The 71,776-nt window shown below is 37.7% G+C and overlaps 5 protein-coding genes and 1 long non-coding RNA gene across 12 annotated transcripts; 2 read left to right on the forward strand and 4 right to left on the reverse strand.

Annotated features, from left to right (window-relative positions):
• Positions 1–13,674: 13,674 nt before the first annotated feature.
• LOC147557567 (formyltetrahydrofolate deformylase 2, mitochondrial-like) lies at positions 13,675–27,402 on the forward strand. Of its 6 annotated transcripts, none has more exons than XM_086658378.1 (9): positions 13,675–13,914; positions 14,635–14,871; positions 15,019–15,131; positions 15,410–15,560; positions 15,659–15,732; positions 15,828–15,987; positions 22,673–22,771; positions 22,882–22,968; positions 26,855–27,402. In XM_086658378.1, the coding sequence occupies exons 2-9, from the start codon at positions 14,701–14,703 to the stop codon at positions 26,999–27,001; spliced, it is 1,002 nt and encodes a 333-aa protein (XP_086514504.1). In that variant the 5' UTR covers positions 13,675–13,914; positions 14,635–14,700; the 3' UTR covers positions 27,002–27,402. The 6 variants fall into 6 exon arrangements, with proteins under 6 accessions (XP_086514504.1, XP_086514505.1, XP_086514507.1 ...); XM_086658379.1 differs by having other exon boundaries at positions 13,720–13,914; positions 14,522–14,871; XM_086658381.1 differs by having other exon boundaries at positions 13,720–13,914; positions 15,876–15,987.
• A 7,168-nt stretch (positions 27,403–34,570) lies between these two features.
• LOC147557568 (uncharacterized) lies at positions 34,571–35,747 on the reverse strand. Its single transcript, XR_015235305.1, has 3 exons — positions 35,413–35,747; positions 35,177–35,300; positions 34,571–34,852 (listed from the first exon to the last, which is right to left on the reverse strand). It is a non-coding gene; the product is annotated as an uncharacterized LOC147557568 (long non-coding RNA).
• Positions 35,748–41,062: 5,315 nt separating this feature from the next.
• On the forward strand, positions 41,063–43,054 carry TIP5;1 (tonoplast intrinsic protein 5;1). The gene is made up of 3 exons (XM_086658385.1): positions 41,063–41,634; positions 42,206–42,453; positions 42,548–43,054. The coding sequence occupies exons 1-3, from the start codon at positions 41,481–41,483 to the stop codon at positions 42,935–42,937; spliced, it is 792 nt and encodes a 263-aa protein (XP_086514511.1). The 5' UTR covers positions 41,063–41,480; the 3' UTR covers positions 42,938–43,054.
• On the reverse strand, positions 42,978–53,979 carry LOC147557570 (putative arabinosyltransferase ARAD1). 2 transcript variants are annotated; one of them, XR_015234061.1, is made up of 5 exons: positions 53,833–53,854; positions 46,640–47,623; positions 44,605–44,970; positions 43,218–43,592; positions 42,978–43,172 (listed from the first exon to the last, which is right to left on the reverse strand). XR_015234061.1 is itself a non-coding variant. In XM_086658384.1 (4 exons), the coding sequence occupies exons 2-4, from the start codon at positions 47,603–47,605 to the stop codon at positions 43,404–43,406; spliced, it is 1,521 nt and encodes a 506-aa protein (XP_086514510.1). In that variant the 5' UTR covers positions 47,606–47,623; positions 53,833–53,979; the 3' UTR covers positions 42,978–43,403. The 2 variants fall into 2 exon arrangements, 1 of the variants encoding a protein (XP_086514510.1); XM_086658384.1 differs by having other exon boundaries at positions 42,978–43,592; positions 53,833–53,979.
• A 1,714-nt stretch (positions 53,980–55,693) lies between these two features.
• On the reverse strand, positions 55,694–56,446 carry LOC147557571 (uncharacterized). Its single transcript, XM_086658890.1, has one exon. It carries the CDS (start codon positions 56,444–56,446, stop codon positions 55,694–55,696), a length of 753 nt encoding a protein of 250 aa, XP_086515016.1.
• Positions 56,447–66,983: 10,537 nt separating this feature from the next.
• On the reverse strand, positions 66,984–67,736 carry LOC147557572 (uncharacterized). Its single transcript, XM_086658891.1, has one exon. It carries the CDS (start codon positions 67,734–67,736, stop codon positions 66,984–66,986), a length of 753 nt encoding a protein of 250 aa, XP_086515017.1.
• Between the last annotated feature and the right edge of the window lie 4,040 nt (positions 67,737–71,776).

The following is a 71,776-nucleotide window of genomic DNA, read 5'->3' on the forward strand; positions in this document are numbered from 1 at the left end:
AGCTGAGGAAGTGAACATGAAGAAGTTCATTACAGTATTACGAGGAACATGAGAAGAAGAGACATTCGACCATTGAAAAGGTAGTGAATGAAAAATATCGTCGCATTTGCGCTTAGTGTGGGGTAAAGCATTGATGGGGGAGGTGAGCCATGCACCTATTAAGATCAATCAAATGCTTGAGAACTGACAATGGCATGAAATTTATAGTAAGAAGTTTAATAGGTTCTGTGAAGACCAATGGATAGTGAGACACCATACGGTCAAAAAGACACCACAACAGAATGGTTTGGCGAAATGTATGAACAAAACACTATTGAAAAGAGTTGTTGTATGCTTTCTGAAGTGTTCTAGGTTGAAGCAGTGAACACGACAACATATCTGGTAAATGTTTCTCCGTGTACATCTATTGAGTGTAAAACCCGAACGAGGTATGTGATGCACCCGAAAAGGTTGCACACCCAAGCGGAGGTATCAAGTAGTAATCCGGCAAAGCCGGGATCGATCCAAGGATAGGAAGGTAGTTTGGATATCGAAAGGTCTTATCCCTCGGTCTAGATATTACAAACTAACTTAGACTAAAAAGGAGAAGAACAAAGGTAAACGGGGGTTTTGATTGAATAAGCAATAAAGAAAACAAATAAACTAAATTAAACTATCAAAGTGAACGGGCGAGACAGATTCGAGAGAAGAGTACGGAGGAACAAGAGTCGGGAGACGATAAGACTCGATTCGGGCAACAAATAAGTGAGAGAGGTGTCGAAGTTCGGGAATCCATAATGATAAACCTACGACTATGTGTAGTCCGATTTGATGTGTCGAGGTACAATCGATATTCGACTCCTAAAGCAGATGTCTCTAAGTACTATGTATATCCGGAGATCATACTTAGTCAAACAAACGTCTAAATCGGTTAATCCCGAGTCATCGAAAGTGTCGTCTAGTCGCCTAACTATGTGAAGTGCATGACAAGACACATGAAATTATGACTTAGACTACGATCGATATCGAATACTTCGTTTCGTCTATTAACTATGCGAAGTGCTTGACAAGACACATGAAAATACGATCAAAACGATAATCGAAATAAATGAACATCAATTTATAATCAAAACATCAAATCATATTAAACATAATCACGAATTCATCACATTTCATCTAATATAATCGACACACTAAAGTTAGCTAAACATGGTGATTAAATAAGAAATGGAAAGAAGATGATGACAGAATCCCCCTTTTTCAATGTGGTTCGAGGCTAAGATCGTCGGAAAATATGAGTCTTTAAGGTGCAGCCGATCTCCCCTTAGCAAATTTTTGGTTCCCCATAGCGACCACCATCATCTTCTCCATTTATCACAAACCTCCATTAAAGCTAAACCCTAGCTTTCTCTCTCTAGCAATTTCTAACCCAAAATCAAATCAAACCAAATGAGAAGCAAGATCATGGCATGGGGAGTAAAAGCCCTAAGATTTCCGGCCAAGAAGGTGGCCGGAATCCTAGAAATCCGGCAAAACAACTTCCGGCCAAGAAAGAAGAAATTCCGGCCAACCATGAAATCCGGCCACATAGGTGCTGTCCCGGCCGGATGCACCATGTCCCGAGCATGTCGCGTCCTTCCCCATGCTGTCCCGTGCTGCCATCCCACGTCCCGAGCTGGAGAGAAGCTTGCAGCCCGAGCTAGAAATCTTGTAGCCCGAGCTGCTGTTCCGGTCTGCTGCTGCTGTTCCGGTCTGTGTGTGCAGCTCCTGAGCAGCTGCTTGTGCTACAGCCTGAGCTGCTGCTCGGCCGGCCTAGTGTGCTGGCCGGCCCTAGCTTTGTCCAGATCCTCCTTCTTCCTCTCTCTTGTCTTTCTCTTCAAACCCTCTCTTTCAAGCTCTCTCTAGCAACCAAGAACACCAACCCTAGCCACCCTTTCTCTCCCTTCTTTCTTTCCAAGCTAGAAGATCATGAGTAGTAAACTCCAACCCTAGGTCAAGACTTAGTCAATTTCTTTAGACTTTGTTGACTTGGATCCATAAAGAGAGGGTGCCCATATAATTCTTGTTTGTCATTCTTCTTTGGGCTCTTGGGCTTTGATTTAGAAACCAAGAGAGTGCCTCCATCCTTGTCTCTACATCTTCAAATTCACACAAAGGACTAGAATACCCTTGGACTTCTTTCTTTCATATCTTCCCCGTCCGAACTCCGAATTGAATACCGTTTTCACCGTCGGACTCGTCATTGACTATACTTGTCATTTGATTTGCTTGAAGTCTTTTTCTCTCATTTTCGGCACATGAAATCATAGTGATAATTCGCTCCTTTTATTCCGAATCACACGCTTAACTCCAAAATAAGTACCTAACATGAAAAACACATAAAATATTATTGATAACACTCGAAAATGACTAATTAGTCTAAGTTAGGCTCTCCAAATGTGACATTTTCGTGTCACATCAGTATGGTCTAGTTATCCTGCAAAGTATGAGAACTTGAGGATTTTCGGTTGCCAGGCTTATGCACATGTTAAAGTAAACTATAACCAAGGGCCAAAAAGTTGCATTTCTTGGGTATAAGCCCGGAGATAAGGGTTACTGATTGTGGAATCTAGAAGGGAAATCAAAGAAGTTTCTTATAAGTATCGATGTTACTTTTGATGAGTTAAATATGGTAACTCGGAAAGATAAGGTATGCTCAAGATAGAGTTGGTAAACAGGTCGAGGAAGAAGATCAAGTGAAACAGGTGGAGCTTAAGATAAATACTCGTCAAAAGGTCAAACCTCAGATAGATGAGAAAATTGAAGAAGATGAACATGAAGAAGTTCATTACAATGTTGCGAGAAACAGGGAAAGAAGATACATTCAACCACTGAAAAGGTACAAAATGACAGATGTGGTTGCATTTTCACTTAGTATGGGGAAAAACATTGATGGGAGTGAGCCATGCACCTATGGAGAAGCTACAAGGAGTGATGAATCGAGGCAATGATTTTTTGCCATGAATCATAAGAACCGAGCTTGGGAATCTGCTGAGAAGCCTAAGGGTCAAAAGATTGTTGGTAGAAAATGAGTATTCAAGAAGAAGGAGGGAGTCCCGGATGTGGAAGATGCTCGATACAAAGCACGGTGAATAACCAAGGGGTTTACAAAGCGAGAAGAGATAGGGTTCAATGAGGTATTTTCTCATGTTGTTAAATATAACTCTATTAGAGTATTACTTGCTATGGTTGCTTTGTATCATATGGAATTAGAGAAACTGCTGTTAAAATAACGTTCTTACCTGAATAGTTGAAGGAATAAATCTATGTGCGTCAACCAGAGGGTTTGAGATTCTCGAAAAGGAAAACCAGATGTGTTAATTGTAGAAATCCTTTTATGGATTGAAACAGTCTCATAAGTAGTCGTGTAAGCTTTATGATACCTTTATGGTAAAAAATGTTATGACAGAAGCAAATATGATACTTGTGTGTATCACAAGAAACTACACGATGGTCCTATGTTTATCGACTCCTAAATGCGGATGACATGCTGATAGCTTGCAATGATATGTGCGAAATTCACATATTAGAATATTAGTTAAAGGGTGAGTTTGAAATGAAAGACTTTGGTGCCTCAAAGAAGATATTGGATATAGAGATATAAAGATACAGATCCGTCGGGAAATTATTCTTGTCTCAGAAAATGTACATCAAGAAGGTGTTGGAACGTTTTGGTATGACCGAGGCAAATCTTGTCATACCTCCATTGGCGACACGCTTTAAGCTTTCCGGTGGATTGTCACAGACAACTGATGAGGAGATAAAGTATATGTCTCAAGTGCTTTGTGCAAGTGCAGTGGGTAGCATTTTGAATGTTATGGTTTGCACAAGGTCGGATATTTCATATGATGTTAGTGTACTCAACTGATACATGAGTAGACCTAGGAGAGGTCATTGACAGACTGTGGAATGGATACTGCGATATCTGGGAGTTATTACGGATGATGGTATGGTTTACAACAAAAGGGTTGACGCTTTTGGATCGGTAGTTGGATATGTAGAATAGATTTTTCAGTGGATCTTGATAGGAAGAAATCACTGACGGGACATACATTCACTCTCTGCGGGATTTCCATAAGTTGGAGAGTAGTACTACAGTTAATAGTAGCCCTGTCTACAACAAAAGCACAAAACATGGCAACAAGAGAGGCAATGAAGAATGCAATACGGTTGAGGGGTTTAATTGGTGTTTTGGACTTGAAGCAGGAGGTGGCAGAGGTTTACTGTGACAAACAGAGTGTGATTCATTTGACCAAAAATCAAATGTATCACGAGAGAACTAGATACGTTGAGGTCATGTATCACTTAATCAAGGGTGTGATTAAAGAAGGAAAAGATCATGATGAAGACTCCAGCGGATATGTTGACCAAGACAGTGACATCTTTCAAGCTTAAGCATTGCTTAAACTTGATTGGGATTTCCAGATGTTGAGCCCTTAGGAGGGCAAATGTTGACATTGTTAGAGTAGCGATGGCTCACAAGCGTTAATTTATTATGATGACAGATTCAATTGAATGAAGCATATACAAGTCAAGGTGGAGAATTGTTGAAAGTGTTTTGACTATGGGTTGACATCTAACCCAGTTTACGACCCGTCAATCCGCTTACAAGGCAGGGTGATATATGTGGTCCTATGCACCCAAAGTTTTTGGAAACGATTCAAGGTGATATATACGACCCTATACATCCATAGTGTGGACCATTCAAACATTTTATGGTATTAATTGATGCATCATCTAGATGGCGTCACGTTTATATGCTCTTGAATTGTAATTCAGTGTTTGATTCTTTCTTAGATAATTCGATTACGAGATCATTTTTCTGATTACCCGATTTAGTTGATTCATCTAGATGGAGCGGGAGACTTAGCTTCAAGTCTTTTGATCTGTATTATCTCTCAATTGGAGTTAATCTTCAACATCCTGTAGCCCATGTTCATACTCAGAATAGTGTAGCTGAATCATTCACTAAGTATATCTAACTGATTGCGAGTGCAATGTTGATGAGGATAAAATTACATGTTATGAGGACCTATACTCTTCCATGTTGCAGCCTTAGTTTGATTATGTCCTACAGTAAATAACCAATACCCACCTTTGCAGTATGTCTAGGGTCAGCGTCCAAACATATCTCTTTTATGTATTTTGGATGGTGCTTTATATGTCCCTGTTACAGCCCCCACAACACATAATGTGACCTCAGTGCCGACAAGGTATGTCTTGGTTTTGATACACCATCTATTATTCAATATCTTGAACCCTTGACAGGTGAGACTTTCATTGCATGCTTCGTCGATTGTCATTTGGATGAGACACTTTTCCGCCATTAGGAGGGATAAATTTGCCTAAAGTAAATATTATGAAAAATGAACTATCTTGGTTTACTCCAAATTTGTCTCATTTTGATCCTCATCCTACGCAATATGAAGTTGAAGTACAATTGATAATACATCTATAAGAGATTGCTAATAAAATGTTTCATGAATTCAATAACGCAGTGATGGAGACAAAATCAAATGTAACTGTTGGAAATGTTATAGCAAGGATAGATGACCCTGAAGGACATGCTAAAAATATTGCAGCAAATGAATTGTCCAAAAGACGGCTAAAACGTGGATGACCAATTAGTTTTAAACATGTAATTCTACGAAATAGGAAAAAGCAACCACAAATAATTAGTTACAGAAGAAAGACAACCACTAGACAAGCTATTTATAGCGGGAAGATGAAGAGCAAAGACCTCGACAAATGAAAGAAAAAACATAGATAACCTCAAAAATCGACTCCATAATGACGTTGCAAGAAATCATGTCGGGTCTCCAACCGAGTCAGACCCAACATTAATGTGACTAGAAACGACTAAGACCATATGCCAAGGAAAGAAAGACGCGTGTCCCATGATTTACAGAGAAGGTACTGTGGTCAGTTACAAAAAGGATAAATGCAAAAAGGACGTCATCAAAAGATCAAACGCTTGACATCAGAGAATCAAGAAATAAAAGAATGAAGCCCGACTTCCAAAGATAAGAACAATAATGCAAATCGCGACGCAGACTTTGTTAGAAACGCTACATACAAATTCAAGTTATGCAAAGGACAACCAGGCTTAACTTTGAAAACTTTATTTGTTTAAATTATTCATTGCAGTAACATAGTCCACGTGTGGATCACACACACAAGAGAAAGTCAGAGGAAAGACTTCTAAGTTATTCTACTCCTTAGTTTCTCTACTTTTGAAAGGAGTGGTGGGAATTGTGATGATCCAAAAAATGGTCATCAGTTTATCACGGTCAATGAGTCAAGAATAAACCAAAAACTCAGCGTGTGAGCCCGTGTCAAGTCAACAGGGAGGTGAATCTGAAGGAGATTTGTCGCTCAAGCCCACAACTAGGCTCGGCTCGATCATCCTAGGGGCCTTAAGCCCTGACTCAAATACAACCAGGTCTGTGCTGGGATCGCAAGAAGGATAGGGGGTCCAGGTAAGCAAGGCTGACACCTTAAGCCGAAACATGAAATGTAAAAGCGTGCCTCACGCTTACTGACCTAATTGCGAATCTTAACAAAGATCTAATTCGGTGAAGATCTTGAGTATTTTACCTAACTTGGGCTACATGAGTCTCTAAGGAGGAAACATCTCCTAGATGATCTATCAACTCGAAAATATATCAGTCAAGAATCCGAAAACAAAGGAACTTTTAGATATCAAAGATTCGGGATAACTTTTACGAAAGAGTAGTCTCAATCCCAGACAATGGATCTTAACCGCCTCGTCATCACCATCTATCAACAGTCGACCAAGGCAGCTTATTGAAAGGCATCAAATCACCTTAAACAAGGTGCGAACTCCAAGGTTCATTCAATACTCAATATTTCAACTATAAAGACAATCTAACTGTTTTGAGCGTTGGAGAGGTTTATCTGCTCTTTGCAGGTTTTGTCCCCAGGTTTACAAGAATAGGAGCGAGACCATGATTGATCGTAGAGGAATCAACAAAGCAGATTCATTCATGAAGGTGTGATCTAACTTCAAGTCATCTATATTCTGACTGGTACCAAAGTGATAAATTTTGACATCAACAATAGCCAACAACTGCTTGACAGTTGGTTGTGCATCTACTCCGAAAACCCTGAGGTCAAAGATTCGATTCAAAGAATTGGATTTCATGCCCGCGCCAACAATGTCTTTCGTGATGGTAGTTATTAGGCCTTTTCAGTTCATATATTCATGATGTATCCACACTATGTTGAATATAACGACTCTTGGTGTCCATATAAAAAAATAATTTATTATGTAAATAGTTAATGAACAATTTTAATAATGTAGGACCATGACTACAAAATCAGGGGAAAATTCTTCTCATTCGGGACATACAAACCATTTTAGTTATGTTTATTTGAGGGTTACGTTTATAGGCACACTCCAAATTTTCTCTGGGGCCCTTCCATTGTAGGTGCATCTTGTTCAGCCTAAGAGGCGCCCCCGAGCATCTGCCATCTTCTTTTGTTTCTTCTTCGTTTAATCTTGTTTTTATCTTTGCATTGAAAAATGGTTCTTTAATGTTCATAACAATTCATGTCCTGTCACAAAACAACTCATATTTGAACCAGACCTAACCCCACACAACACTCTTCGAGGATTGATTCGAGTTATGATGGGCCTAGAAGGTTACCCTAAAAGGTCGCCACCCGCAAGTATATGGGCGTCAAGTAATAGTTCCGGTAAGACCGGTTCGTTCCTCAGAGACTAAGTTAAACTAAATTCTAACCTTAAAACTATTGAGATTTAAAAATGGTTTGATGGAGGTAAAATAAAAATAAAAATAAAATATAAAACTCAAAAATAAATAAAGAAATAAGTCGGTATTCAGAAAAAGGGAACCTAGGGTTTTCAAATCCGTCTTCCTAACAATTCTAACGACAATTTAATTTTGATCTAATTGGAGAGTTCTTTATATACTCAGGTTTTAGTCCATGAAGGGCAAAAAAACCCGGAAGATTTTATCGTTAAAATAGTAAAAACTTTAATAAATTTATCGAGAAAATAATTATTATGACTTCATCTAAAACCCTAGATAGAAAAGATTTAGCTACTCATGCTAGAAACGATAAATATTTGAATTAGAATAAGAAAAAGAAAAAAGAAACTTAACTTTTCTGCGATTTTCCCACCAAACAGAGCCTAAGGAAGTGATTTCCTTCTGATTTTTAGAGAATTCTGCCAAACGCAACCCTAGGGAAAATGATTTTCTCGTCTTCCCGGAAATATTTTCCTCTCTGAGAAATTTATTTTCTCATCTTCTTCAACTTTCTTTCTCTCTCTAACCTCCTGTTTCTCTCTTTATCTCTTTCTTTAATCTCTCTCTCTATGTTATCTCTTTCCCTCTCACTAGAAACAGGAACCAAAAAGAAAGAACAAAGAATAAAACCGAGATGAAAATTGATTTTCAAAACCGAGTCTCTCTCTCTCTACAATATCTCTCTGTCTCTCTCTCTCTAACTTTCTCTCTTCCTCTGTAATCTCTCTCTCTTTCTCACTAAGGAAAAGAGTTTAACAAAGAAAAAAAACAAAAATCAAAAGTTAAGAAATAAAAACTTTGAATGATCAGCTCCGGTTCTGTCTCTCTCTCTCTCCTGTTCTTTTTTTCTCTGAAATCCGTGTTCTCTTGATTCAGGTCTCTCTCTCCCTACTGTTCTCCTCTATCAACCTCCTTCCCTGTTTTTCTAAAAAAACCGATACCAACTCCCCCCCTCTCTCTCTTATTGCCTTCGTTTTATAGACTAGTAGATCAGCAAATCATCTCGCCCAAACTAATCTTCCTCCAAATCCGAACAACCCTCTCGGTTGTTATCTTCGATTTCGATTTGAGAAGATAACGGAGGGAGAAAAACTTGATGCTCGATTTGATCTCAAGAGGTCCCGTGACTTCTTCAACGCAGCTATGATATGAGAAACTTCGCTGCTGGTCGGGTGCATTGAAATCGGATGGAACATACATCCATCAGTTGGATATCAGGTCACTCACGTTTGGATCGTTAGATCTTTGCATGGAGCGCTGAAGCCATGAAACGTAAGACACGGAATCATTTCACCAAATAACCTAGAGTGCCGTCTTGCTTAGCCCAAAAGTGTACCGAAATATTCGAATTGGCATTCTGGATTTGCACCACGTGTCACAGAAAAATCCGATGTTGACCCAAACTTTGACCCGCTCTATTTCTCTAACCCGAACTCCGATTTCACTTCCGTTTTCGCCTACGGACTCGTCATTGACCCCACTTCTCATCTGATCATCAATGTTGGTCAAACTTACCATGCTACCCTTGTCACCAAATGACCAAAATGCCCCTAACATCAATTTCTCCCGATTTCGCCTGTTTCTCACACTAAACTCCGTAAAAGACACCTGAGAAAGAAAATCAAGCAGTTCATCAGAGTAACGGCTCGATATGGACTAACTAGCTCCAATTAAGAGATTGAAATGAGGCATTTTCATGACTCATCAAGTTATATTTAACTTGGCCTAGTAATCCACCCTAAATCTTGAAACTTCTCACGAACCCGAAAACTTGAAACTTCTCAAGTACCCTAAAAATTGAAACTTCTCAAGAACCCTAACTTGAAACTTCTCAAAAACCCTAAAACTTCAGAATCTAAACTGAAAACCTACATCGGCTAAGATTTATTGCTTTCTGGGCTATATTTAACTTGATCTAGTAATCCACCCAAAATTTACAATTGATTAATTAAAAAGGAAGTTCCTATAAGCAACCCTAAAACGAAAACTTCAAAATCTAAAATGAAAACCCTTCACCAGCTAAGATCAATTGTTTGAGAATCTAAATTCAAAACCCTTCATCGGCTAAGAAACCTTAAAATTAGAACCTAAAATGGAAACTCTTCTCAAGATCTATTGCCTATGAAATAATCGATAGAGTTGGGTATGAACATTAGTAGGTTAGAAGTTAGAAAAGTTCCCTATAAAAAAGAGACGCTCAGACTTTCTCTCTCTAACTTTTAGATATAGAAAGCAGATTTAGAGGTTCTCCACTATGAAAAATGATGAGACATGAAAATGTCCCATCTTAGTCTCTTAATTTGGACAAGTTAGTCTATCTAGGGCAAGTTACTCTCATGAATTGCCTCTTTTTCTACTCAGGTACCTTTTTCAGAGTTATGTGTGCAAAACGGATAAAAGTCGGAGAAATGCAGACTAGGGGTATTTTGGTCATTTTGTGATTCTGATTTCATGATCAATATTAGTGCTCGGATGGAAAGTAGAGTCCAAGATGAACCCGTAGGCGAAAACGGAAGTCAAATCGCAGTCCGGATGAATAAATTAGAGCAAGTCAAAGTTCGGGTCAAATTGGGTATACTAAAAGTCAAGAGGGACACGTGGCATGCATCCGGCAAGAAATCGAATGGACCAGGGAATGCGCGGGCTACTTTCTGTCACGTCCAGAGGTACACCAAGCTATACGCGTGACCCGGACAGCCCAAACCGACTCGATGACGTCAGCTGACGTCATCATCTTCTTCTTCCTTCTATTATAACCGAGAGCTGTTCTAAACTTCTTCAAACGCGAGAAACACTGAATCAAACCCAAATAAATCCAATTAGCACTCACGAGTTGCCAGGTCGGTGAAGCTTAACAAAATATCTTTATCCCTTATTGCCAAACAGTAAGGAGAAAGATTAGAAAGAGGAAAGAAAAGAAGAGAGAAGGAAAGAATGAGAAGAGATGGAAACCGAGATATTTTTGAAGACAGAGAAGGAAAGAAAACTTTAAGAAGGAAAGAAGATGAAAGATATTTCTAGAGAGAGAGACCCGGTCATGGAAGTATAAAAACCGAGAGCATCATCTTAGTTTGATCATCTCGGTTTGGGGTCGAAAACAATCACCATCTCGACTGGAGAGTCTTCCTCTGGTAGCTCAACCAAAACCGACTATATTAGAGAGAGAGAGAGTGATGTAAAGAGCTCTCGGTGTTAGGTCATCTGACGACAAAAGAAGTAGAAAGAGGTTTAGAGAGAGAGAAGGAATTTGAGTTTACTGTTTTCTGTTTCTTCTTCTTATGATTCTTCTCTTAGTGAGAAAGAGAGAGTTAGATAGAAAGAGTTGAGAGAGAGAGAGATATTGTAGAGAGAGAAAGACTGAATCAAATTTATAAATCCATTATCATCTTCTTCTTCTTCTTTATTTATCATCATTCGGTTATACATATTATAGAGAGTTCATAGCTTATTTAGAGAGAGAAAGAGAGAAGTTTGGAAAGAGAAATAAGAGAAAACAGAGAAGGAGAAGAAAAACCAGGGAAGGAAAATTATTTTCTCACCTGGAAATCATTTCCGGGAAGACGAGAAAATAATTTTCCCTAAGGGTCTGTTTGGCAGAATTTTGGGAAAACAGAAGGAAAATCTTTCCCTAAGGACCTGTTTGGTTCTGAAATAGCGAAAAAGTTAAGTTTTCTTCTCCCTCTCTTTACTTTATTTTCCAATTTCTTTTATTTAATGTCCATGAGTAACTAATTCTCTATCTAGGGTTTTAGATGAAGTTCTTCATAAGTAATTTTATCGACATGATTTATTAAAGTTTTTACCATTTTAACGATAAAATCTTCCGGGTTTTTAGACCGTTCATGGACTAAAAACCTGAGTTATATAAAGAACTATCTAATCAGACCAAAATTAATTTGTCGTTAGAATTGTTAGGAAGACGGATTCAGAAAACCCTAGGCTCTCCCCCATTTGAGTTCCTTGTATCATTTGTAATTATTTTCTTTCCGTAATTTTATTTTAATATTTTATTTATTTTATTTTATTACCAAAACCTCATCAAAACCAAAAACCAAGTTACTTCCAAGTCTTAGAATAGGTTTCACTTAGTCTCTGAGGAACGAACCGGTCTTATCGGAACTATTACTTGACGCCCGTATACTTGCGGGTGGTGACCTATTTAGGAAACTTTCTAGGCCCATCAAAAAACGATTTTTGAAAGGCAACGATGGTTGAATCATGCAACTCGTGGATAGTTTCTCACTGATCTTCTTCAAGTATCGTTTCGTAGCTGCCATATTGTCAAGATTTTGTTTTATTTCAGGTTTTAGTTGTTTTATTCGGATTGATCTTTGATCAGAGGTATTGGCTTGCCCAACCTTTAAGAGGGTTTCTTCTAGGTTTCTTCCTGATTTCATCTTTACCGTGCACTACTTCTATCCAGCACCTGATTAAAGTCTCTTTATTTCAAGAATTAGAATATCGAGTTAAGAGTGTTTTCAATTTTCTCGCTGTTGTGCTCATCCTCATCTTCCTGTTATTCTTCTTCTAAACAATTTATATTTTACTCTCGCTCACCCTTCATTTTTTGTGATCTAATATTCTTGTTAGGATGGTAAAAGATCAACGTTTCTTTTTTGGGTTTATTTGAATTGTATTTTTATGATTTGCTTGCCGTTCAAAGACTTTGATGGCATAAGTAATTTCTGGCCAATTGAAGAAGAAATGACATATGTTCCCTGTGCAGAGCTGTTCTCACCTGAACGTTACATGTATCCTTCCAATTGCTCTCATACATATTCATCGGTCAATTAATACATTTTAGTGGGCTTAGTGGTGTTCTAGGCCCAACTTACTTTTCTAGTCTTGGGCTTGTAAATATTATTGTTTGGACCACCCTTTTGATCCTGAAGTTTTCTCTCGAGTTTGGGCCTTATTTCTATTAGGCTAATCGTTTGACCTTGATAAATTGGTAAGTTTTTCAACTCAAACTAATACTGGAGCTGAATACATCTCTTTAATTGTTCTTCGAAAGGCATTTGTTCTTTCTTGTCATGGAGTACAAATTTATTAACAATCTCTCCACCTTTGGTAGTCTTTGTACCTCTTTTACTGATTTAGTCGGGTCTTTCGACTTGAACTAGATTGACAACCCTAATTACTGGCCCGATATTCAATTTTTCTTCCTTTAACAGATAGTTTGACATTATTTCACCTTTGAGAGAAGTTTAGAGGGTAACCCTGGAGTCAGATGATCCCGATCTTTGGAACTTAATTATCTTCTTTGAATATGTTAATTTTCTGTTTCACGCTACCTGACAGTTGTTGTTCATTTTTGTATTTTATGGACAAGTATGGATTGATCTACTCAAAAGCTTTTTGGAGTTGTATTAGTTTCCCAGGATCTCATGCTCGAGTCAGGATGGGTTGCAGTCGACTCTGACTTGACTAAACATATGTTGGTTGAATTTGGTTGTTATTATTCCACTTCTGAAAGATGGTTGGAAAGTTGCTAGACACGAGATGGTTCGTCCGACGACCTATGATCAACCATAAGGGTTATATTTAGGAATATAAGTTTCAAGTTGTGTTTTTCAGTTTCTTACTTCTTTGTATTAACTTTATTTTCTCTTCTTTAAACTTTAGCAGGGGCCAAAAAGAAAATAACTTTATAAATAATTCAATGTTTACAGTTGTCTTAAAAAAACATCAGTGGGTTATAGCAGTTGTCTCGGGCTCGAACCCGTCCGATAAGTTTCAGACTAGCCAGTCTCAGACCTTAAGCCCTGGACTGCCCAGTCCGAGGCAATGCTTTGGGCCTCAGACTAGTCAAGCCGAAAAGAGCGCCTATAAGTGTCGTGAGTCAATGGAGATTGACCATGGTCTAAACCCACTCGATTGGTTCAATTCGTCATCACGATAGCTCGTCAGAAGAGAGAGAGAGAGAGAGAGAGAGAGAGAGGAAAAACCATCATTTAGAGGGGGAGGGGAAAATAAAAGGAGAAGAAGAAGAGCTGGATGGAGCTTCAGCCTAGTTTTGTGATTCCTGATTGCTTCACCATCTTAGGAAATTAACAGGAGCCCGGTTTGCCCTTTTCCCTTGTGCAGCAAAATCAAATTGGTAATTCCCCAAAATGCGATCTCTTAAATTTTACTATGTTTGTGTAGGAATTGAAATAGAAGAATTTTCCATGTTGAGACTCTGTAGTGATTAAGGCGTACCCAAGGTTACATTTCTTTAAAAGATCTTTTAATTGTTGATAAATTTCAATCCCCGTTGCCTAATCTTTCATGGTTGGTGAGTTCAGATTCTTGATAGTAAGGGTTGATTAATGATATGATCACACATATATTTGCTAAATTTGATTCCTTTTTTTTGGTGATACCAGTAACATAAGTATTTTTGAAGGGATATTTTGTACTCATAATAAGTTGAATATGAATACGTTGCTTTGTTCATCGTCTAATCGAATAATAAATTGCATTTTACCGCATGTGTTTGATGAACTTTATTTTATGATTGCCGTCGATGCGATACTCCAGTGTTGGAGGAAGTTGTTTTTATTATTGATTATCTAAGGATGTGGTCCGAACTTAGAACTAGCCGAGCATTGTAATTCACAAGCTGTTTGTTGTTGGATTATAAATGTAAAAGCTCGAAGACGATTACTTTTACATGCTAGCAATAAATGCTGTGTATTGGTAAGTACTAGTTGTTTAAGATAGAGAAGTAAGTTATGCAAGCTATTTAGATGAATGCAATCTTTTAACTTTGGGTTGATATATTTTTTTTAAATCTTTTGTCAATGGCTTGATATAATGTTTGATCTGAGTAATACAGATTACAGAAAACATGTGGTAGGTAGTGAGACGTAATATCTCGTCCCACAAAAGAGGGTGGAACTCCATGAACACCCTCCGGAGGTCTTGTTCTTCCAGGTTTGGACAAGTTTTTGGCTTGAAAGCCAGACCCTTCTTCACTTCCTGGACCAATCATGGAGAGTTTGTTAGGTCCATCACCTCATCTGCCACCACCTCCTCCCCCATTACACGTGGGATTCATGTATTTCACTGCCCTGTGCGTTCTCTCTGTCTCTCTTTTCTCCTAATATATCTATATATATATATATATATATATATAGACTCATCATGTTACTCAAGAATCAAGATTGTCTTTTAATCCGGTATGGCAATTGAACAGAAGGTCGGGTTCTGTTATTTGTAGGATGTTGTCGGGATTGTGGCAAAGTTATCTGAATGCATCGCTTCAAGAGGAGGAAACATACTTAGCGTCGACGTCTTTGTTCCCGAAAAAAAGCATGCATTTTATGCTAGAAGGTTAAGTTCTCCAGTTAACTGTGTATTTTCTTATTTAAAAACAGTTTTGAATATTAGGTGAATCTGTGTCGACGTCGTATCATGCATTTTATGCTAAACGTAATATCAGCGTCAACGTCGTTTCATACCAATGAAATTATCAGCAAGACTCAGGAGTCTTACATATATGATTAACTTGTCTTGATATTAGGTGAATCTGTTAGGTTTTGAATCTAACCAGAATACTTGGCCATAAATAGAACAACTTGTAGGGTACTAAAATCTGGTATCTATGGCAGTGAGTTTGTCTTCAACCCTGTGAGATGGCCACGGGTGGAGATGGACGAGGACTTCGAGAAACTGTCAAAGTTATTCAATGCAGAGAAATCTGTTGTACGGGTGCCTGATCTAGACCCCAAATATAAGATTGCAGTTCTTGCCTCAAAGCAGGTCATAAACTTCCAATTGAAGTGTAGCATCAAAATCTGAAACCCTTATCACATTCTTTTTTCTTTACTCTCACTTGTAAGCTATTGTCATGTCAACAGGACCATTGTTTGGTGGACTTACTACACGCATGGCAAGATGGCAGGCTTCCTGTCGATATAACCTGTGTAATAAGGTAGTATTTGATGGCTTTAATCTTTCTACAAAATTGTTTAGTTGTCTTCATCAAGCTAAGATTTCAAATGAATGACCATTACTGTCTTCGTACAGTAATCACGAGAGAGGCCCAAATACCCATGTAAATAGGTTTCTTCACAGGCATGGCATTCCGTACCATTATTTGCGGACAACTAAAGGGAATAAAAGAGAAGAAGAGATATTGAATTTGGTTCAAAATACGGATTTTATTGTCCTTGCTAGATATATGCAGGTAAGATGAACTAGTTTCTTGTTCTTTTTTAAGGTTACTTCATAATGATAAGACTACAATCACAATTTCCTCTTTAAGCAAATTTTACAGCATTTTAATTAAGATTTTGTCATCTGTTAGTAGATAAACCTCGTTCTTGACTCTTTCTTTTTGAACAATTTGATTAATATATTGAGAAAAAGGTTGTGTGGAGAACCACGCAGTGACATATTCTACTAGATTACTATATTACTACTATTCACCCAATTAAACACAAAATCATAGAACGACACTGATGTAGTCGACTTGATTCTTCTACTCCAACGATATAGCATTCCTTTGACATCTTCCTCCTTTAGGTTCATATCCAAGGTGGTCTCATTAAATTTTTTATTGTTTATATCCTTCCATATGCACCAAATTATGGCTTCCGGGATCATATTCCATAATTTCTTCCCTTTCTTCCACTTCCTGGTCAAGTCCCACTGTTCAAGTGCTTCTTCAATATGTAATGGCCGGGACAAGCTTGTTCTTTTCGATTTAAGGAAGTAATTTCAGATGCCTGAAGCAATTGAAATGAAGGAACAGGTGGGCTGCCGTCTCTTCTTCGACCTCACACATTATGCATCTGTTTGTGAATTGAAAACCCCTACTGTTTAATTGATCCAGTATGGGGATTTTGTGCAACCGCGCAACCCAGATGGTAATAGTCACTCTGTGGGGATATGCTTGCTCCAAATTAAGTTGTATACTTGCAACTCTGTATCTACCAAGTTGCTGATTGATCTCTGATACAAGTTTTTCACTGATAGTGCTTCATTCTCCCCTGTTCTTCATACTCTGGAGTCCCCACTCTCCGAAGGTTTGTTTCTTATGCAGGATTTCCATTAAATTCGTGACAATGGGTATCTCCCAGTCGTTCAAGTTTCTTAGGGCCAGATCCCAACCGTCCTGTGCTGTATTGAGAACTTGGTTGACAATGGCCTCTTTTGTGTTGGTGATGGCGGATATGGCTGGAAACCTGTCTTTCAGGCTAATAGGATGGCACCATATATCATCCCAAAAACCTAATTTTCTGTCCGTTGCCCAGTTTCCATTTGGTGAGTATGTTGAATTCCTCTACTCTGCTTTGGGTTCTTCTACACACTCCGCAACCATAAGATCGTTTCTTCCTATTTCTTAACCAAATATCTTCTGAATCCCCGTACTTTTCCACTATGATGTTCCTCCACAAAGCTTCCTCCTCTGTTGTGAATCTCCATAGCCATTTAGATAGGAGTGCATTGTTCATCACTTTCAGGTTCTTCACCCCTAGTCCACCTTGCTTAATCTCTTTGCATATCTTGTTCCAAGCTACCCAATGCAGTCACTTCCTATCCACCTTATCATTCCAAAAAAAGTAGCACATTTTCTTTTCCATGCTTTTCTATATTTTGGTGGGGATGTTGAATAAGGATAGGAAGTATATTGGAAGTGCCTTCCAACCCTTCCAAGCTGATAAGATACGGTTGAACCTCTCTATCACTGGATCCGATAGCACTCAAGACCTATAGCCTTGACCCAATGACAGTCCTAGATATGAAGTAGGTAGCTTCCCCCTTTTTTTTCTGAAAATTAGAATGAATATATTAAAGAAAGAAAACTATGTACAAGGAAGTAGGATACTTAGGATAATGTCTCACATCATCCATGTATCCCACTGAATAACAACATCAAGATAAGATACATTCTTAAATTTGTCTATTCTCCTAATCCAAGCAAAGATGGTTCCTTTAATATCTTCAATATCGACTGAATAGTTGAGGTTCTTTTCCTTGAAAATCTTATTGTTCCTGTCGTTCCATATACTCCATATGATTGCTGCCGGAACAAGTTGCCAAACCTCTCTTCTGTCCTTCCTTTTATATAGTCCATCCCATTGGGTAATCATATGGTTAATGGAGTTGGGGGTGCACCATTGGGCTCCCATGGACTTAATGAAGAAGCTCCATAAGTTAGATGCCACCTTACAATGAAGGAACAGGTGCTCCATCGATTCTTCCTCTTGTTTGCAAAGGATGCATCTGTTGGGGATCTGGAATCCTCTCCTTTTCAGGACATCCACTGTGGGAACTTTGCGAACCAGAATTGCCCACATAAAGAATCCTACTCTAGGAGGTAGGGTTTTGAGCCATGCGTATTTTGAGGCGTACGGCTCAAGCAGCGTCTCATCTTTATCCATTCTTTTATAGCAGTTCGAGACTGATAGGGGTTCTTTCTCCTCGAAGCGCCATACTCGCGTATCCGGACCTTCCCCCATGCTCACATCTTGGAGAACTTGCAGTAGGTGAACATACTGTTGGAGCTCCCAATCGTTTAAGTTCCTTCTGATTGTGATGTCCCAAGCTCTAATATTGTTGTTGAAAACATCTGCCACAGTAGCTTTTGGTCTCATAACAGCCTATAAATGTCAGGGAAGGTAGCTTCCCCCCTTGACAGTGAAGTGCATTGATAAACTCTGTTTTGGGAGGGGTTGTACTGCTGTGATTAACCAAATAGGAACGATTTATTGTAGTTCACCTTTAACCCCAACGCCAGCTCTTACCATACAAGAATGTGTTTCAATTGTTGCAGCTGGCTTATATTCTCATCCACAAAGAAATGTGTATCATCCGCAGACTGAAGGTGATTGATGGGGGTGCCATTTGTTTTTGTTCTGAATCCTTCTACTTATCCTATTTCCTCAGCCTTTTGCATACAACAGCTCAATACTTCAGCCACCAAGCGAAAGATCATGGGGGGCAGTGAATCACCTCTGCGTATACCTCTTGAACTCTGAAAACGGGGGATGAAATCCCATTTATAAGGAGCAAGAAAGTTGCCGAATATGCAGCCATAGATCCAACTTCTCCTTTTATAACTAAACCCCATCTTTTCCATGATTTGATATAAGAAGTCCCAACTAATTCTGTAGTAGCCTTTCTGCAAGTCTACTTTGAAGAGAATACCACGTTCTCTGTTCTTGATCCTTGAGGCTATAAGCTCATTTGCCACTAAGACCACGTCCAACATTTGTCTCCCTTGCACAAAGGCCCCTTGGAAAAGAGATATCACCTCACTGATGACTTTGGACAGTCTGTTAGCCAAGATCTTGGATATAATCTTGTATGGCCTCCTACTGAATTAATGAATCTGAAATCTGCAGACTTCTCTGATTTCGATTTTTTGGCAATGAGTATAAAAAAGGTCTGGTTTAGCCTCCATCGCAGATTGGCTGTCTCGAAGAACTCCGCTATTGTGGATAACATCTCTACTTTAATGATGTTCCAGCAGTGTTAATAAAAAGCGGTGCCTTGTCCAAAGCTAGGCTCTCCAATGCTCCCACTACTTCCTCTCTGTGCATGGAGCCTCCAAAACGACATCTTGACCTTGAGGTAAAAACTTAGTTTGCATATTCTCTATACCCGGTCGCCAATAGTGTGGTTATTTATAGAGATTGATGAAATAGTCCACTGCTGCCTTCTCGATCTCATAAATCTCTGGTAGCACCTTGGCTTCAACCATGTCAGAGCTAATCCTATTGTTTCTAGCTCTGCAGTTGATGATTTTGTGGAAATATGCAGTGTTCTTATCCCCTGCTGCTAGCTATTGGACTCTTGATTTTTGTCCAAGGCTCACTTCTTGATCATTCATAAGCTTATGGAGTTTCAATCGCAACTCCTTCCGGTTAGCTATTTCCTGTTGCGAGAGATTGGTGCTTTCCTCCTTCCGATTAGCTATTTTTTGCTGCGAGAGATTGGTGCTTTCCTCCTTCCTGTCCAAATCTAGGATTTCCTTTTGCGTGTTGCTAATGTTGGTGTTGAAAGCACGAAACTTGTTTCTAGACCAAGGTTTCAGTTTCTCTTTCAGATATTGAAGTTTATTCCAGAGTCTCTTGCCATTGGTGAATGTTCGAAAATGCGGTTTTAAGCCTCGAAGCGGTGGGCTCTCAAAAAGCGAAGCGGTGCCTCGAAGCGTATGCCTCGACGCGTAAAATACGTAATTTTATATATATATAGAAAAATAATTTCAAAGAGTGTAAAAACATAACATGACATAGTTTTACTACCAATTTACCATGATATAAAGTCTCAATTCGGTTGGGTTACGCATAGTTTTACTACCAAGTTACCATGATATAAAGATACAAGTGTAGGAGCAAGAAATTGATGGCCAAAGCGTGCAACTCGATTCGATTGGGTTACGCATCGAAGCGAAGCGCGCCTCGATGCGTCCGCTTCAATCGCTTTTTCAAACATTTGGTGCTATCTACTGGTCCTTCCTTCCACCACTCCTTCACCTTAGTTTTGAATTCTGGGCCGTGCATCCAAATTTCCTCAAGGCAGAATGGTGGAGGGTTGTGGGGCTCTATCTCAGTTCTCAGTAGGATAGGGGGATGGTCTGAGGTAGGCTTAGGTAGTACCAGTTGCTCCACCAATGGAAATTTAACTTCCCTCTCCTGGTTGACAAGGAATCTGTCCAGAGGCACATCACTGGATCGTCCTGGTTGACAAGGAATGGAAATTCCTTGTTTTGGAAGCATATTGTTCCGACTGATCCATTCATCAAATTGCTTCATGCTGGATGTTATTTTCGTACCATGCCTCTTTTCATGTATGAGTCTCACGACGTTGAAATCTCCTCCAACGCACCATGGAAAGATTCCAAATGTTGGCAATGTCATCCAACTCTTCCCATGGTTCCTTTCTTTTTTCTTCGAGAGAAGGGCCATAGACTCCAGTTAACAACCAAATAAAATGGTCTACTTTGTTCATCAACACAAAAGAGATACAAAAAGTGCCTAAGCAGCGATCAATAGCAGATACTAAATCTGGATTTCAGACACAAAATACCATTAGACGCCCCCACAGAAGGGATGGCGTCCCAGGAGCACACTGTTCTACCCCAAATTCTTCTAACAGTGGCCAGAGACATTGACATCATTTTTAATCCTTGAACACACGAAAAGGTAACAGAAAAATCCTTAACGAACTTCCTCATAGCTAACTGCTTGGCTGGAATGCCAAGTCCCCTGACGTTCCAGATTAGAATACTTAATTACATTTTCTGTCGACATCCCTAAGATTAGAAGTAGACTTAGCCTTCTTTAGATTGCTGGGTTTATCTCTCATACGCCGTTCCAAACTCTTGAGTTCTCTGAAGACTCTGGATGATCTCTTCATCTCAGCAGTGTTGCTGGTGCCACCTTTTTCTGATTGTAGTGCTATAGCAACCCCAACTTTTTCTGTCTGCCCTGATGACTAGCTCTTTTCACTGAGGTGTTGCCATCTGAGGGGCAAGAGCCTGAATGGGCTTGATCAGTAATGGACCCTCCTCACGAGTTTCGTTTGGTTCCTCCGTATCAAGGGTAATACCTTCTGCCTTGACGAGTTGCAACACTTATTTGCTATCTGTTCCCATGATGAAGTCTAGTTCTTCCCCTGTTTTGATGAGTTCCTGCATGTTGGTATTATCCTTCAAAGGAGAAAGAACTGGGAAAGAAGTTTCTATACCACTGTCAGTGGGATTAGCAGGGACCAGAGGATCATCCGATCGTTGGGATGGGTCTCCTTTCTCCAACGTCCAAACTTTTCTACCACCAAAAGATTTCTTTAGTCTTCTCTTTCTAGTGTATCCTTTTACCTTTGACCACTTGTTGACACTGTTCACGAACGTAGTCATAGCTTCCATCAGTTCATCTCTTATCTCAATGGCACCCATCTCAGGCATGGCAGCGATCTTCTGCTTGATATCCTTAGGATTAATGACGCCACATTTACCTTTACCTTGGACTTTTATGCTGTCATCACTGTCTAAAGTACTGGTAGCATGTATGCCGATTGAGTTGTAAAGGTGCATTAATGTATTTTCCTACGATTTTTTCTCATCTTCTGAGTTTAACTTCATATCTGACAGCCTCTTCTTTTCAGAGTTCAAAATTTATCCTTAAGCAATTCTATTATATGTGATCCAACTCGATGCTCTAATAGATTATTAATGAATCCCAAAAGCATTTGTTCTGGCATCCTATTTCATTTTCAGCTGCCCAAACTAGTATCTTCAAATACAAACCTAACTTTTCAAGAGATCATTTTCTCTTAGTTGATTAATTACTGGAGTTTTCTAATCTAGATTAAAGTATAATGATATGATCTCTTATTTATATTAAAAGGATCACATTGAATATCAATAAATTTGAGAAGTCACTACACAGAAAACCTCACTATCCAAAAAGGTATAGATATCCGAATTTGATAAGAGAAAATCGTCAAATATAAACAAGTTCGAATAGGATTTCAAATATCTAGGATTCCTTGACAGGCTCATTTTAAGAAGGTGCTCCTTGCTGTAATCAGGTAGCACGGCATGTCCTTCTGGACAACCCTCAAATCACGTAATGCTTCTATAAGCCAGGGTGAGCCCCTTTTCCCAGACATAAAGGGAAAAATCAATTCCTGACTGTTGCCAACACACAAGTCGATTTCTAAATTGCTCAATTGCCAGTTTAGCTTGCTTAGTATATTGTTTTGATACTACTATTATCTTAATCATTGTCATCGTACTATTTGAGGTGGATAAACTAGTTGAAACCAAAGCTATTTACCCATCATTGCTTAATGAGGTTTCATCCAATGAATGAAGCCGGCTGCTTTAAGTGTTGAATCTATGTGATTCTATATCTTTGCAGATATTATCGGGGAAGTTCTTGGAGAGTTACGGGAAAGATATTATCAACATTCATCATGGTCTTTTGCCGTCATTTAAGGGTGGGAATCCTTCTAAGCAGGTGTAGTATTTTTACCTATTCTCGTAGTTATGATACAACATTTTGACAATGCATGTTTTCTGAATCAGAGTTCTGATTAATACTAAAAGAGAAAAAAATGAAATTCACAGGCATTTGATGCCGGTGTTAAACTGATCGGAGCTACTACTCATTTTGTAACTGAAGAACTTGATTCTGGTGCAATTATCGAGCAGATGGTAATATTCCTGTCCATTTTTGCAATTTTCTTTTCTCTTGCTCGGCACTGGATTATTATACGTTTTCCACTTCCCGTCACTTAAAGCTTTATGTCACCCTAGCAAATCTCATGGGACCAATGAGCTGATGCATTATCTCTTTATCGTAAAATACTTCAATGCGTTTTCTGAGTCTAAACTGCAAGTGTTCCCAAAATGATTGGGGTTGACAAGAGAGGGAAAGGGCTAAATGTGCAAATATACATGTTTTAGGGACTAAATCTGGACATAGAATTTTCGTCACTTTGCACATTTAGTCCCCTAAATCTGTCTCTTCACATTTAGCCATGTTTTCTCCCTCTGTTCTTCTGCTATAATCCTTTTGATTAGACAGGGGTGCCCCTCAATCAAAGAACGAAGACCCTTCTCTGATCGAAGGGAATAGCCATTCGATCAGAATTTCCCTTCTTTGATCGAAGGGAGCAACCGTTTGATTAGATCTGATCTAATGATGTTCACAAACGGGATAAGTTTTTCTTAAAATACAGACTTCAGGAGGAATAAGATGATGGTTGTGTTGTGTCGGGGGTGATAGAGATGAAGACTTGTTTATTTATTAAGAAATTTGGCAAAAACTCCTTATAATATTTTGCTTTGGTGAAAAAGGGTCAGTTAATTTGTTCTAGTCTTCAGCTCCCTAGGAATTTTGTAATTTACAACTAGTTGTAAGAGAGTTCCAACTGATTGCAAGAGGTTTCCAACTGATCGCAAGAGGTTTCCAACTGATTGCAAGAGGTTTGCAACTACTTGCAGAAGGGTTGCAGTTGATTACAAAAGGGTCGCCACTGCTTGCAAAAGGGTTGCAAAAAAATTTCAGATTTTAACTGAACAAATTACAAATATTGGGATTTTTAACCAAACAAAATACAAATGTACATATTTTTTCTTAAGATATTCATTTATTTATTAGGTCCTTCATTTATTAGGTGCTTCATCTATGTTGCCCCCATTTAGTTTGACAATAAGCCTTCCATCCACATAGAATTATAATTTCCCTCTAAGTTTCTGTACGAATAAGAAATTCGTCTGGCCATGCGACCTTGTTCATGCTTGTCGCCTTTAAGATAAAAAACTAACTCTTGTTGGGATGTGGTTGCTCCAAATATACTTGTTGCAATTGTCTTGAATCTGACGAAATATCATCATCTTCTTTGATCTTCTAAATTCTTTATCTTCTTCAAAAGAAGGAATTGAGAAGCGATTATATTTAAAAGGTTCGCCAAGCCATCTATCTCTCAATCATTCAAGTTCCTTCTTAGACGGAGATTCCAAGATGGGTGTTCTTCGTCTATGCGGAATGATCAGAAACCAGTCGATCTCTCTTGGAGCCTATATAGATAGGTTTGGGGATAAATCTTTCAGAGTGTCAGCTATTCATTTATCTAGCCAGAAGCCTGTTCGTTACCACTTTGATCTCGGAGATTTTCAAGAAAGAACTCTACCTGTTATAGATTCATCTCCACACCAGGGGGTAGACCCGCCTTCGAGGCCAGTGGGGGCACTTGTGAGCATAACCCAAGTGGTTTTCCTTCAAGGAATCTAAAGGCGCCTCCTAGTATAGCTATAAGCACTAGTTTCCCTTTAATGCTCATACAAAAATCCACCGCCTGTCCAAACATCAACGAATAGATGTTGCCCACTTTATTTTCCAGCCCAGTCCCCAAGCTTGTAACATGACGTCCACGTTAAACTATATGAAGCGTTAATCCCATTATTAGCTCTCAATTCGGCCAAATGGAAAATTTAGCCTCTCATTGCTGACCTAGTAGAAAATTTGCCTCCTATGTTTGTCCAAATAACAAATTGGGTCTTCAAACGATCATATCTGTCATTAAAGTGTTAAAATTGTTTTCCTCCTTCCGTTTACCCCTTTCCCGAGTTTAATTTTCACCCTAGGCCATGTTTGGTGCGTGGGAATCACGTGGCAATGGAATGTGATTCCTTGGAATCACAATACTGATTATTGTTTGGCCCGCGGGAATGCAGATGGAATCTTATTCCTCCGCGAATGAGATTCCCCCTAAATGTGGTAAACAACGTACCCACAGAGGGGGTGGGTTTGTGATTCTAACTCAGGAATGATTTGTTTTAAAATTTATAGACAAAATTATCCTTAATAAAATATTATAACGACTAATATTAAAATTGTCCTTTACATAATATCACAACTAATAAAATATTATAACTCTCTCCTTTGTTCATTCCAGCCAATTTCGTAACGTTTAAAGAGAAAAAAAATTTAGCCGAGACCTTTATGTATTTTGAATAAATTTTTATATGCTACTTAAATTTGAATATTTATGGTTAAAATATTTTACAAATTTGACGTATAAGTTATGTAGTTCAAGTAAAAGGATATAACATGACTTTTACAAGAATTTACATTCCTATTCCTATATGAACAAAACCATGTTAGGATTGTATTAGGAGTCAAATTCCTATTCCTAATCAAATCAAACATAAAACTAAAATATTTTGATTCCCAGGAATCGCGTTACGCGAATGGTATTCCCAAGGAATCACATTCGATTCCTGCGCGCCAAACATGAGCTGAGAGTGTAAGAAGAAAGAGAAGAAAGTGACGGAATTGAAATAATTTTTGATATACTATTACTAAAAAGTGCCCACATAAAGAAAATTCTTTGGCCCGCCTCTGCTCCACAGTAGTATACCGTGGGTGCCTTAGGTTGAAGGGTAATCTGTTCTAGCCTGACTTCTCGCATACATTTAAGTGATGATTATTCTTCCGAAAGCTTGTTTCTCCTTACCGAATCTCCATAACGAGTTATTAAGAAAGGTATAAATCATCTTTCTTAGCTCCTTGATTCCCATACCAGCAGCTAAGATTGGCCAACAAATAGATCCTAAGCAACCCAATGCATTCTCTTGACATCCTCTTTGTCATCCCACAGAAAATCTCTCATCTTTTTTTGTAATAATATTCATGTTTTTCACTGGAATTGAGAAAAGAGATAGAAAAAGTGATAACTTTCTAAGCGGAGGGCTGTTCAGTAATTTTTTCGAGAATGGAGGCCTTTGATCTGTCCTTTTGCCCTAAAGGCAAGCCTAAGTAGGTAGTTGGCAAAGTTCCAACAGAGCACCCAAATGAAAAGGCGAGATCCTCAATGTCTTCAACCTCTGTCTGCAATCACACAACTTCTCGAGACCTTAAGCCACATGGCAGATTTCTACATATCTTTAGATTCCTTAGTTCCCGCATTTGGTTCTTTTCTGCCTTAAAAATAAAATAAAATAAAGATATCATCCGCGAACTGGATGTGTGAAATAGATATGATCGTACCATGTCAAGCCACATTTGTTTTTGCATGTCACCGTCAAGTAAGATGTTCAGATCAGATAGAATAAACACAGTCAGAAACTAGCAACAAAGGTTTGCAAATTATTTTACTTCATGCATATATGAAATATTTAGTTTTGTGGTAGGAGATGACGGGATCATTCCTTCTAAACAATCACCATACTTAATAGTTAATGGCATTTGATTTGGTAGAAGGAACTAGTGAAGTTTTAGGCCCGAAGCCCTAACAGTTATCGATTTTGTCATTTCTTTTGCAACACAGGCCCAAACACAATAGGTACCAACTTTTGTTCTTGTGGATGCTTCACGATCTCACCCAAAACGCTTCAACACTTGCTAAGTTTGAACTATAGCCTAGTCTCCCAGACGTTCCCCTGAAATGTGGGGATATTATATGAAGTACTCTAGTTTCTGAAAAAGATTTGTTTTTTGTTGTCTACGAGATCTATCTACTTCCGCAAGTAAACTGAGTATTTAACACAATTGTGCATGTCGAATTTGAAATTGGGTGTTTTTCTCTATCTGCAGGTTGAGAGGGTGTCACACCGAGATAACTTACAGAGTTTTGTTCAGAAATCAGAGAGCCTTGAGAAACAATGTCTCTCCAAGGCAATAAAATCTTACTGCGAGCTCCGTGTGCTACCTTACGAGGAAACGAAGACCGTTGTTTTCTGATTTGGAGCACTATCAAAGGATTCAAGTTCATGTTTTAGAGAAGAGCGACAGGTACCGGTATTTCCAATCAATACATTGCCCGTCAAGAAAAATTGCTCATTTGGTTCTGCTTCTATAACTAACCTTAACAAAGGAATAAGAAGGCCTAATCAATTGGGTATTTAGGAGGTGGCAATAACAAATATGGGGTCATCGAAAATTACTAATGTTATGCTTTTCTCATCTTCGTTTATTTATTTAAAGATGTTAAGATTCAATATTACTTTTTATTTGCAGCTAAAGTTCAATCAATAGCTTTTAAAATGCAAGTCTAAATATGGTGAAAGTTGTTGTAATTTAATAAACCAGAGAAGAGATTGAGAGATCAGAAATATAAATAAATTTCCATTACTTAAATCCAATTCATTGTCATATGTAATAACCAGGCCACTGTGCTTTTTATCTTAATTCTTGTTATACCCTAAAAGGATGGATGAAAGGCTTTATATAGTGTTAAATACATGGATGGAATCACCCGCCATGAGACACCTCGTATGGTTGAGTTTTTTTACACATTAAGGAACTTTAATTCGTTCAACAAAAAAAAGGAACTTTAACTCGGTCAAAATCATGAAATTGTATTGCACCCTACATGATCCAACCAAAGACAGTCTTTGTGCTAAAAGCACTCCTTTTGAAGCCACCCAAATAGAATAAGACCACCACAAAAACTTTAAGGGCAGCTACACATGCCCTCCTTGGATGACCATCACTTGAGGGAAAAAAAACTTTGTGGGCAGCCACAAATACCCCTCCTGGATGACCATAACTAAAAAAACTTTGTGGGCAGCCACAAATACCCCTCTTGGATGACCATAACTTGAAACCTTCACATGATAATAGTCTCTCTTGATAAATATCTTATCTAAGGTTGATGTAGTCATCATCAGATCATTCACAGATCGCATTCCAATGCCTTGTACGAGTTTTCTGAATGTGTAGTAGGCAAAGACTTGGTAAACAAGTCAACATAATTATCACATGATTTTATCTTCTGAATATCAATTTCACCATTCTTCTGTAGATGGTGTGAAAAAACAACTTAAGTGAAATGTGTTTCGTTCTGTCACCTTTAATATATCCTCATTTGATTTGAGTAGCGCAAGCTACATTGTCTCCATATATTAAAGTTGATGATTTCGTAACTGAAAGACGATCACCTGACCTCCTAATGTGACAAACAATAGACCGTAACCAAACACATTCTCTAGTAGTTTCATGCAGAGCAATAATTTTTAAATGATTAGAAGATGTAGCTGGCATACTCTGTTTACACGACCGTCATGAGAAAGTTGTGCTCTTCTGATGGTAAGAACATAGTCAGTTTGTCAAATATCTTTATATGGATCAGAGGGACATCTAACATCAACATATCCTATTATTTGTGAATAATTAGATGGAGTATTTGAGTAAAGTAACCCCATGTTCGTAGTTCCTCGAAGATATCGAAGAATTTGTTGCACCCATCAAGTGTCTTTTTGTTAGTGTCGAGCTGAATCTAGCTAGTAAGTTTACTACACAAGGAATATAAGGTCTGGTACATTGAGCTAAATATAATACGACACCAATTGCACTTAAATATGATACTTTTGGACTAAGGAGTGTTTCACCTTCTTCCTTCGGACGAAGTGGGTATTTCATAATATCAAGTGTTTCAACAACCGTATGAGTACTGAGCGGGACGTACATTGTCCATGTCAAATCGATTTAAACTTTCTCAGTATATGACTTTTGATTGACAAGTACACCGTTACTATTTCTTCCAATTTGTAAACTAATGCAGAATTTTATTTTTCCGAGATCTTTCATCTCGAATTTTTTCTTTAAATAGTTCGTAGCCTTACAAACATCTTCAATTGCCCTTATAAGGTTGATGTCATCAGCATATATTGCAATGATAGAAAATCAAGTATGTCTTCTTAATAAAAAACACATACACGAATAAGATCATTTACATATTCTTCTCTGATTAAATATTCACTTAGGCGATAGTACCACATATAATATTTATGTTGTTGGGTCTGGAGTTGACTCGTTATTTCTGGGGAGCATGGTTGTTAGACCGTCTTTATTGGGTTGTATAGTGAATGCACAATTGGTGATGAGTGGTGTGTAAAAGCAGATTTCTTTAATGCAAGAGTTCATTATAAGGCAAAACGGAGGATTCAGATATCGATCGGAATTATTATACTGACACATCTAATGTTGAGACGGGATATACTAGATAAGGCACACCGAAGCAAGTACACTGTTCACACTGGTGGTAACAAGATGTACAAATCGAGGGAAATTATTTATACCGACACATCTAGAGTTGAGACTGGATATACTAGATAAGGTACACCGAAGCAAGTACACTGTTCACCCTGGTGGTAACAAGATGTACAAAGACTTAAAAGAGGCAATTTTGGTGGTCAGGGATGAAGAGATATATTGCTGAAGATGTGAGGAAGTGTAATGTGTCAGATGGTCAAAGTAGAAAATCGACATCCATTAGGACTCTTAGAACCGTGGCCTATTGGAGAGTGGAAATGGGAGAATATATCGATGGACTTCATCACGGGTTTACTGCGTCTCAGTCAAGGCTTTGACGCCATTTGGGTGATAGTTGATAGACTGACTAAGTCGGTTCACTTGCTACCAGTGAAGATGATAGATAATGGAGATCGTTTGACACAACTTTATATCAAGGAGATGGTCAGTTGCACGGAGTTCTAGGGTCAGATAGGGATTCATCCTTTACTTCTCGGTCTTGAATGATTGTTCAGGCTTCTATGGGCACATCTTTACACTTTAGCATGAATTTTCACCCTCAGATCGATAGGTAGATAGAGAGAGTTAACAGAGTACTCGAGGATATGTTATGATGCTCAATACCATATCTTAGTGGTAGTTGGCAAGATCACTTGCCTTTGGTGGAGTATAGTAGTTACCAATCTAGTATTGGCATGTCACTTTTCGAGGCATTATAGGGGTAACCTTGTCGATCAACATTGGGTTGGACAGAGATAGGAGATCGAAACTAGAAGGACCAAAGGTGATTTGAGACACTTTAAAGAAGATTGTATTGGTTCTGAGAAGGCTCTAAGCAACTCAAAGTTGTCAGAAGAATTCTGCTGACAAGTGACAGAAGGGTTTTGAGTTTACTGTCAGAGATGAGGTCTTGTTGAAGATGTCACCTATAAAAGGTGTTTTAAGTTTCGATAAGAAAGGAAAGTTGGCTCACAGATACATGGGACCTTTCAGGATGGTTGAGAAGGTGGCCAAGTAGCCTATCGCCTTGACTTGCCTGCAAGTTTGGCAGGAAAGCACAATGTATTCCACATTTCGATGCTTCGCAAGCACGTGACAGATGGGGATCAACTTTCAGTCATTGACTACCATGATTTCGAGCTCCAACCAGATGCTTCATATGAAGAAAACCAATTCGCATCCTTGACCGTACATAACATATTTTTTTACCATAAAGACTATTCCCATGGTCAAGGTTCAATGGCTCATCACAAAGTTAAGGAAGTTACTTGGGAGTGTGAGAATGATATGCAGCTTGTTATCCCCATCTTTTCCTCTGCTCAGGTACATACATTTTCGATGATGAAATTTCCTTTAGGTGAAGAGATTATAACATCCCCAACTTTAAGTGCGGTGGAAATAAAAATCTCTTTTAAAACCCTCCCTAAACCCTACACCCACATCACCTCTCTTTTTTTCTTTTCTTTTTGGCATCAACTGAGTGATAGAGAGAGAGAGGACGATTTAAGTGTTCTAAAGATAATTTTTTCTAGAAGAAGCGGAAGGAGGGGATTGAAACTTGGTGATCCTTCTTCGTTGGTTCTTGCGTGGGATTTGCTTTGTGAGGATTAACGGTAGGAACCTATCTTCCTATGTCTTGAATATCCATTTTCATAGAGAAATCAAAGCAATTAGCGACACCATAAAACCCTATACTTGGTATTATTCGAATCTAAATTAGGGTTCATGAAATAAATACACATTAGGACGTAGTGAATAAATCACTTTATAAAATCAGAATTTTTCGGACAATATGTACATATATATATATGCTAATTGTTTAAGAAATTTGTCGTAATGATGTAGATAATGAACCGTATAAACTCTATTATCATACTCATGCCATATTCATGTATAGGACTTTAATTTAGTACAAAGATAAGAAAATTCAGCAAGTATTGAATAGATAATTATGACTTAAAGCCCCATTTTTTTCAAAATTTACGTGTACACCTCTTGTAATTAGATGTTTTTACTAATATACAAAATTCTTTATATAGATGCATGAGTATGTGATAAAATTCAGCATGCTATGAGAATGCAAGTTGTCGTTATACGTAAGTCACTACTTGCCTAATATATTGTATGAAACTAGTAGTTCCTAATGACATAGTGACCAACATGATTCAGATATATTATGTTATAGTGTGATAATATTATGTGAGGTGATGTGATGGGGTTGGTGGAAGGTTGTGTGAGTTTGGTGGTTGGTTCGGCCCTCTCAACCAATTATTTGTTGCAACGACCGACAGGGGCGGCCCAAGTTGATTTGAGGCCCAAAGCCAATTTAAAAATGGGGGCCCTTTTAGGTACATAAGGAAAAGTACAATACAAAAAATTTCATCTTGCTTGAAGGCGTTTTCGATCCTCTGCCTATCACCATAGACATTTAGCTCCAACCAACTGAGCTATAGGTTGTTTTTTATCCAAAGTCTAGTTCTAATTTTATCTACTTAGTTGGACAAGCCTATTGAACTTCAAAGTAAGAGGCCCTCAAGTATGTCGGGGCCCAAAGCAGCCGCTTTGGCTGCTTTGGGCCTGGGCCGCCCCTGACGACCGACAAGTTCGCATAGTAAGGCGTACTAAGGGATGAGCTAGGTATGGAGCGTATGGGGTGGACGCGAACACAAGGATAGCTCTGTGGACTACACTCTCATATAACGAGGATTATGGCGAGGGTTCGATAAAGGATTTGATTACCTTGGTGGATACCAACTTATCATATCATTTTTGGTTGCTTGTTACAAGTGTGATTTCCTTAATTATAATTGCCATAGCTTAAAGTTGTCTATTTGTCTTGATATATCTTGAAATTGTGTATCAAGGCTTTAGGTATTCCAAAATCTACTTGTTGGGTTCTGAACCAACCTATTGTTTCTCCAGACAAGGAAAATCAAGAAGTGTCACCTGCTTAAGTCTTAGTTAGCCTTTAGAAAATTTCGTATCAGTTCTTTATTTCAGTAGGTAGTTTTTAGGAGTTTCATTTGCTGGATAGTTGTTCCATTTATTTCTTTATTTATTCTTTTCTTCCGACCCACGTGTCAATGACTTAGAGACAAAATTTCAATTTAAAAGACTTAATAAAGTTTCATTTAGTTGATTTATTATTTACTTATTGGCTTCATATTTGATGTTATTATCTCTTCGGATGAGTACATTGACTATGTTTACTGTTCCGCAGAGAGATGCTTTAGGTTTTAAGGTTTTCATTGGGGGTGACGTGGAAATCGGGGCTTGGGGCGCTACAAAACTCAAGCAGGGTTCAGGACAGAGCTGACTCGGATCCAGTTTTATGGTAGTCTATTGACCAACACAGGGTTCAAGGTGCTTAAGAGATTCATGCCGACTTCCATACAATCTCTCCGAGTAGAGTTGAGTTCAGGTGGTGGAGCTTTTGTCCAATCCACCCCCTGGTGACTCTATCAAGGGTTTGTTCATTGGGCATGCGTGTGTCGGCACGTGTAGCATAAATTAATATGTTGACTTCTTGACCGGTCAAAGTTGACAGAAGAATTATAGAATAAAATTACAACAAAATTTCATCGAAGAACGCTAGAAGACAAACAATTTCATCAATATATATGAATAAAGCATTACTTCTAAACTTTAAAATGTTAAAGATAACCTCCATCAATGGGGGAGGAGTAATTTTGGGAATTTGGACCGACGTATTTCAGTGCTTAAATCTCAATTGGTTAGAGTATAATCACAGCCAATTACTAACGAGACTCTGCATCAAGAATCTAAAATCCAAGAAGATTTATTACATATTGAGGAATCTCATCGAACACGACTTGAACAAAGGAATCGCCAATTTTGGGCCCCTTAATGGGGATAGGAACACTAAGGCCTATCATGTGGCAATTTCAAGCAGACGAAGGAAGAATCGTATTCAATATATTGTGAACAACCATAATGTTAATATAACAGACGAACGGGCGATTGCAGACACCCTGATTGCTCACTTTCAGAATGTGTTCCGATCAGAACAGACGGTACCTACCCCAGCCGAAGTCTTATCTGCTTACAAGCAAATACCACCGGATTACATCCAAGTCATATCGGGTATACCTACGACGAAAGAGATTAAAAAGGTCATTTTTCACATGGGTGGTCTTAAGAGCCCGGGCCCAGACGGACTTCCTTGTATCTTCTATCATACTGGCTGGAATATTATAGGCCCTGAAATTATTGATTGTATTCAGACTGCTTTCCGAACAAGTAATTTTCCACACTCGATTAATGAAACCAATCTGGTTTTAATCCCTAAAACTGACCATCCAAAGACTTCAACCGATTACCTTCTGATTGCATTATGTAACACTATTTATAAATTCATCTCAAAGATCATTGCAAATAAAATTCGTCCCTTTCTTGAAGACTGCATCAGCCCTTATCAGACAGCTTTTGTTCCTCGACGTCAGATTATTGATAATATTATTATAGTGGAAGAATCCATTCATTCTATGAAGAAGAACAAAACCAAAGAAAGTGCTTTCTTACTAAAACTAGATATGGCCAAAGCATATGACAGAGTTGATTAGACGTTCCTTAATCAAGTTCTATCAGTAATTGGTCTTTCTGGTCATATCCTGGAACTTATCATGTGTTGTGTGAAGACCCCTCAATTCAGTGTATTGGTTAATGGAAACAAATATGGGAATTTTTCGTCTTCTAGAGGACTTCGACAAGGTTGTCCTTTGTCACCTTACTTATTTATCTTAATATCGCAAGGGCTGTCTATTCTTTTCGAGAAATATGAAAGAGAATCATTATATGATGGATACAAGGTCAATAAGCACGCTCCGAGGATATCACACCTTTTATTTGCCGACGATCTCATTATCATAGGAGAATCGTCCCTCAGAAACCTACAAGCTATCCAAATTATTATTGATAAATATTCGGGCTTTTCAGGACAATTGGTCAATTTTTTTAAGTCTTCTATTTCTTTTAGTGCAGGGACTGATGTGGATCTCAAGGATTTCTTTATCGATACTCTACAGGCCCCTATGATGAAGGATACAGAAAAGTATTTGGGATCTCTCATTTTAAAGCCGAAATCGCGTATCAAGTCTTTCGACTTCCTTGCAGAGAAGTTTAACTCTAAATTGGCAGCATGGAAAAGAAAACTGATCTCACAAGCAGGTCGCACCCTCCTAATAAAGACTTCATTGAGTCCTATATGTAACTATTTCATGGGGACATCCTTACTTCCCCAAGGCACCATCTCCCATCTAGAGCAATTGGAACGAAATTCCTATTGAAATCATGACATTACCAACCCAAATGATATCTGGAGGAAAATCATTATTGCTAAATATTACAAGGTGGGATCGTTCTGGCAACAATCAAAAAATAAAAATGCTTCTATGCTTTGGAACTCTCTCATGGAAGTTAAAGAAGTTCTGTCTCGAAACTGTTGTTGGCTGGTTGGAGATGGCTCATCGATTAAGATCTTTGATGACCCCTGGATACTAGATCTTCCTGGATTTAGACCTCAGATAACAGAAAAACTTCCTACAAACATATGCTGGGTATCAGATCTTATAGATAAACATACAAGAACATGGAAGTTAGATATTATGATTAAACACTTCAATCTGTCTACTACATCAGCAATATTACAAATTCCTCTTAGCGACAACTCTATTATTGATCAACTCATATGGAGACCAACACTTAAGGGAAAATTCTCTACCAAATCTTTCTATAAAAAAATATCCCCAATTTATTGGAACCAAGGGAATAATCTTAATTTCCCTTGGTCTATATTCTGGAAGATCAATTATGTAGAGCCAAAAATAATGCATTTTATATGGAGGCTAATTAAAAAAGGGTTACCTGTTCTATCAAGCATTGCTAGAGGAAACGACTCTATACCCACCAACTGTGTATTATGCCATAGAGAGATGGAAATAACAAAACACCTCTTTGGGGAGTGTATCAGATTCAGAGATTTAATTAACTTGACTTAGACGAATCACCCATGCACAACCACAACAGATCCGGTCAAATTTATAAAAGATCTCATCCTTAATAGTTCAGACAATCAAGATAATATTAAGTTTTACTTTTACCTTCTCTGGAATCATTGGAAGGAAAGAAATGAGATCCACTTCAACAATGGTAAATTAAATATTCAGAGAATCATTATTAGATCTAACCTCATCTCGGATGCTTTTCAAGATTCAACTGACCATGACGACAGAAACTCCCATCTTCATCTCGAGCAAATCACAGAGGATATGGTTTTGGTTAACTTTAATGGAGCGTTCAACGAAACAGAGGCATCGGTGGGATTTGTGTTTAGAGATAGTTCGTGTAATATTATTCACCAAGAAGGTAGACAGATAACACCTAGACCGGCGTTGGATAGTGAAGCTAGGGCACTCTTGTTTGCTCTCAAGTCGGCAACTGATTTAGGATTTTCTAAGCTATTTATAAGAGGGGACTCCTTTAACCTATACAAGCTATATCGGACGGTCTAGAAGACACCCTGTGGAGAAATAGATCCACTGTTGAAAAAATCAAATAACAGTTGGCTTTATTTTCGGAATTAATTTGTTCTTGGATCCCACGTAGCAACAATACTTTGGCACATAATGTGGCGGTTTCTGTTCTTAGTGTTTAATTTTGGTTTAGCCCCCTGGGTTTGTCAGGCGTGGTTTTTAATCTCTGTTTACTTCATTGTTATTCTTTATTGCCTTTTGGCCATTAATAAAGTATCTTTTCCAAAAAAAAAAAAACAATCACGTACTCACGCGTGGGCCAGGCTGGAATTGACCACTATTTTGGGAAGAAAAATTCCAATTTTCTTTCTTTCTATTTCTGTTTCTTTCTAAACAGAGATAGCAATTATTTCTTTCTCTTTAAAAAAAACAGAGAGGTGTTAATGGAGGAAAGATCACAGTGGGATTTCTGTTGTTAGTCAAAAGTTCGATCAAGAAAAGATTTTCATAAATTCTTCAAGGAAAGCGGAGTGGAGATGGAAAGTCATTACAATGTAAGAAATCAGATTTTCTAAGAGAGAGAAATCCCAAAGTAATTGAAGGGATAAGATTGGGAGATATTCTCCAATATCTTCATGGTTATTTTCGACAGTAAAGAGAGAAAGGGATATTAAAATTGTAGAGAGAGATTGATTCTACATAGATTGAAGAAGGAAAGAAGATGGGATTCCAAAAATATTTTAGAGGGAGATTTGGTTGCTGATTTGCTGGATTTTTATACAGAGATTGAGGGTTTTGGGGAGTTTCTTCTTCTAATGTAAAGGAGCTTAGAAATAGAGGCTAGGATATCTCATCTTTGGGGACCTCTCGGGAGCTCAATTAAACAGGAATATTAGAGAGAGAGAAATGAAGAAGAGAGAGTTATCATTATCATCATCTTCATCTCCTTCTTCTTCTGTTCTTATTTTTGTTTTGTGAGAAAACAGAGATTGAATAGTGAGAGAGAGAGATTAAGAGAGTAAAACTTAGAGAGAATGAATGATTTGTAGGGTGAGAAAGAGAGAAATTAATGAAACAGAGAAGAATTTTATTAATATTTCTCTTGAGTTGTTTATTATTAATCATCTGTGTTTGAAATTGAGAGAAATTTTAGAGAGAGAATGTTCAAAAACAGAGAAGGAGATTAGTGTTGAGAAGAATCTGTTTTGCCAGGGAAAATCTTGTTGGAAAATAATTTTCCCAGAGAGAAAATACTTCCGAGAAGACGAGAAAACTGCTCCCTTAGGGCATGTTTGGCTGCGACAGGGAAAATCAGTGAGAAAGTTTCATTCTTTTTCCATTTTCTCTCTTATTCTTCATATTTGTTTTAATCTCATATTTTGATTAGCTAACCATCTCATCTAGGGCTAGGATGAAACCCATTTTTAAGCATTTAAAGACCCATTTTTGTGTGATTAATTCTCTTGATTGTGTTTAAAAGTTCAAGTTGTTTTAGTTAGTTAAACTTGTTTTCTTTTCATTGTCTATATTTTTAGTTCGATACACCATTCTTAGATTAAGTTCTTTGATGGTGTATGCTTATCGATTAATAGTCAATAGTTTAGAGATTTGTTTTTCCAAATACAACAATTACAAGTTTATGATTATCAATCGGGTTTTAACGAATACATCTTCCGGAATTCGGGTAGTTCATTACCTTGAATTTTGAGTTATAAAAAAAAAGAGGTGATTAGATAATTATTGGGTCTGAATGTGATTTTATGTGGTGAATTCCTAAACCCTAGGTCCTCTCCCCCATTGATCCGTTTACCGTTTTTATTTGTTTTAGTATTTTAATATCTTTAATCACCAAAACCAATTTTCAAACAAAAAAAAAACCGTGTTACTTCTAAGTCTTAGAATAGGTTTCACTTAGTCCCTGCGGATCGACCCAGTCTTACCGGATTTATTACTTGACGCCCGTATACTTGCGGGTGTAGACCTTTTAGTGTAACCTTTTAGGCCCATCAATGATCTTCCGGATAAAGTCATCGTTATCCTAACTAACAAATTGTACGCATTGTCATCTTGGTCGAATGACACTCATTCGGAAGGATATCTATTTCAGACTGAAGGATTATATCCTTCAAAATGGACATGGCCAAGGATTACGGCAGAGTTAGCTGGCCTTTTCTAGAAAAAGTTTTAAAGACAACAGGCTTCATCGACCTACTTCTTAGTCTCATCATGTCTTGTAATACTTCATCTAGATTTTGCATTCAGTTTAATGGCAAGCTGGTGGGCAATTTTACGGCCTCAAGAGGCCTGCGTCAGGGTTGCCCTCTATCGTCCTATCTATTTATCCTGACCTCGCAATCACTCTCGCTCCTGATTGCTCATTATGAAAATCAACAAATGTTTAAAGGATACAAATTAAATCAGGCCTGCCCCAGCATATCACATTTATTATTCATTGACGACCTGATTTTATTTGGCAAGGAAATCATCCCTTTACTTCAGCAAGGGTGTACCAGATACCATCAAATTAGCCTTCAACAACCGACTTGATGCACCTGTGGTGAACGATCAAGCAAAGTACCTAGGAGCACTCATACTCAAGCAAGGTAACAAAATCCAAAATCACACCTGGTTAGTTGATAAATTTAATAATCCCCTCGCAGGTTGGAAAAACAAATTAATATCTCAGGCAGGTCGCACTATTCTTATAAAATCAGTACTGACATCTTTCTGTACGTATCCTTGTAGTTACCAAACTTTACCTATTCATATATGGACCAACTAGAGAGAATTGAGCGTAATTTCTGGTGGGGACACTCCCAGGAAGAGCGTAAACTACATTTTATAAGATGGGAAAACCACTAGTCCCAAAGAGTATGAAGGCCTAATTATAAGGTCCATTAGAGAAGTGAATGAGGCTCTCATAGCCAAAATGGCATGGAGATTCATAACTCAAATGCAGTTAATTTGGGTCAGATTACTCAAGTGCAAATACGTTAAAGAGGATGACTACTGGACTGAAAATATGCACAATAATTTTTCAAATTTCTAGCGTGCCATGAACATCACTAAGAATACTATGAGGCAAAATATCATTTGGACAATAGGGGATGGCACTTCGATCAAAATTAAATTTGATTCTTGGATCCCTAACACAAAATCATATTCCTACTATTCTAAATGAGCTTCCATCGAATATACGTTGGGTGTCTAATCTGATTATACAGGACACAAAAAGCGGAAACAGTTCAATTATAAATCAATATTTTGATCAAAATACAGCAGAAGCAATCCATGAGATCAATTTACCACAACATCACCAACAAAATAAGGTAATTTGGAAACCAACACCCACAGGTAAATTCTCCTCAAAATCATACTATTCAACTATTAAAGTTAGACCAGCCATAACTTTAGAGGCTCACGAGTTTCCATGGAAAAAGTTTTCATAAAAAAAAGACATGATCCCTCAAATCCAAAATTTCATATGGAAACTCATCCACAGAGGCTTACCAACACTAAGTAAAGTAGGAATTGGGGTTCAAAATATAGAGCAAAGTTGTAAGATGTGTGATCATAAGAACCATAGACTACTTACCATTTGTTCTCGGCTTGCCCTAGATTCAAAGAGCTGGTGGGCATCTCAGGCCTTATTGACCTACAACTGATAGACACAGAGTCGATTAGTTATCTCAGGCAGATACTGTTACAACAAGAAAACAATGATAGTCTTTGGTATAACATAGCTTCACTAATGTGGGAATGGTGGAAGCAGAGGAATGAGCTTCATTTTCAGGAAAAAACACCAGATCTCAGGCGTTGTTGGTGGAGAACGAAACAATCAATCAGGTATATCCAAAGTCTAAATGCTCTTTCTAGCTTTAATAGAGATTTGCAGGATGAACAGTGGTGTCCTCCACCGAATGACTCAACCAAAATGAACTTTGATGGATCATTTAAAGAGGAGGAGGCGTCATGCGCGGCCGTTGCACAAGATTCAGAGGGGAATGTTGTAGGAAGTAAAGCTCGAAGAATACAACCTCGATCAGCCATCTACAACGAGATTCTAGGGTTTACTTTGGGGATGGAGTTAGCAGAAGAGATGGGATTAAGCTCTTATATACTCGAGGGGATGTTAGCGTTGTTTTAGATTTAATCACCAACATTGATCAAGACGCACCGTGGAGGGTAAGCACTGAGATCAACGACCTACGTATACGCACGTAAGGAGCCCCAATTGAAATCTGTTACTGCCCGAGAAATTCCAATCAGGAGGCGCACAATTTGGCCGCTTCGGTATTAACCACCCATTAGTCTATTCTGACGAAATGGTCCTTCTAATGTTAAATTTGTTACGCTTTAGTACCAATTTGAATGTTTTTTACCCTACGTTCTGAACTCTAGTACTGACTTTGTAACGTTAATCTTGAATGGAAAGGCTTTGCTCCAAAAAAAAAAACAACGGGCAATAAAAGTTATGGCAAAAGTTTTCGCACGAGAGGGTGAGATAGAGAGAACCACACAACCTGGAAAAATGAGTAACAAATGTAGCTAGAGACGGATACAATTAGAGCAACTCCAGCCCCAGCAGGGCGGAGGCCATAAATTCAAATTTATGGCCTCTGCCCGGCACTCCAGGCCCAGTCGCCTGGGGCGGAGGCTGGGGTCGCCCCTTCAGTCGCCGCTAACATTAGGGGCGACTGTAGGCTCCCCAACATGACCGTTAGGGAGTCCCAACGGTAATGTTGGGGTGAACCTAGGCGTTGGATAAAATCCAACGGCTAGGATCTTCTCCCATTTTTTTATTTTTTATTTTTTTTTAAAGTAAATAATATTTTTGTAATTTTAATTAGTTTTAATTTTTTTTTAAATTCTAGAAAAACTTAAATATTAATAATTAAAATACATCCCACCAAATGTCGGTCCCCGAATAATTTTTCAACCTTGGAAAAAAAAATATTATTTCGAAAATAGTTCAAACACGTGTTTTATATATACATTAAATCACACACGTTTTTCGCTCACCAAGTAAAAGTCCACACACGCGTTTCCCACATGAACAAATTTTCGGCCTCAAGAGAGGCTGAGGCTGGGGCTGGAGCTGAACATTAGAGGCTGAGCTGAGGCCAAAAATTTTGGGTGAAAAAGTGGTTTTTTCGGCCTAAGACAGGCTGGGGCTGGAGATGCTCGTAGTTCTATTCTTTGTCTCTTATTTTGTAAGAAATGGGAACTCCAAATTTTCAATTAAAAGATGAATACGCCTTATAAACCAACCATTAGTGATAAGTGGGTAAATCTAAATTGCCAAAAAGTATGGTTTGTGTCATAGAATAATAAGCTTCATCTTGATTACATTCACAGACAGATACAAGCGCCTCCTAAAGCAAAATGACCGTTGGTGAGAGGCTAGTTGACGGTTAGAAATTTGAATCAAAATAACGAACAAAGTCCCCGCAGATTGAGCGGGAGGGATGAAATTCTCAAAGGAAGAGACCGACGTGTCTCTTTGCTTTCACGACAAATTCATTCTCACCTAATTTCTATATAAACACCACTCACCCTTCCCCGTCTGATCATTATTATATACTTTTAACCTTTCTCTCTCTAATCTCTCTCTCTCTCTCTCTGTAATTTATCATTGGCTTTCTCTCTGATTTGTGGGTACACAGAAGATATATAATTTATTGTTAGAGAGGAAGATGATGATGATGAATAAAGTAATGGTATCAAGGGCGACATTAGCAGAGAGATTAGGAGATTCAGTAAGTAAGAGGGCACTAAGGAGTTATGTATCAGAATTCATTTCCACTTTCCTTTTTGTTTTCATCGTTATCGGATCAGCCATGTCTTCTCGTGAGTATTTTATATTTAATATTATTATTATTCCTATCTTCTTCCTCTTACAAACAACATGTGTTTCAATCTATTATTTAGGGTTAGAGAATTTTTATGATTACGCAGTTTAGTTTGAAAATTGATGTGATAAGTGTAACAATCACCAACTTACTGGCTAACCATGATAATTGTACTAAAATAGCAGATAAAATATATGCCACTCCACCCTAAGTTTTGTCTTTGGGGTGTTTTAACACGTAAAATGTTTAATGGCCCGACTTTCGTGGGTGACCATGGTGTGGAAGGGGATGTGGGTAGCCACAATTGGTGCAGGCTTGAGGAGTGAGAAATAGCCGGACCAATTGAGGTTGCCTACGTCACCTTTCGGGCTGTGGCTGGCTTCAAAAGTCGGGCTATTTAGCACGGTTGGTTTTACGTATATGATGAGAGATAATATAGTTTGGAACTTTGATAGTTTAATATACAACACTTGGTTTATTATATGGAACAAGTGGAAATTGTAGCACTCGAACGAGAAACTTAAAAAATGCATGTATGAATTTGGGTACTGTGTGTGTATATTTTACAGGTAAACTCATTCCGGGGGATGTTACCACAACAGATCCATCGTGTCTAGTAGTGATTGCCATTGCGAATGTTTTTGCTTTGTCAGCGGCAGTTTACATATCAGCAGGGGGACACGTCAACCCAGCAGTCACATTCGGATTGGCTGTTGGAGGACACATTAGCATTCCAACAGCCATATTTTATTGGATCATGCAGTTGGTAGCTTCCACTGTGGCTTGCCTTCTCTTAAAACTCGGTACAGCTGGTCATGTGAGTGTCTCATTCCTTCTATCTTCTCTTCAAAGATGATATTTGTTGTTTGAACCAGATATCTAATAAGATGAATATATGCATTTCGGCTCAGGTAATCCCAACCCATGCAATTGCAGTGGAAATGACAGGATTCGGAGCATCAATACTTGAAGGTGTGCTGACGTTTGCCCTAGTGTCCACTGTGTACGCTGCAGCGGATCAAAGGCGAGGGGCATCACTCGGGGCAATTGGACCCATAGCAATTGGGTTCATGGCGGGTGGAAATGTATTAGCAGCGGGTCCATTTACTGGTGGTTCAATGAACCCCGCATGCTCATTTGGGTCTGCTTTAATAAACGGTAGTTTCAAGAACCAAGCAGTTTACTGGGTCGGCCCTCTCATTGGGGCAGCAGTTGCAGGCTTACTCTATGAGAACGTAACCTTTCCTCCTGAGAAATCAACCCTGTCGGCAGATGATCTTGGTCAAAATATTGGCTTTTAAGAACATACGGAGCCCCACACCATTATATCACAACATTGTATTGTATGAATCATATAATTTATATATTTATGATTTGAGTCTTACAATCGAAGAATATGAAAGCAAATACATTCATATTAGAGCATCTGTGTTTACCTTTTCAATTTATTCTTTTTCTGGCATATACAAGAGTACAATTTACAAGGAATAATCAAAACTCTCTACTGTATCTTCCTTGCCCTCATCTAAAAAAACACTACAGTGGTGTTTGTTTTTCCCGATACCCGAGTAAGACAAAAACAAACATTTCAAAATCTGACTTGAGTCAACACAGGCATCAAGTCAGATTTCAGATTCCATTTAGGAAAATGAAAAAACGAACATTACCTTTAACATGAAGGAAGAAGGAGAGAGACTATAATATGGTGCATATTCTCTTCAGGCTGATGTCACTGAAAAAGGAACAAAATTCATTAGTTGGAGGTTGTTATGAGTTGATGGATAAAGTCCTGTTGGAGCAGAGGCAAGAGCAGTCTGGTTCTGTAACTTCCCTCCTTCCGATGATACGTTTGTCTCGGTTAATCATCAGTTTTACAAGTGGGAGTTTCATTGAAACTTGCCTCCATATCTCCTTCACTGTACCATTTGGATCTTCGTACTCAAAGTATCGTTTCACCTGTACAACCACCATCATAAAATTGATCAAAACACGTATTACTTTATTACTTACATTCATAAAAAGATGCCATTGTAAACCATGATCAGTAGAAAATTAGTACCAGAACCACACGTTTGTAACCGAAGAGAAATGCACTAGCTAATAGATGAGATAATACTACTCGAGTATATCTCAATTACTGAATCAATGGACCAAAGCCACATCTCACTAATTGCTTCAAAGACTACTTGACTGATAGAATCGAAACGTGGGGCTGCACAGTATTAATATGAAAGACAAAAAGAATACATTAAACAAAGTCATGGTAGAGAGGTTCTAGTTGATACTACATTAAATTGTTATGTTAGAGCTGAAAAGCAACTAAACCTTCATCTCCCTTCAGACAGTTGCAGTAATTTTTTTTTCAATCCAGTGTTTGAACATCTAACAGGGCACCTACATCTACCGAGTTCAGAATATTCTGATCCTATATGCAAGAAAGTTTGTCATTCGAGAAAAGCATGTCAAGGTGGAGTGAAGAAAGGCCCTAAGCACTTCAAGTTTTTAACAAGGTTCAGCTGTTTCCATGTAGCTCCACCGCTAAATATAACGACGGTCACGACTTGCTGTTGAGAGTTTTCAATCAACCAAGTCTATGTAAAAAAAGTAGGCAACACCTGTGTTTAAGACTAATTTATGCTTTCAGTAACTGCTGACACCAATTCTGCTATACGCAGAAAAATACTCTGGATCTGTATTGGAACATGTCGAATGTAGAAGAATATAACTGTAACTACCACAAGTTTATATGAAAACAGTAAACATGCATCAGTATTAGGAAGTGAAGTGGATATCCAGAATCTAGTATGCATCTACGAGAAAGGAGACACCAAATAACAAAGCAATTGGCTTCAAAAAAAAGGCTTCAAAAAAAAAAATAACAAAGTAATTAGCTTCCCCGACTCAAGTAAAACATGGAGGCTTAAAAATGTTTTCCTTGTTAAGCTAAAAACATATAAAACCAATATACCTCTTTTAGTTCTTGCTGGTATTCCAGAATTCTCTCGTCGCTTATTTTTCTCAGTATTTTCGTCAGATGACCTGGCTTTACTGCTGTCCCAGAGTCTACAAATATTGCAATTTTCTTGTAGTCAATGGCGTCTTCGAATGGCAACTCAATCTGGTCACTCACTATCACTGGAACACACAAACTCACTATTGCATCAAATAGTCTACAGGCTGATGGTGTATCTCCAGCAGGATGTAAACAGAACTTTGATGAATGCATTCCTTGTGTTGCCATACGTCGACTCTCCCTTGATTGTGCTCCATGTTTGATAATTACATCTTCCTCATTCTCAAGCACTTGGAAGAGTAGATCACGCACTTTTCCGCCCTGTAATAAATGACCGTTAGATTATCTGTAGTGGTCACTCTTTCATATAATGATATAGCTATATAAAAAAACCAACCACTCTTATCCAGAAGGTCAAACATTTAAAGGAAGAGTGCTATTACTACTCATGTTTACAACTGGAAGAGAAAAAAAACATATAACAATGTTTAAAAGCGTTTTTACGCTTCAAAGCAGTTTTCTTTGACAATGCGAGGCAGTAAAGAGGCGAAGCTTTAATTTCATATATTTTAATATAGTAATAGTATTTTATTCTATCAAGTGTATATTTTATTGAACTTGTTTGTAGTACTACAGAAAATTATTTTTTTAACAGTCAAGTTAAAGAAGTTACTTCAAAACCACGGCGTAAGTTCTGATGTGGTACACCCACAGTTTGCCTCAAGGTGTACGCATCGATGCGCATCTTATGTGCCGTTTTTTTTGAATAATTTGAATGAATCTTATGTGACGTTTAAACATTGGACAATAAGACAATACTGAACATTTGCGCAACGAACAGAAGCTTGATCACATAAACATTTCATGTAACAAAGTTCTTCCCTCAATATGTAAGCTGCTCTTGAAATCAAATATCGTCATGGGAGGGCTATACGACCGACAACAGATGAGGGTCCGACAATAGATCCCAGGACTAGAAGAGTCCCATTTGTTTCTATTTTCTTCTTCTAATTGCTGTTAATAGCAGCTATCTCTAATTAAGAGTAATCTTTTATGTTGTTGTTTATCTACTTTCGGGAACCAAGGGAAGACTTGTTCTCCCCAATATCAACTAGGCCCGTCAATTGGAGAAGACAGTTTATAAGAATACATTATTTTTTATAAACAAGGATTACTAAAATGCTTGTCCAATGAATTAATCTTGTTTAATTGAAGTAACCCTTGTTTACCTACCATTATGTAACCGAGGAATCAAAATAACTTTATTAGCTACATCTAGTTAGTTCTTATCTTAAATTAGGTGTTATCTTTAAATGTCACCATTCATCTAGTTTAGAGTTAGAAAGCAATGGCAAGAGGGTTTTGTTCTCCACTGTGTAAACTAGCCTAGCCAGTTGCAGAAGACAGAGTACAAATCCATACAGACATAATCATGGAATCTAAACTCATTATTCCCATCATCTTCACGCTTCTGCTGAGTGCTACATAAGGTTTATAAATTGATTCTTCAACAAAAGATCAAGCCAACGTATACCAGACAAACAAATGACAAGATTTGTACCTAAAATGAGTCTGAAACCAAAAATCATTGACAGCATAACCACGTAATATTAATCTAGTCACAAGAAAGGCATAAAACCACAAAATACGCAATAGTGAAAAGTAAAAGAAAAAACATTAGGAAATTCGATAAAGAACATGTTGTGATTATGCGTTTTTGTAGTTCGCATAAAATGAGAAAGGCAAAAGAACATCACATGTTGTCTAGATAATCTAGAGCTACCATCTTGTAGGTTGTTTAGCACTATAATCCAATGTTTGCCAAATTAACTCATATATATATACTAACTTCTAGACCTAGTTGAAAACCTAGTGGAGAAGTATTAGTACAGATGAATTAATAACCTATGAATTAAACAAAGAGTTACTTCATCCAAAGTGAATTGTTTGATGAAGTTAGTATAGATAAAGAAAATAAGTAGATATATACCTCTTTCCGGTACCGATTCCCCATAAAGAAGAGCAATGATTTCCTCCCTTCCACTCCAATTTCGCCTTTAAATGGATTAATGCGATGAGAATATGGCAAAATGACATCTTTGACAAGTGAAGCTTGATCTCCTCTTAATCTCCCAAAATCAGAAACAAGCAAAACCCCATTTTTTACCTTATCTATCACCTTGTAAAGTGCATTTGGATCTTGACAAATAAAAACATGATCCCACCCATTATTCCTTTTCCAATAAACTTGATCTTCCAACCAATCAATCAAACTCTCTTGCATTTCCTCATCACTATAAACAGCTTCTACATTCTCAGCTGCCCTAATTGGATTCACAACCAAACTCAATGAAGAAAAAAACGGAACATAAAAGAAATCAGCTTCTTCCGGATCAAAAACCCTAACAATTGAAGACCCAGAACGATCCTCTTTAATCAAATCCGAAAATAACCACCATTCAGCAGAATGTTGATTCCCTGGGTACTTCAAAGTCGAAACATCATCAACTGGAATGGATTTTAGAGAATCACGAGCTTTCAGGTAACTCTCTACAACACCATACGTGAATTTCCGCGGTAGATCATAGAGATAGACCTTAACAGAAGGAGGAGAACGGGAGGAGGAATCTGTGCTTAAGAGAGAGAAAGATTTCGTGGAATCAAAGAGAAAATTAGTGGAATCAAATTTGGAAGGGTTAGGGTTGATAGGAGAGAGGAAGGTATTGAAGAATGCATACAAGGCTAAGAAGATGAGAATGGTTGCAAGGGTAGGTTTGAGGAAGGATTTTCTAGCCATTCTTGAGGTTAAAATAGTGTTATAAAATGGGAATGGAGATAGGTTTAGGGTTTCCACATCGGTGGAAGAAGGAGAAGAAGAGAGAGGGAGAAAGGAGGAGGAAGAAGAAGAAGCAGAGAGTGATTTTTTGTGTTTTCTGGTTTTGGTTCGATCAGACATTGTGATTTGAGTTTCTTTCTTTTTTTTTTTTTTTTTTTGTTGAAATACACAAACAAGCAACAGAAAAGAACAGAGTTACAACATCAAATCACTCCTCATGCTAGCCTTCGAGTGCCACGTTCGATTGACCCTTTGTTTCCTCACCCACTTTGCTAATGCATCAGCTAAAATATTAGTCTTTCTCGGACTATAGTGGAATTGTATTTGCTCGAAGTTAGTGCAGAGAGCTTTGATTTGCACCATATGCTGCAGAGATTGCCAGTTGATGGTCTTGGTACTATCGTGTATCTGATTGATCAGATTGTTATTATCACTTTCGACGATGAGGTGGGCGATGGTAAGTTCCTGGGCCCATTGAACTGCCTTCAGTATCGCCAAACTTTCGCATTCCTCGGCTGTCTGTCCCCTAATGGATTCCGCCTTAGCAATGACGAAGTCTCCCTTCGGATCGTGAATAATGCAGCCTATACCTGCCGGGTCTGTGTATTTTCTGAAAGATGCATCTACATTTATTTTGAGGAAGGGTTGTGGAGGGGGTTGCCATGTCGGATGAGAGGCCACCCGTATAGGAATATGATCGTCCTGGACATTAGTAGAATAGCATTGAATCTTCCTTATCACTTGCGAGGGCTTACTGTCATTTTTACCAAAACATTTGTCGCATCTTGCTTTCCAGAGAAACCACATAATTTTGCCGAGCAGCGCCATGGTGTGATCATCTAGGGTATGCCAAGTCTTAATCCATTCTAGCACCGAAGCTAGACCTTCAGTTCTTACGTGGAAATGGAACCAAACTGCTCTCGCGAAATTGCAGTGCAGGAGGGCATGATCTAACGTTTCCCGTTCCTCACAGAACGAACATTTGAAGTTGTTACCGATATATTTACCGATTTTATCTTTAACTGGAAGACTAGTAGTGCAGCACTTCCAAAGGAAGAGTTTAATTCTAGGGATGGTTCTAATGTTCCAGATAAACGACCAATCGATAGTCTCTTCTTCCCGATTGTCAGAAATCAGATAGTTGTACATAGATTTAATAGTGAATTTACCTGAGTTGGTCAGCGTCCAAATCATCGTGTCATCCGCGGACTGGTGAAGATTAATACTTAGAATAGCCCTGCTTGTTTCCTCATTGAAAAACCGCTGAATCAGAGTCTCGTTCCATGCATTGTTAGATATCAATTGGTTCACCGTAATGAAGGGGCAGTTATAGAGGTTAGGAGTAGGAGGTTTATGATTTGGTATCCAGAAGTCATCCCAGATACTAACTTTGGTTCCTTTATTGACATCCCAAAAGGTGAGTTTGGAAGTTTTACTGAGAGGGTCTGCCAACGATTTCCAAAACCACGAGTGGTTTTGTTTAGGTGAAGATGGTTTGGCTGCTTTCGGGTAATATTTAGCTTGAAGCAGGCGGGCCCAAGGAGCGTTGGGAAATTTAAGGAGTCGCCACCCTAGTTTACAAAGGAAAGCTTCGTTATCAAGTAGAGGTTTCCGAAGGCCGAGACCTCCAGATTTGCGAGGGCGACAGATGGCAGCCCAGTTGATAGTGTGAATGGATTTCTTTTTTCCCCACCAGAACGACCGTTGGATGGTCTCTATGCGATTGCTGATGCCTTTCGGAATGGCGAAGCATTGCATCTGATATCGGGGAACCGCGGCAGTGATAGTCGAAATGACTACCGTGCGGCCAGCTTGCGAGAGGAGGTTGGTTTGCCACTTCGAGAGCTTATGCTGAATTTGATCAATAAGTGACTCGAAAGCAAGGTTTTTCTTAGCACCGATGAACAGTTTTGTGCCCAAATATTTATCAAGGGAAGAGGCCTGGTGCACCTTGAGTGATTTGGTGATCAAGCGTTTGAATTTGGGGTGGGTGTTTTTGGAAAAGAAGATAGTGGATTTGTTATAGTTGATGATTTGTCCGGATTCCGCACCAAATAAGGTAAGAATCTTGATAAGATTGTTGATATTATCAAGGGTGTTTCGCCCAAAAATAATGCAGTCATCAGCGAAAAGTAAATGGTTGATATTGAAGGAAGAACGGGGGATAGAGAAGCCGATGAATTTATGAGGGCTATCCGGGGAGTCCAGCAAACGGCTAAAACCTTCCATGGCTAAAGCGAACAGGAAGGGGGATAGAGGATCTCCTTGCCTTAAACCTCTAGACACGTTGAAAGACGAACCCGGTCTACCATTGATGAGCACAGCCATAGTAGAAGAAGAAATACAGGAATGAATCAGCTTGATCCAATGGTTATCATAACCAAGATTTATCATGATGTCTTCAAGATAGTTCCATTCTACCCGATCGAAGGCTTTAGACATATCAAGCTTTAAGCCAAAGAAACCTTTCGAGCCGCGCTTATTTTTGAAGGAGTGGGTTATTTCCTGGCTCATGATTATGTTGTCCGTGATTTGACGACCCGGAACATAAGCAGCTTGAAAGGGAGAGATGATGTCTGGCAGAGTAATTTTCAATCGGTTAGCCAGAATTTTGGTGATAATTTTATACGTGGTGTTGAGCAGGCTAATAGGTCTGAAATCTGCAGTGGATTGTGGGGATTTGGTTTTGGGAATGAGACAGATGTGAGTGTGGTTGGTGGAGGGCGTAAGAAAGGTAGACTGAAAAAAGGATTTAACCAACTGGACAACATCTTCTTTCACCGTGTCCCAGTTGGATTGGTAAAAGAATGGGGGGTAGCCGTCCGGCCCGGGTGCCGCCTCGGGTTTAAGGGAGAAAGTAGCCTTCCGAATTTCATCGTCATTAGGAGCCGCAACTAGGATTGAATTCTGTGAAGCAGATATTTGGGCAGTGAACAAGAGTTTAATGGTGCTTGGGGAGGCTTGGGAGGTGGAGGTGGAGATTTTCCCCAGGTTGAAGGTGAAGATGTTATAAATCTCTTGGGTATCAGAGCACCACGAGTTGTCCTCTCTTTTTATGGAAGTGATGTTGTTTTTTCGGTTTCTGGTGATGGCTTTGGCATGGAAGAATTTAGTGTTTCTGTCTCCCAGCTGGACATGAGCCACTCTTGACTTTTCCTTCCAGATGCTTTCTTGAAAATTGTACACCTCTTCCAGCTGGGACATCAGATGATGGAAAGTTTCATGGTTATGCGTGGACTGAATTATTGAGGTAAGGATTTTGATTTTTTGCTCGACATGACCAAAGACCCTTTTATTCCACTGAGATAACTTAATGGCTAGGTGATTGAGTTTTTGTTGGATAAGGTAATGGTTCTCACTCCAGTTTTCACGAATAAAGCTTTTGCAATTTGGGTGGGACATCCAGGTTCTGATGAATTTGAAAGATTTTCTGCTCACAGAAGAAGGGGGGTTGGTGGAGAGTAAAATTGGCAGATGGTCCGATCCCACCCCGTGAAGGTGTTTAATGTTGGAGTGAGGAAAGGAGGAGAGCCACGGCAAGTTAGCAAGAGCTCGGTCAAGACGCTCTTGAATCAGATTGCCATGAAATTGACGGTTGGTCCAGGTGTAGGGGGATCCACTGAAGCCTAAGTCATGAAGACCGAGCTCATGGATAATAGATGAGATTTGCTTGGCCTTAGTAGAAAGAGGTTTGGGAGGGCCACTTTTCTCTGACGGATGCATGATGATGTTGAGGTCTCCGATAACTAGCCATGGGGTAGGGGATAAAGGGGAACAGTTCTGAAGAGTCTCCCAAGGCCTAAGTTTATCTTTGTTATAGGGGCACCCATAAAAGCAAGTTATCAGTACTTCATCCGATGACTCATTCAGATTCAAGGACGCGTGGATAATGTTCTGGGAGGCATGGAGCACAGTGAGGTCAATGTTCGGGTTCCAAAAAAGGGCTAGACCACCACATTTGTTGATTGGTTCCACCGTGAACTTCTTGTAACTTGTATGGAGATTGAGAAGTCTATCTATATTCATGTTCATACATTTCGTCTCAGAGAGAAAGACCAGGTCTGGGGAGTGTTCTTTGATCATAGTCCAGAGATGTTTTCTGTTAAGAAAGTTGCCACAACCTCTAACGTTCCAGGACAGAAGAGAGAGTGGGTCTGTGTGAGTGGGGTTAATAAAATTATGGGTGGGAACAGACCTATGATTAGTGGGGTGAAGAATCATAGTGTCAGGCCGGGGGGGGGGGGGGGTCCATACAGAGAGGACGGAGGAGAATCAATACCAAAAACAAAATAAAACAGAGAAACCGAAGTACTACTATTAATCAAACAGAAACACAAGGCTCGCCCCTAAACAGAGGCGCCTACAAAGCAACAAAAACACAAGACCCTAACTAAACTGGAGGCACCCCAATGTATAGAGGCACCTCCAAGAACAGACTAGCCTCCGGTACACTATGCAAGAGAAACCAAAAGGTGGGGACCAGGCCACCACACTATCAACCCGAGGGGAACTTTCTCTTGCAGATGTACCAGAACAAGGAATAAGACAAAAAACCAACTAAAAAACACACAAGAAAAACAGAAAAACAAACAGACGAAGAAGACTAGGCAGGTGGTCTAGAGGCACCCTCCTCTCCTTGAGCAGTGATGATGTCAAGGCTTTGGTACAGAACATTGGACTCCTCAAGCAAATGATTGGCTTCTTCCTCGGTTATCAAGCGAGCACGAAGTGGAGGGGAGTGGGGGGATTCATCAGATGAACTAATCGACAAGTGGGAGGAGCTGGTACGCACTCTCTTGCCTGTGGTTGTAACCCTAAGACTAATATGGTTATGGGCCTGAACTGGCGATGGTGGTGGAGCCCTAATGACTGGTTCTTCTGGAATGAAGTTCTGGGGATCTTCCTCAATATCTTCCATCGGTTCGTAACTTGAGTCGTCATCATCATCCGAATGCAGAATAGGAGCCACATCAGGACAGTGGCCAAGAGGGTGCTCAATAATCCTACAGGTTTGGCAAATAGCTCCCGGGAACTTCTGGTAGCTAATGTTGATATTGCACTCTCTATCAGCAAAGAGGAGGTTGATGACAGCAAGGAGAGGGGTACGAACATCGTACATAAAGTGCACCTTGATGACCTTGTTGTTGATAAATCCTAAGCTCCTTGGTTTTAACTCAATTATTTTGCCCATCCTTTCGAAGATAACATCTAAATCCTCCTTGTTTTGGATGGCCAATGGTAGCTTATACAAAGTACACCACATCGGCTCAAAATATAGGTCGTCGACTGCTTCATTAAGAGGGAGTTCTACTTGCTTAAGAACCAGAAGTCTTCCCCTCATTATCCAAGGTCGACCTGCGTTGATAGTGTTTAGGACAAAAAGGCTCTTGGGTTTTATGAGGAAGGTGTTGATAGGACCCTCCAAAGAGGAGTAGAAGCAATCTCGAAAGAATACAGTGATGGGGTACAACATCCTTCGGAGTTGAGCTAGTGATGCTTCTTCCGGACAGCACCACCTAGCTACAAAACCCTCTGATGTCTCTTGCAGTTCATGGTTGGTGGAGGGTTTTTGATAGCGAAGTGAAAGGTGGCCTCTAGGAGAAATAGCGAAGTGGGTTGCCATGAGGATGGAGGTATAAACAGAAGGGGAGAAAGGAGTGATGAAATAAGGGGAAGAGGGGAAAGGTTTGGAGGCAGATGGGCTGGAAGAAGACCAAGTGAGGGTATATATGGAGAGGAGCGGGAGGGTCCAAAAGAAGAGATCAAACCTGTAAACAACATGCATGCTCAAGGATTGGTTGGAGCCAACCACCCTACCTGCCTACTCGTCGGACAAGACGATTGACATCCCGGAGGGAAAGAGAAGACGCAGCGAGAAGAGAGAGAAACACCGAAAACCGAAACGACAAGAAAAACTAGACAATAAAAAGAAGAAAGAAGAGAGAAGACCAAGAAAAGACAAAGAAGATGAAAGGATTTCGAGAAGGAGTACCTTTAATGCGATCTTATGCGTGAATGGTAAGATCTCGGGGTAGCTGCCGGCCTGCCTTGATTAGCACTTCGAGCTGATGTACCACCAACGCGCACCACTTCCTTAAAGGGCTGGTTAAGATTGCATGCAAGTAATAATGATGGGTCTTGAAGTTTTACCAAAGACGATTGGGTGAAGAACTAATCACTCGGCAGATTGGTAATGACTATCCTCTGTCGTGATTAGTGAGGTTAGATGTTGTTGATTCCCAAGACTGATTGGAGTGATGAAGAAGAAATTAGGGTTTTGATGAGGAGAACTTGTGCGGCAGAGAGTGGAAAGGGAAGAAGGAGGGTTTTGATGAGTTTCTTTCTACTCTACGGTAACTCGGGATATAGATGCATAAATCAACAAGAGTTCCTTTTCAAACGTTATATACACTTACCATTTCCACCAGACACACTCACATCTCCTTTTGACTTGAACAATAATTACCTTAGGTGTGTGTATTATAACAAAAATAGTGAGTGCATTTAAAATTTCTCTTTCTTCTTTTCTTGTTTTGGTAACTTGCCAACACAAGATATGCTAAAGGGATGCTAAAAGCACCTCCCAAAAAAGTGGTACTCTATTGGGGTAAGGTTTGGTTTGACTCTAGTCATGTCTAAAAATATTACAAGTAAATGTTATGTAAAGTTTAAGACTGTAAGTAATTAGCAATCAATTCATTTTCTATCTTTTTGTTTCTCATTATACATTTACTCACAGAAATTCATTTTCTCTCTCAAAAGATCTAGAAATTTTTGAGATTTATTCTTCTCGATTCTTCTTCTTCTTCCAGTCTACCATTTTTTCGTCGGATACTATGGCATCTAGATGCACAAAGACTTACTGCGACTTTTCGCGGAAGATATTATGCAACTTTACGATCTTGTCATTTCGGAACTTACTAGCAATTAGAAGCCTATTATTAATGAACTTACGGTTATCGCTGAGCAACAGATAGATTATGCTGAAGGAATTGTTGATGTGATTTGTAATTGTATAACTGAAGTATTATTCTCTCAACGGGAGTGCTACATGTACAAGATCCTTGACAAAATTTGTGACTTAATGACTCTTTTTCACTAAAAGACAAAAAGTGATCAAAGCTTTTCAAAGTTTGACTTTGATCGGGAACGTTTAAATAGCATTTTGTCAAGAATCTTGTCAAAGATTCTTTGTACATTTAGCATTTCGAATCGTGCATGACTGATTCAGCATTAGTAAAAGATTTATCCTCGGAATTTTAATATTGACACGAGATTTACTTGACTTTTTTGATTAATTAGGGTCAAAATTAGGTTTTTAATTCTCGATTGGCTTCCTTATGAAAGGTTTATCCATATATCTTATTTAGTTTCTTACCTTATCGTTTCATATTTGTCCTCTTAAGCTTATACGAAATAAGTCTAAATTAGGGTTTTAGATCTAGAGAGATGAAGTGGTTTCTTTTCAGTATTTGTGTGACTAAAGGATTATTGAACTGGTTCATGTTTTAGATCTAGTTTTCAGTATTGTTGAGAAAGAGTATTGATGTTACAAAGGTAGAAATACAATACGAAAGTTTTATTACAAAATTTCTTGGGTACTCTTCTCATAGATTAGAATGTATGAATCAGAATGAAGTTTATAACTGTTCAAAATCGCCTCAAAATCTAGTATAGGTCGGTTAAAAAACCCTCACCACTCTATTGTGTTTGTTTTTTTTATCAGGTTAATGGATCATGTCAAATATGCAAATAAATCCAAAGTAAATCCAAATAAATCATTCTTCATCAAATATGATTTTTTTCCAATGATATGCAAATAAATCCAAAGTAACTAAATTAATGCTTCAAAGCAAAACAGAACAACAAAAGTGAAAAAAAGTACTCCAAAACAAAACAAAATAACAAAAAATGAAAAAAACAAAACAGTACTCCAAAACAATGCTAAAAAGATCCTGCCCTAGTTTCTCCTCATCAAGAACTTGTCTCCACGTTAAATACGTTTGCGGCGGAAACCATATTCAATTCAATACTTAATAAGAAAATGATCCTTTGCCTGATCTATATCAGGGCGAAATCTCGTTTGGAATATGTAAATGGGTAAGATTCAAAGAGAAAGTACTCTTTCTCTATAAATCCTGCCCGTCTATCTACACCGGTCAAGTTCACTACGAAATGTGTTGGACAAAGTACCAATGTTGTACGTCATTAGTCTTCCTTGATTGGCATTTCGTACTTGCAAAGAGGGCAAACATTACTGGTCTCCAACCATTTAGTAAGGCATTCACGATGGAAGACATGAGAACAAGGCATATGTAAAATTTCCACTCCAACAACATAATCTTCCAAGCAAATAGTACACTCTTCGAAAGATATCGACTCGTCAAAATTTTCCATTTTTAAAGCCCTGATAGATGACGGATCTGCAGGCACAGTTTTCGGAACATTGCTCTGATCGTCATTGTCACTATCAGAATCACTATGATCTGTATCACTATAAAGACCTGCATAGAGCCTTTCCTCAAAAGTATTTTCATCAAATATTGTGTTTAATGTGACACTTAGCTCGATAACGACAGGAATTACCATACGCCTAGTATTTGCAGCCGCGGTACGTAAGAAAAATTGTTCAAGCAAAGGAAGTAATTGTTGTTGAACCTCCAAAGGTACGTCCATTGATACGAGCATGGTAGTTATGTTCCAATTTGAAGTTGCTTGAATTGTTAATGCATTCACCTTTATAAGAAACACTTTAGTGATTGATGGTAATTCGAAAACAGATACGACTGTTGGTGGTGCATTTTCTTCTGTCATAACAGTTTGTTCTTTGAATTCGACACGAAGTGTGACATAGAATACAGGGTAACTGTTACGATCAAAAAAGTATAAAGCTGGATCAATGAAATCAAGAGATTGCCATGCCTTAAGCATAAGAAATGCCTCTTCATTCTGATCAGCCATTAAGAGAGACAAAGATGTGGAGAAAGACAGAGAATGGGGGGGACAAGAAGAAGAAAGAAGAAGAAGAAGAATTGAGTTTGTTGATGGTTAAAAGATAGGAATGGGATGAATATATAAGAAATTTTAGGGTTCTTTCTGCAACCATTCTGCATCCATTGGTCAAAAAACTTTTGTATTACAAGTAAATAATTCAATTTAGTTCTATACATCCTTAGGCAATGATTTTTGAGATATCTTTATATATGAATACCCATTAATATTTTAACATTTTCTCAAAATTTGGGTTGAAAATGGATTCATGATTCATTTTCATGCTATATACACAAATTGTCTGTCTATCACATAAGGAGTTTGCCACCTTTGGTGTAGAGAGTAATGATTCTGCATCCATATTACATGAGGTAATTAAAAGTATTCCCCATTCGTCACTTCTAAGACACGGATTGTTCAACTCTAGGAAAGAAAGTAATACTGATATTCTTTTAGAAATATTAGGTTATTATTACAGATTTCTAATGATAAGATGATTTCACATCCACAACTGTATCACGACTCGTTTAATGAAGAAAAGCTTGTTATATGAAATTAATAAATAAGTTTCCAACTTTTAATAAGGAATAATAATATTTCGATTGCGAGAGAAATAAATTCATGATTTTCCAAATTATAAAATTAACTAGTGAAGGAAAAGTATTTAGTGAGAATTTAAGATGCACAAATGAATAGTCTTTATAGAGAATAATAATATTTAGTGAGAATTTACAATGCTCACTATAACCACTACCAATTCAAATAACCATGATGCTATGTAAATAGGTAGTACAAAAATCAAAATAAATGGCACATATATATATATATATATATATATATATATATATATATATATATATATATATACAAATTTTGTCCATATAGAAGGGGTCGATCAAGTATGTTACCGAAACTATTAAGGTACTTGAGAGAGAAGAATTGGTTTAGATGTATTCTTGACTTCCTCATTCACAAGCATTTTTGGTTTAGTGATTCTCCTTCAATGTAGTACAGTAACTTCAATGCAAAAAAAAAAAAATGTTTTGTATGATATTTAATTAAGTTGACAAACGTATATACATGATCTCTAGAGTACTATTTACGCAACAAAAGAAATACTGAAAAAGTGTTAAGTGGAAGACGGAATCAGCTTCTGTTGACATATTTCGGGAAAAAACTTGGTGTGTTTGGATGGCGGAATCATGAATCCGCGGATTCATGAGTCCTTGGGATTCATGATTCCACGGATTCATGAATCCAAGTAATATTTTTTGGCTTGTTTGGCAAATAATAATCCTATGATTTATTATTATTTGAGTATTTTTAAACGTCTTTAGAAAAAATATGATTTTTGAAAAAAACAATGATTTTGAAAAAAAATAATGATTTTGTAGAAGAATTGGTGTGTTTGGTTGCAGGATTCCTAAGTAGGATTCCTATCAAAAGTGGGATTTGATAGGAATCATGAATTCTTGGTCTGTTTGGCTACCAAGAATCCTAGGACTCTTGAATCCTAAGGATTCCTAATTCCAAAATTTGTATTGGACCAAAATCCCACCCTACCCCCTAGGATTTGCTAGGATTTTGGATTAATGAACCTAAATTTCAAACTTAAAATCAACAAAAAAATATTTCTTTCTACAAAATCGTTATTTTTTTTCAAAATCATTATTTTTTTCAAAAATCATATTTTTTCTAAAGACGTTTAAAAATACTCTAATAATAATAAATCATAGGATTCTTAGTTGCCAAACAAGCCAAAAAATATTACTTGGATTCATGAATCCGTGGAATCATGAATCCCAAGGACTCATGAATCCGCGGATTCATGATTCCGCCATCCAAACACACCATATTTGTTGATTTTAAGTTTGAAATTTAGGTTCATTAATCCAAAATCCTAGCAAATTCTAGGGGGTAGGGTGGAATTTTGGTCCCATACAAATTTTGGAATTAGGAATCCTTAGGATTCAAGAGTCCTAGGATTTTTGGTAGCCAAACAAACCAAGGATTCATGATTCCTACCAAATTCCACTTTTGATAGGAATCCTACTTAGGAATCCTGCAACCAAACACACCATTAACTAGTTCCAGAGTGATTATTTAGTGAGCCTCAAATAGGTGAGCGACTTCTTTAATTCAACTAAAGAGACTACTTACGTAAGAAACGTCTTATATTTAAGACGTCCAAGAAAATACAACAGGCTTATTTCCTTTATTATTCACCACCACGACCAAGAAAAAACTAGCGTCCGGCTTTATCACCATTGTCACTTCGTATCCCCATGATGATTTGTCAGATGATAAGTAATCAAAAATAGCAATTAGCAACAACTAACAAAATAAGCATTACTGAATTTGTTTTTCGTTTCCCATTGAAAAAAAAACCTCCTCCTAGTATGCTTGGTTGAAATCACTTACCAAAATAGTAGTAATGATTAACATAGAAAGAAAATTTAGCTGTCTTCGTGGTATCATTATGATCTAATGTTAATTTTCATATTCAATATTCAACACGTTTGAACACGCTTATAATGTGGAGCAATGCAAACACACAGACACATACATACAACAAGGAGTAGCATTAACCAACATGGACAAAACCGAAATAATTCGTATCCAAGTGGTGCAGTGAAACATCTTAAAGTACAATGCCAATTAGATCCGAGAAACTAGCCTCAAGTCTGCCCCTTCAGATCCTTCAACAAGCATTTCACCTTCCTTCCTACCCATTAGGGAAGCTTCCCTAGGAGTTGCACTTCTTTTGGGTCGATTTGGGACGTTTTTTGAACTTTCTGCCATTAGTCGCTCAAATAGTTTTTGTTAGTGCTTAAAGCTCGACCCCCAAATTAGGGCAGCAGCTCTGATTAAATAGAGAAAGAGTTGCAAAGTTACAGTTGAGTCCACATAAGTGTAAAGCCTAGAGGAGAGACCCTAACCGAACACAAAATGAAAAGGCACACCCATAACTAACTATTTGCTTTACATTAACACCCCCCCTCAAGCCGAACGGCCATTGACGAGTGAGAGCTTGAACTTTAAGTCGGTAAACCTTGGAGATGACAATCCTTTGGTGAAGATGTCTGCAACTTGAGATTCTCCTGGAAGATAATGAACTTTGATATGACCAGCTTTGACTTGCTCTCGAACAAAGAAGAAATCAATGGCAGCATGTTTGGTTTTCGAGTGTAGAACAGGATTGAGAGAGAGATAGGTTGTGCTGATGTTATCACAATAGATCACTGGAGTTGATGAAGATTTAATCCCCAATTCGAATAGCAAATTTGTCAACCATCGAATCTCAGCACGAGTATGAGAAACAGCACGAAATTCAGCCTCTGTTGAAGATCTCGCCACAGTTGGTTGAGTTTTTGATGTCCACATGATGAGATTGGGGCCAAGAAATACACAGGAACCAGTTGTTGAACGTCGATCATCCGGCGAACCAGCCCAATCAGCATCGGAAAAACCAAGAATCTGGTGACTTGTTGCTCGCCGGAAGCAGAGACCATCAGAAATAGTACCCTTAAGGTATCTAAGAATTCGTTTAGCTGCAATTAGATGAATTGAAGAAGGTCGACTCATAAACTTAGATACCTGATTGACAGAATAAGCTATGTCTGGTCTTGTGATTGTCAAGTATTGAAGAGCACCTACTAAACTTCGAAAGGAATGGGGATCTTCCAATGGTTGGCCATCTGACTTGGAAAGTTTTGTACCAGTGATTGCTGGAGTCGATACTGGTTTTGAAGTATGAAGCCCAAAACGATGAAGAAGATCATTGATATATTTCGTCTGAGTTAAGATAAGTGAGTTGCCATCACGAATTGCTTCCAAGCCTAAGAAGTAGTGCAGATTACCCATATCAGTCATGTCGAATTGATTCATAAGTTTTCGAATCAGATTTTGAATTACTGAAGAAGACGAGCCTGTGATGATTATATCATCAACATACAGAAGTAGTATAGTAATTGAATTTGAACTTCGAAGAAAGAACATTGATGAATCAGAGATGGATTGAATGAACTTTAGCTGAAGAAGACAATCACTAAATCTCTTATGCCAAGCCCTAGGTGCTTGTTTAAGCCCATACAAGGCTTTATGTAGCTTACAGACATGATTTGGTGATGATTGATCGACAAATCCCTTCGGTTGACTCATGTAAACACTCTCTTCCAAATCCCCTTGCAGAAATGCATTCTTAACATCCATTTGATGGATTCCCCAATTTTCCGAGACAGCTAGAGAGAGAACAGTACGAATTGTCTCAGGTCTAACCACTGGGCTAAACGTCTCAGCGTAATCAATCCCAGGTTGTTGAGTGAATCCTCGAGCGACCAGGCGAGCTTTATATCGAAGAACAGATCCATCTGGTTTCTGTTTGACTTTGTAAATCCATTTTGAGTCAACAATATTCATGGAAGGATCTCTAGGAACAAGTGACCACGTTTGATTTTTGTGTAATGCTCGAATTTCTTCTGCCATTGCTTGTAAACACAGAGGTCTGAAAAGGCACACCCATAACTAACTATTTGCTTTACATTAACAGTTTTGACCTAGTTTACCAATTTAATGCATTCCCTGAAGTTTCTTCTATAGTTGAAAGAAATAATCCAAGGACCCATTTTAGTAGCACCTCAACTAAGACATGAATCATGTAGGCCAAATGTGATAAACTAAAGGTTATCCAACATATATAAATTCAAGATGTTACAAAATACCAAGAACTATGGAACTTAAGTACCTTTACCATGTTTTGAGGAATCCCTTCAACGCCCTCAACTCAAATTAGTATTTTCATGGAGAAAGTACTAATTTCCAACTTCTTGTTTTGAGGCGTTTGAATCAAAACTTGAAGCAAGAAGAAGCCGATTCAATGTCTCCCTTTAACAACAAGGGAGATGCTAGAGTGACTTAGAGGATGACATAATGACGTCAATTCACTAAAAGACAAGGTTTTTGAAAGTTTTACTACGGTGGGGACCGTTTTTGTTTCCAAATGAGGAAACATGCGATCCTCTAAGTACCAAATTCTAAGTCACTCTATCATTTCCCTAACGACAATAAGCACTCAATCAAGCAGACGGTTATCTACCCGCCCTCTACACCCATTTTCTCAACGCCGGACTATTCTCATAATCTTTGTTTTTCTAGTCCACTCTCTTTCTGATAGACTTTTTCACTTTGACACCTATTTAGGTCTGAGATAAAGCCGCTCTTCTTTTTCTAATATTTTCAGTTCTCATTTTCTTTGGTCCATATTAGTTCAACATGGTTTCAGGCTATATACTCTAAGAAAAAAAAAACAATGGTGAAGTTTTGGTGGCAAGGGTTACATAGTGTTAGACTGTTAGTCAATTTTATATGGTGAGTTTTCAATATGGATTTTGACTAGGGTTGGAGATAACAAAAAAGAAGAATATTTAGAGTTGTCATTGACACTGCAGATTCCATGACTACAGGAAAAAATGATATATGACCCTCCTCGGAAACTCTCTTGTACTGTCCCTTGTCTAGGGTAGCGAATACTGAGACAATGTGAAAAGACTATATACGATGAGAACCACATGAGAACACTGAAACAAATGGATTAAAAGTTATGAAGTAAAGTTCATTTGTAATAGCTCGAGTTGTGTAGCTTCTTCTTCCCGTAATGGGGCCTTAAATCCTTTGACAAATGCAAAAAAAATATACTGGAATAAACTAATTTTTAATTCGAAATTAGACATGTAGGCTAGCTTTCAAATTGTGATCTTGTTATAACTGAAAATCGCGGAAGCTATCGAACCTATCCTAGAAATTGATCCGATTATGAAGATTAATCGAAAAGCTAAGTCAAAATCAAATATGCGAACAGAATTTAACGAGGTTCGGCTTAAAGCCTACGTCCTCGGGCGAACAAGAAATCTTTATTGAAGGATAGATGAAGACGACTAACACAACCCGCAAGTTCGTCCCAAGATGGTACCGTATAGAATTAAACCTTCTATACTAGATCTTCGACAACCGAGAAATTAAACACCGCTCAAAACTATGAACAAAAATTTCTCTCTCACTTGCTCTCTCTCTTTAGCTCTCTCTAAAGAAGAGTTGTTGTTGCTTGTGTTGGTGTGTTGATTACAAAGCACTCAACCCCTATTTATATATATTATAAGCCAAAAAATTGGAAACTGCCTATTGAGCCAAAAAATTGGAAACCATCCCAATTTGGAAACTGCCTATTGCTGCCTCTTAAACCTCCTCTTCAATTTTTAGAAACTGCCTCTTACAGATCTCAATTACTTAAAGTTGGGAGTATGTCTCGCCTTAATACGCTCTACTGTTTAGGTATTCAACAAGCATAAGAGAGTGAAAAACCCTATTGAAAAATATAACATATTGTCTCACATAATACAAACCAAACAAGAAAAATGGTATTAGTAATCCCTACTTTTCTTTATAAAGAAGTGCAGTCAGAAGAACAAAAACCTAAAAAGATAAAAACAAGTATGTAAGACGGCTGGAATAAAAAAAAATTCCTTCTTTTTCGTTAAGCAAATAAATCCGAAGTAACTAAATTAACCCTTCAAAGCCAAACAAAGCAAAACAAAACAAAACAAAACAACAAAAACGGAAATAAAAAAGTAGTCAGAACAAAGCTAAAAAGATCCTGCCCTAGTTTCTCCTCATCAAGAACTTGTCTCTACGTTAAATACGTTTCCGGCGGAAATGATATTCAATTCAATACTTAATCAGAAAATGATCCTTTGCCTGATCTATATCCCAGCAAAATCTCGTTTGGAGTATTTAGATGGGTAAGATTCAAAGAGAAAGTGTTGGAATTTTGGACAAGTTATTAAGTAATATATTTTATAAAATCAGAAATTAATTTTTATAATATTTGAATTTGAAATTTATGTCTAATAGTTATATCTTTTGATAAATTTTATGGAGAGATATCTCTTTTTGTGAAAAGATTTTCTACTTGAAAATGTCTCTTTGTTTTCTATAAATAAAGTTTTCTCTAAACAAACTAGATAAATGATGAAACAATATGTAGAAACAATATCGGAAAACCTTTGCCATCCTCATTATGTTCTAATGCTCCTTGAGTGAAATCTCCACAAGTTACTTGGTGTAGTTTCACAAAGGCTTGTCATATCTTGGGAAGCAATTTGCCTTGTAACCTTCAAGTAATCTCGAGCGAGAGGGGACAAATAATGCTTTAAGGAAAGTGTACTTAGTACACGTTTCAAGCCTCTAATCTCCATCCTTCTTCTTTTCATCATTATTTGTATTCAAAGACAACATGTCTAACAATCTTAAAGCATTATTAGCGTAGAGAGCAAGAGAGACTAAAACGACCCAAGTCATTGTGGAGATTTGGTGATGCAAAATAATTTTGCCGAGAGACAGACTGACTTTACAAAATTAATAGAATGGAAATTGTGTAAAGTGGATCCTCTGATGATAATGGTATTTAACTATTCAAGAGAGAAGTTACATTGAATCAAGAATTCAATTTGTGAGTTATATACCAATCATTAGAGAAAAAGAGAGAGGAGAAGAAAAGGCACATGTAGAGGTAGATTATGTTTTATTGACCATTTCTTCTTCAATAGATTTAGGAGAACACTTTGGGAAAACCGACAAAGGCAGAAGGAATAATTCGGCTACTCAAATTGAATAAGGTGCGTTTTTCTGTTTTATTGATCTTATTGGTTTGCCAATAGTTATGTCTATTTGATGGGAAGAAACATGTTTTCCAATAAAAAGAAATAAATTTTTTTTTAGTTAAATGAAACTTCTCGGAACATCATTGATTCATTGAAAAGGGTTACCCTGATTTGGATAGGTCCAGGGTATGAGTTGTTAATTATAGAATTAATCCTTGATTCCAATTCTATTCATTTCATTTCTGATATTTACATAACTTAGTTTTGAGGAGTGATCAATAACCCATTCTTGTTTACTATTATCATGTCTTAATCACATGCAAAGAATTCTTAATAATTGTCGATCACATTAAACGAGTATTTAGTTTATGCATGGTATGTTTGAGTATTGAGAATGTTGGAAATATAATTTATATGTATGTTAAATAAATCACATTTTCTCTTTGCCCTAACGTGTAATTAATAAATGAATTAGTAACAAAGGGTGTTATGCGACACTATTGTATTTTCGTGCAGTGATGTGTTACACTATGATAAATTGTACATCATTCTTGTATATTTTGATATTATTTACTATAATGTAATCAAAATATTAATACACCATTAACCACCAAATTGTGATATTGGTGAGTATAGTCTGTGCATCTGAGATTTATTATGGGTTACTAGAATAACTAGTAACATTAATTTATAAGTTGTAGACTTGGATCATGTGGCATGCAGACGTAGTTAATCACTATAACATATGACAATATTTTTCTATCAAAAGAAAACTACTACAATTGATCTGTAGAATTGGAGCCATTGATCAAGATGAGATGTTATACTATCCACTATATTAATATCTAGGGGGTGTGGTAATTTGGAGTAATGAGAACTCGATGAGGAATTGTGCTTCTCCCTTTTGAGATTTTATTTGAAATTTAAAAAAGAGAGACAAATATTATTGAAAAATGGTGGGGTGCCTATTTCGTTATAGTTGTGACTTGTGAGAAGAGACTAAAATCATCAGACCATATGGTGTGGAAATATGGAGGCAAGTACCATCAACAAGGCAGTGAGGATGGTTTTACTAATTTTTGAGTTGTGGGGGTAGTTAATAAAATTAATATGAGATATTTTATGGAATTTTGTTTCTCGTAATATTGAGTAAACGTTGTTTGTAAATCGATGAGGATTACATAAAAAAAAAATAATAATAATAATATACTAACTTATAAATTCAAAATAGTGGGGGTAATAATTTCATGAGATGATATTTAAAAGAGATAATATATGCATATATTGAGTTGATGATTCTTATGAGATGTAGAAAATCATTCACAACAAAATGGTAACAAAATCTTGATGTTAGAGTGGCCAATCTGATTTCAAGATTGAAGATGTTACAAGTTTAATATTTTATGGTCTCTAAAACATTACATGAGAATGAAAGAGAGATACAATCAATTGTTGGATATTTAAAATTGTGGGGTTATCCAATGTGATTGTTCATCTAAACGTGATTGTGCATATAGTGCAAAAATAATGAGAGGATTAGACATGGGCCGTAATATTAAATGTGAAATACATAATTCATGATGGAATTATAATTTATTATATTTGAGACCATTTAGTAAATCAATTTACTAAACCTCTGACGAGAGGTAAGTTAAATTTAACATCTAGAGAGGTGGGGTTGAAACTCTTTACATAAAAGTCACCATTGACGGCAACCCAATCTAACACTAGGAAATGACTAGTCTTAGATTCAATGGGTAACAACAAGTCAATGATAAGTGACTTATTTCAACACTTAAAATATTATTATCTAACCCTATCTAGGATGATAAGTGTTGGTTGCTACGGACTGAGGTTGAGTTTAAAACTCTTAATGAAGTTCAGTCAAAGACAAGTATCTCTAAAGTAGCAAAGATACTGGAAGAACTTCAACTATGTGAACTTAGAGGTGGTGCCGCCTCTCATTAGATTTAGAGTTTATCTAAGGAGAGTTCATGAAACCAAGAAGCACATGGCCATATAAGTGCTAAGCGAGAAAAGTGTGGAGCAAAAGAACAAATGTATTGTGTGTGTGGTGTTACCGGTTTTATCACAAGGAATAACTGGTTCAAAGCTACAAGCTACCTGGGATTTCGATAAAACTTTGTGCACTTACACTAAGGTATGGTTCAAATCGAAAGATACCATACTTTATGCATTAATACTAATATATTTAGTTTGGCAAAGGAATTTTATTAATAATTGTCCAAGTGGGGGATTGTTGGAATTTTGGACAAGTTATTAAGTAATATATTTTATAAAATCAGAAATTAATTTTTATAATATTTGAATTTGAAATTTATGTCTAATAGTTATATCTTTTGATAAATTTTATGGAGAGATATCTCTTTTTGTGAAAAGATTTTCTACTTGAAAATGTCTCTTTGTTTTCTATAAATAAAGTTTTCTCTAAACAAACTAGATAAATGATGAAACAATATGTAGAAACAATATCGGAAAACCTTTGCCATCCTCATTATGTTCTAATGCTCCTTGAGTGAAATCTCCACAAGTTACTTGGTGTAGTTTCACAAAGGCTTGTCATATCTTGGGAAGCAATTTGCCTTGTAACCTTCAAGTAATCTCGAGCGAGAGGGGGCAAATAATGCTTTAAGGAAAGTGTACTTAGTACACGTTTCAAGCCTCTAATCTCCATCCCTCTTCTTTTCATCATTATTTGTATTCAAAGACAACATGTCTAACAGAAAGTACTTTCACTGTTTCTCTATAAATCCTGCCCGTCTATCTACATTCTACAACGATCAAGATTCCACTATGAAATGTGTCGGACAAAGTATCAACGTTGTACTTGATTAGTCTTCCTTGGTTGCCATTTCGTACTTGCAAAGAGGGCAAACATTACTGGTCTCCAACCATTTAGTAAGGCATTCACCATGGAAGACATGAGAACATGGCATATGTAAAATTTCCACTCCAACAACATAATCTTCCAAGCAAATAGTACACTCTTCGAAAGATATCGACTCGTCAAACTTTTCCATCTTTAAAGCCCTGATAGATGACGGATCTGCAGGCACAGTTTTCGGAACATTGCTCTGATCGTCATTGTCACTATCAGAATCACTATGATCTGTATCACTATAAAGACCTGCATAGAGCCTTTCCTCAAAAGTATTTTCATCAAATATTGTGTTTAATGTGACAGTTAGCTCGATAACGACAGGAATTACCATACGCCTAGTATTTGCAGCCGCGGTACGTAAGAAAAATTGTTCAAGCAAAGGAAGTAATTGTTGTTGAACCTCCAAAGGTACGTCCATTGATACGAGCATGGTAGTTATGTTCCAATTTGAAGTTGCTTGAGTTGTTAATGCATTCACCTTTATAAGAAACACTTTAGTGATTGATGGTAATTCGAAAACAGATACGACTGTTGGTGGTGCATTTTCTTCTGTCATAACAGTTTGTTCTTTGAATTTGACACGAAGTGTAACATAGAATACAGGGTAACTGTTATGATCGAAAAAGTATAAAGCTGGATCAATGAAATCAAGAGATTGCCATGCCTTAAGCATAAGAAATGCTTCTTCATTCTGATCAGCCATTAAGAGAGACAAAGATGTGGAGAAAGACAGAGAATGGGGGGGACAAGAAGATGAAAGAAGAAGAAGAAGAAGAAGAATATTTGAGTTTGTTGATGGTGAAAAGATAGGAATGGGATGAATATATAAGAAATTTTAGGGTTCTTTGTGCAACCATTCTGCAGCCATTGGTCAAAAAACTTTTGTATTACAAGTAAATAATTCAATTTAGATCTATACATCCTTAGGCAATGATTTTTGAGATATCTATATATATGAATACCCATTAATATTTTAACATTTTCTCAAAATTTGGGTTGAAAATGGATTCATTGATTCATTTTCATGCTATATACACAAATTGTCTATCTATCACATAAGGAGTTTGCCACCTTTGGTGTAGAGAGTAATGATTTTGCATCCATATTATATGAGGTAATGAAAAGTATTCCCCATTGGTCACGTTTAAGACACGGATTGTTCAACTCTAGGAAAGAAAGTAATACTAATATTCTTTTACAAATATTAGGTTATTATTACCGATTTCTAATGATAAGATGATTTCACATCCACAATTGTATAACGACTCATTTAATGAAGAAAAACTTGTTATATGAATTTAATAAGTAAGTTTCCAACTATTAATAAGGAATAATAATATTTCGATTGCGAGAGAAATAAATTCATGATTTTCCAAATTATTAAATTGACTAGTGAAGGAAAAGTATTTAGTGAGAATTTACGATGCTCACTATAACCACTACCAGTTCATATAACCATGATGCTATGTAAATAGGTAGTACAAAAAACAAAAATATATCCCAGATATATATAACAAATTTTGTCTATATAGAAGGGGTCGATCAAGTATGTTACCGAAACTATTAATGTACTTGAGAGAGAAGAAACGGTTTAGATGTATTCTTGACTTCCTCATTCACAAGCATGCTTACCAGAAACGCATGCATAAGGTCATAGAACCATCAGTGATTCTCCTTCGATGTAGTACAGTAACTTCAATGAAAAAAAAAGTGTTTTGTATGATATTTAGTTAAGTTGACAAACGCATATACATGATCTCTAGAGTACTATTTACGCAACAAAAGAAATACTGAAAAAGTGTTTAGTGGAAGACGTACGGCGGTACGGAATCAGCTTCTGTTGACATATTTCGGGAAAAAACTTAACTAGTTCCAGAGTGATTATTTAGTGAGCCTCAAATAGGTGATCGACTTCTTTAATTCAATTAAAGAGACTACTTACGCAAGAAACGTCTTATATTTAAGACGTCCAAGAAAAAACAACAGGCTTATTTCCTTTATTATTCACCACGACGACCAAGAAAAAACTAGCGTACGGCTTTATCACCATTGTCACTTCGTATCTTCATGATGATCTGTAAGATGATAAGTAATCAAAAATAGCAATTAGCAACAACTAACAAAATAAGCATTGAACCCCACTGAATTTGCTTTTTGTTTCCCAAAGTAAACCTCCTCCTAGTATGCTTGGTTGAAATCACTTACCAAAATAGTAGTAATGATTAACATAGAAAGAAAATTTAGCTGTCTTGGTGATATCATTATGATCTAATGTTATTTTTCATATTCAATATTCAACACGTTTGAACACGCTTATAATGTGGAGCAATGTAAACACACACACACACATACATACATACAACAGGGAGTAGCATTAACCAACATGGACAAAACAGAAATAATTGGTATCCAAGTGGTGCAGTGAAACATCTTAAAGTACAATGCCAATTAGATCCGAGAAAGTAGCCTCAAGTCTGCCCCTTCAGATCCTTCAACAAGCATTTCACCTTCCTTCCTACCCATTAGGGAAGCTTCCCTAGGAGTTGCACTTCTTTTGGGTCGATTTGGGACGTATTTTGAACTTTCTCCCATTAGTCGCTCAAATAGTTTTGACCTAGTTTACCAATTTAATGCATTCCCTGAAGTTTAGTAGCACCTCAACTAAGACATGAATCATGTAGGCCAAATGTGATAAACTATAGGTTATCCAACATATATAAATTCAAGATGTTACAAAATACCAAGAACTATGGAACTTAAGTACCTTTACCATGTTTTGAGGAATCCCTTCAACGCCCTCAGCTCAAATTAGTATTTTCATGGAGAAAGTACTAATTTCCAACTTCTTGTTTTGAGGCGATTGAATCGAAACTTGAAGCAAGAACAAGCCGATTCAGTGTCTCCTTTTAACGACAAGGGAGATGCTAGAGTGACTTAGAGGATGTTATAATGACGTGAATTCACTAAAAGACAAGGTTTTTTCAAAGTTTTACTACGGTGGGTGTAAGAAACTTCTCCCTTCTCTATTTTATTTCAATTGTTATTGAACTTGATTTACATTTTCCTTTTTATAGAATAGAGAAAAAAACAGTTTTGTAACTAACAAAAACAGAAACCTAACTAACAGAAAAATAACAACTAAATTCTGTTTTTCTAACTTCTAATCTTGATTTCTCATGTAGGTGCTTTTAGAAGTTAAGTCAACAGTTATTGACTTAGTCATGTGTTGCTGGTGTTGACCCGGTTGACTGGAGCTTGGACCAGACTAAACTTGTTGACGGTCAAGCTTGGACCAACATAACCTTTGCTGACCATATAAAAGCCTTCTTTTCATTTGCCCTAATTCTCTTCTTCTCTTCTTTCAGCCGAAACCAGTCGAAACCCTAGATTCTACAGCCCCCCTCAAACCGATGATGAAGAGGAACGAAACATCATCAGTTTGGCTCGAAACTTCTGAAATAGATCCTCTGGTAAACCCTTTGTGAATATATCTGCAAGTTGTTCTGTTGTGGAGATGTGATTTACCAAAACCGAACCATTTGAGACTAGATCTCGAACATAATGGAAGTCTACTTCGATGTGCTTTGTTCGCGCATGAAAGATAGGGTTCGAGGCTAAGTATTTAGCACTGATATTATCACAGAAGAGCTGAAAAGGACGAGTTAGTGGCAGTCGCAGTTCATCCATGAGGTATGATAACCAGACTAACTCTGTTGCTGCGTTTGATAATGATTTATACTCGGCCTCTGTAGAGGATTTAGCCACTGTGGCTTGCTTCTTCGAGATCCATGAGATGAGACTTGTCCCTAAGAAAATACAGTAACCTCCTGTCGACTTTCTCGAGTCAGGACAGCCAGCCCAATCTGAGTCTGAATAAGCTGTTAAGGTGGTTAGATCACCAGCAGACAAAGTGATTCCTGAACCCATTGAACCTTTCAGGTATTTGAGTATCTTTTTAACCACTACTAAATGAACTGTTGTTGGTTTATGCATGAATTGGGCTGTGTAATTGACGGCAAATGATACATCTGGTCGAGTAAGTGTAAGATATTGGAGAGCCCCAACAAGACTCCTATATTCTGTTGGATTTGGGAGTTCATCTCCTTCTGTGAGAGAAACTCTTTTGCCACTGGAAACAGGTAACTTTGAGGGCTTTGAATCTAATAGATTTGATCTCTGTAATAGTTGTAAAGTATATTTATTCTGAGTAAGCAAAATCTTACCATGATGATAAGTAACCTCTATACCCAGAAAGTATGATAGTGGACCTAAGCCCTTCATCTTGAAATTGTTGCTTAAATCTTTGATGAGAGTTGAAATATTTGATACTGAGCTGCCTGTTAGAATAATATCATCCACATATAGAAGTAATATCATTGTGGATGTTTGCTAATGATAAACAAACATAGAGTGGTCTGATTTACTCTTCTGAAAGCCATATGATATAAGAAAAGTGGCAAATTTGTTGAACCAGTCCCTTGGTGCCTGCTTGAGACCATAAAGGGCTTTGTGAAGATGACAAACCATATTATCTGTGCCTGGTTTTATAAACCCAGGGGGTTGAACCATATATACATCTTCATCTAAGATCCCATGTAAGAAAGCATTTGATACATCAAGCTGTTTAATATGCCATGCTTTTGTGATTGCTATAGTCAGAACCAATCTTATAGTATTTGCCTTAACAACTGGGCTAAAAGTTTCATCATAATCAATACCTTCCTGTTGGTGAAACCCTTTGGC

Source organism: Eschscholzia californica, unplaced genomic scaffold (assembly GCF_041429995.1).
Source record: "Eschscholzia californica isolate CP2 unplaced genomic scaffold, dmEscCali1.0.p SCAF_2, whole genome shotgun sequence".
Taxonomy (NCBI): Eukaryota; Viridiplantae; Streptophyta; class Magnoliopsida; order Ranunculales; family Papaveraceae; genus Eschscholzia; species Eschscholzia californica.

What these genes read in the sequence shown, in the direction of transcription:
- LOC147557570 (XM_086658384.1), bottom strand. Translation starts at nt 47,605, where the DNA reads ATGTCTGATCGAACCAAAACCAGAAAACACAAAAAATCACTCTCTGCT. An exon ending in GGAATCGGTACCGGAAAGAG is followed by an intron (nt 44,971 to 46,639) that starts GTATATATCTAC and finishes CATTTATTACAG; the next exon opens with GGCGGAAAAGTGCGTGATCT. An exon ending in ACCAGCAAGAACTAAAAGAG is followed by an intron (nt 43,593 to 44,604) that starts GTATATTGGTTT and finishes GTGGTTGTACAG; the next exon opens with GTGAAACGATACTTTGAGTA.
- LOC147557567 (XM_086658378.1), top strand. Translation starts at nt 14,701, where the DNA reads ATGAACACCCTCCGGAGGTCTTGTTCTTCCAGGTTTGGACAAGTTTTT. An exon ending in TTCATGTATTTCACTGCCCT is followed by an intron (nt 14,872 to 15,018) that starts GTGCGTTCTCTC and finishes TGTTATTTGTAG; the next exon opens with GATGTTGTCGGGATTGTGGC. An exon ending in GTGGGAATCCTTCTAAGCAG is followed by an intron (nt 22,772 to 22,881) that starts GTGTAGTATTTT and finishes TGAAATTCACAG; the next exon opens with GCATTTGATGCCGGTGTTAA.
- LOC147557572 (XM_086658891.1), bottom strand. Translation starts at nt 67,736, where the DNA reads ATGGCTGATCAGAATGAAGAAGCATTTCTTATGCTTAAGGCATGGCAA.
- LOC147557571 (XM_086658890.1), bottom strand. Translation starts at nt 56,446, where the DNA reads ATGGCTGATCAGAATGAAGAGGCATTTCTTATGCTTAAGGCATGGCAA.